The sequence below is a fragment of the Heteronotia binoei genome, chromosome 21, assembly GCF_032191835.1.
Source record: "Heteronotia binoei isolate CCM8104 ecotype False Entrance Well chromosome 21, APGP_CSIRO_Hbin_v1, whole genome shotgun sequence".
Taxonomy (NCBI): domain Eukaryota; kingdom Metazoa; phylum Chordata; class Lepidosauria; order Squamata; family Gekkonidae; genus Heteronotia; species Heteronotia binoei.
In genome coordinates this window covers 197,235,104-197,307,192 of record NC_083243.1, presented here as the reverse complement: position 1 = coordinate 197,307,192, position 72,089 = coordinate 197,235,104, and the positions used below count along the sequence as shown (strand labels likewise).

The window sequence follows — 72,089 nt, the reverse complement described above, 5'->3', positions numbered from 1 at the left end:
CCTGCCAACAAAAGTTTGTATAGTCAAAGCAATGGTATTCCCAGTAGTAATGTATGGCTGGGAGAGCTGGACCATAAGGAAGGCCAAGCGCAGAAGAATAGATGCTTTTGAGATGTGGTGCTGGAGAAGACTCTTGAGATTCCCTTGGACTGCAAGAAGATCCCATCAGTCAGTCCTAAGGGAAATCCACCCAGACTGTTCCCTGGAAGGTCAAATACTTTGGCCACCAAATGAGAAGGGAGCACTCCCTGGAGAAGATCCTGATGCTAGGAAAGACAGAAGGCAAAAGAAGGGGGGGGACGGGAAAAGATGAGATGGCTGGACAGCGTTAGTGATGTAACAAACACAAATATGAGCAGACTTCGGAGGATGGTGGAAGACAGGAGGGCCTGGCGTGACTTGGTCTATGGGGTCGCAAAGAGTTGGACTTGACTGTGCGACTGAACAACAACAAAGCCGCTTTGAGTCTCTGATTCAGAGAGAAGGACAAGGTATAATTCTGCAGTCTTCAGTCTTCTAAAAGAATACAAGGTCTATTTAAAAGAAGGAAGTCAGGATGAAAAGCTGCAATGTGCTTCCAACGTGCTTGTGAATGAATTCAAATTCAGGAAACTCAGTTTGGTATAAGGAACTGAAGCGTTTCTGAAGAGTGTTAATCCTCATTCAGCAATGAAATGTAATATTTGAGGAAATCTGTTTCAAGATATGTGAAGAATTGTGTACATGCTGTGTGTTTGTTATCGCATGTACCCTGGATTGTCTTTGGTTTGGCTTGGGAGTTCTGCAGGACCCCGGTTTCATTCTCACATCCGCGTTACCTATTGCATTTATGTGCTAATTTGCTGTCATTCATTGATCTTATTGGCCCATCCTATTTCAGCTCTCGGCTCAGCCTGGCCCTTCATAACAGGTGCCCCCAGCCTCTCTTTTCCTGTAAGCAGGACTTGAGGATATTTTATTTGAATGTTTGTATCTGAGGAAGTGTGTTTGCACACAAAAGCTTCTACTTTGAATAACACCTTGTTGGTCTCAAAGATGCCAGAGCATAGTGATGTGCCATTTGGAGTGGTCCAGAGATGCAGTCAGGCCCCAGCTTCGGCTGGCATGATTGTCCTGGGGGTTGTATGCTTTGGATCAGCCGGCATAACAACCATGCTTCCAACCAGGAAACATCATATATCCTTTCAAAGGGGAGAGTTCGCTGAACATCGGGGTCTATGAAGTGTGATTGTCCAAACCTTATCTTGGGGTGCAGATGCTATAAAGTCACTCTGGTTCCTTATGCAAATCCCTTTTGAAACAGAGGTGCCAGAACTGGTGTTTGGAGTAGGCACCACTGTTTGAGGTACAGCCAGCTGGACAATTACATAGCGAAATATTGGGGACAGGCTGTACTTCAAACAGTGGTAGGTGCTTTGGAGCAGCTGGCACAAGAGCTGCTCTTTGGAACAAGAACCAACACATGTTCCCTGGAAGGGCAGAGTCCCCGGAATGTGGGTGGGGGGGTGACAAGTAGGGGTCCAGACCTTGTTTTGGGATGCAAAGACCTTAGAGTCATTCCTGTTCCTTATTCATATCCCCTTTGAAACACCACAGGAGGTGGTGGCAGCCACAAGCATAGCCACCTTCTAGAGGGGTTTAGATAAAAATATGGAGCACAGGTCCATCAGTGGCTATTAGCCACAGTGTGTGTGTATATATAAAACTTTTTGCCACTGTGTGACACAGAGTGTTGGACTGGATGGGCCGTTGGCCTGATCCAACATGGCTTCTCTTATGTTCTTATGTCTTGGTGGTACTCCAAATGGAAGGTTGTAGTGCCAGAACCAATGTTCGAACTGGGCACAGCGCATGTCTTCTTGTCGGGTACAGTATGCAGAGCATGGGGATGTTTCATTTAGGGTGATCCATAGATTCTTTTGGGGGTATAGCCTGTGTGATTGTTCTGCTTCTGCCCGCGTGATTGTCCTGGGGGCTCTTGGTTTTTGAGCAACAGGCATGAGAATTGCTCTTTGAACCGGGACCCAGGACATGTCTCCTAGAAGGAGAGAATCCCTTAAATGTGGGGCATATAATATATCAGGGATGGCCAACATAAGAGCAACATGCAATAAATGTCATACGTTTGAGAGCCACAAGGTATGAATGTCAGATGTTTGAGAGCTGCAGGGAGGAGGGAGAGAAGGGAGGGAGGGAGGGAGGCAAATAGATGGAGGGAGGGAGAGGTGGAAAGAAAGCAACATTAAATGCATTCTCCAAGCTGCCTGCTTGGTTGGCTTGGGGAAGTGTTTTAAAGAGAGAAATGCCTTCTTCAAGTTGGCCAATGGGGCAGTGCGGGCTTTGAGAGCCACACAATATGTGTGACAGAGCCACATGTGGCTCCTGAGTCACAGGTTGGCCACCCTGGTGATATACGGTGCTCGAGACCTTACTTTAGAGTGTAGAGGGCAAACAGTCAAAATAGTTCTTTATTCAAGTCTCCTTCGGAATACAGACATCTTGGTGGTACTCTGAGGAGAGGTTTGTGGCTTCAGAACCAGCGTTTTGGCTGGGTATCACTGCATGACTTCTTGGAGGACACAGTCTCCAGAGTGTGGGGATGGGTCATTTAGGGTAGTCCAAAAATTGTTTTGGGGTGCAGCTAGGCACAAGTGTCTGTGTGATTGTCTTGGGGACACTCTGCTTCAGAGCAGCTGGCATGACAACCGCTCTTTGGATAGGGAACCAGAACATGTCTCCTAGAAAGGAACAGTCCACTGAACATGGTGATGTGTGCTATATGATGGCCACCCCTTATTTTGGTGTTCAGAGCTTTCAAACTCTCCTCATTGTTTTTGGTTGAATAAGGAATTAATAAAGAACTGGAAATAAGGAACCAACTTCAGCCTCCTGTTACTTCCATTGGGTCTCCTTTCCTTTTGTATTGTTGGTGAAACAGTTTTAGAAAAATGTACAACTCTGGCTCACGTGTTGGGTTTTTATAGACTGACAATCAAACTTGTATAATTTATTGGTGGGAAATGGACAGGATTGTGATCAAAAGTGGACACAGATGTACTGGACCCCAGCCATCTTCGAGACCCCATCCATCTTCTGGGCCATGCAGAGAAGAGAGCTGAGCTGTCCCTCAGATTTAGGTGTGGAAAATCCTTTGCTACCAACTTTGCCTTGACTACCAAATTTCCCTAGACAAGATTTGGGACCAGAGAACAGTATTTCGGTAGCAGATGGTACCATGACCATCCTTGGCTGGAATACTCTATCACAACTGACAAAGCTTTCTGTTTTCCCTGTTGAAAGTTTCCCAAAGACGGTGAAGGAGATGATGCATTTACAGTTTCTGGTCTCAGTAACTGCTTTGGCGTTCAAGAAGGGATTCAGTAGACATTGCACATCTAAAATCCACATGATGGCAGTGTCACAATGGGAAGAACGAAAGGCTCGGTCTGGACGAGGAAAAGAAATTCATACTCTGCTGGGGCCAGAGCAGATCATGAAGAACAGGTATGTAAAGAGCAGAAAGCATCCAGTTCGTTGCTGTAAATAAACTGTATTTCTGTGCTAGCAAGGGCCATCGATCAATTAGCAAGAAAGCTTAACAGGAGAAACCCAGTCCTGATGGGCTGTTCATGTCTTTCTTTCTTCATACCATAAAGATTGACTAAAAGCTTAAAGCAGTTATTCCAGGCATACCCACCTATGCTTCTTATACATCCCCAGATTCAAAAAGGAAGTAATCTCTATCCTTGGATCAATGGTACAAGAGCAAATTGCTTCCCTTTACAGAACCAGTGAAATGGATTTCTTCTGCATAAAAGCTGATGAAACTCTGGATGCAAGTGGTATTGAAAATTTAGCAGTTGTCATCAGATTTGTCAAAGATGGCAGATCAGCTGAACATCTTCTGGGTTTGTATGAGCTTTCACAGTTAACAGCAGACTACATATCTATCTCCTTCTTAAAGTTCTTCTTGACTGTGGGTTTAATCCAAAACGGCTAAAAGCAGAGTGCTATGATGGGGCAGGCAGGTCTGGTGGAGTTCAGAAAAAAATTCAAGAAAAACTTGGTAAAACTGTATCATACATACACTGCTACAGTCACCAGTTGCATCTTGTGATTATCAGTGCATGCTCAAAAATATTACCTGTGAAGCAGTTTTTTCACATGTGTAATTGTTTATACAACTTCACCAGAAAGCATCGAGTGAATCAACTGTATTCTGATTCACAACTCAAGAGACTCTTAGAACATAGGTGGACTGGACATTTGGCAACAGTGAAAGCCATAAGTGAAAACTCTGCAGAGGTGTTGGAAGTGCTCATTGACCTAGCAGATCCTAAAGGGGAAGCCGCAGCTTGCAGTGAATTGCAATGGGAGGCAAGAGGTCTATATGCGTCATGTTATGTATTGAGACTGGTATTTGGGCTTAGTGTCAAGTGCACTCATTTCACCCCCCTTTCAGTACCTAGACAAAGAGCAGGCCACCAGCTCTTTATTGCTCTCCCCTTCTTTACAGCCAGTGGGTAAGTAATAAATCCATCTGGCCCTAGGATGTTTATGCTACAGCCTGGCTGGCATTACCATTAAGTCGCCTTTCCCCCAGGTTCACACAGACAACTCTTATCTTCTCCCAGAAAAGTGTGAGAATGTTTGATATTTCCAATAGTCTACGTTCTTTAGTAATAAAATAGATAGTGGTTTAGTAGCCTTTGAACCCTTGACTCAAGTATGCATCTGTATAGTAACTTTTGATGATATCCTATATAGCAATTGTGTAACTGTGTATACGTCATTACTCCCAAGGCTTGTGTCCTTGGTACAGCTCCTGAGTTTAAATAAAACAGCTTTGATTTAAAACAAAAGACTGATTATTGAGAAATATCGGCGTTTGACACTTAGGGTCAAGCAGAGACTTGGCTGAGCTTGAGGCTCCATAACAACAGCCACCTGGATTCTGGAAGGAGGCCAATCAGGGGTCGTTAGGCCAGCTGTGAACCTATAGTTGTGTGAGATTGGTTTTGGGGTGGAGTTATTTGCATGCATATAAGCAGGGCCTTTTGGCCCTGCAAGACAGGCCAGTTTCTACCTTTGCTTTCTTCCTGGAATCCTCCGAAGTCATGGAGGATGCAAAGAAATGGGCCACCTTCTTGTCTGCGGTTGCTCAACGTTCGAGATTGCCTGTTCCCTGCTGGCTCCAGCCGACCTCAAAGGCATGCTGTACTGGAACATTATATACTGGCTTCAAGAGCACTTTGCACTCAAACCCTCCATCATCGTGGCCCGCCATGTGTTCTACAGAAGGAACCAGGCAGCTGGGGAGTTGATTACCGCTTTTGTTACAGCTCTCTGAAGGGCGGCTTGCCACTGCAATTTCAACAACCGGGAGGAAGCCCTCCAGGACCGGCTAGTGTGTTGCCTCTGGGATGAAAGAATCCAATGGAGGCTCCTCGCCAAGAAGGATCCCGCATTCCAGGTTGCAATGGAAGAGGCCCTTGCCACCAAGGCAGCAGACCAGTTCACTGCTGAGGTCCGCCAGGCACCAAGCCTGCCAGTTTCCCAGAGGCCCGCCACTGTGGTCCAATACGTGGAATTAGCCAAAGAGGCCGAAGAGGTTCTGCAGCTGCACCAACCTACTTGCTATGTCACACGGCCGACCATCATGCCACCTCATGCCACCTTCTCGACTTCCTGCGCCTGTTGCAAGAGCTCCACGAGCGGAGGTGCTGCTGGTTCCGAGATGTCCCATGCCAGAACTGCTGAGGTCTGCCAGGCACCAAGCCTGCCAGTTTCCCAGAGGCCCGCCACTGTGGTCCAACACATGGAATTAGCCGAAGTGGCCGAAGAGGTTCTGCAGCTGCACCGACCTACTCGCCATGTCACACGCCACCTCATGCCACTTTCTCGTCTCCCTGCGCCAGTTGCAGAGAGCTCCACGAGCGGAGGTGCTGCTGGTTCCGAGATGCCCCATGCCGGAACTGTGGAAAGATTGGTTACATCACCAGAGTCTTCCGCTCTAAGTGGACCTGGAGGTGCCAAACTGCACACCAAGAGTCAATGCACGAGATGGAGCTCCACACCACTTCACTATAGGTACTACATCTGCCTCAGGACACCCCAATTAAAATTAAGGTGACTGTAAAGATAGAGGGAGCCCCTTGCCTGATGGAACTGGACATGGGTTCCTTCATTTCAATTATTTCGGAGGAGACCCTCAGGGGACTCTGTCCCAATGGATGGCCTCACCTCTGGCCCATGGCATTCATCCTCCGAGACTTTTCACAGAATGATGTGGAGATAAAGGGGTGGGGAAAGTTCCAGGTGCAGTACAGGCATTTTGATGAACTTTTGGACTTGCTGGTGGTGGAAGGACAACACACGAGTTTGCTGGGTCTAGTGCGGTTTGCACCCTTGGGGTTTGCTGTCACAGGAGTGTATAGCTTAACCCCATAAGACTTGGGGAGGGTTTGTAATGAATTCTCGTCCATCTTTGACAGAACTTTGGGCTGTTACACGGGGCCACCGGTGTCCCTAGATCTTCCCCCAAGTGCTGCTGATTAGAATGAGGGCCAAGAGCGTCCCATTTGCACTCAAACCCAAAATTGAGGTGGAACTAGACCGCCTGGTGGCCTAAGGGGTGCTAGAACCGGTGTCTCACACAACCTGGGAAACCCCAATAGTCACAATGTGGAATACTTATCTGCTTTGGACTCCCTGATTCCTAATTCAGAATCTTTTTTAGACGTGGAAGCTCTAAAGCCTATCCTACAATTAGTACATGTTATAATGAAGATGACTTTGCTAAAGAAGCAGATCTTGTTACAGGGAATGTTAGAACACCAATAAGTCAACAATTGAAAGAAAAGAACAGCATCCATAATGCTCTTGAAATGCTATTTTCCTATAAAGGTGCATTCCCCAGTGTATTCAGAGTCTTTGCAGCCGCTGTGACTTTTGGCGCCTCCACTGCCACATGGGAATCAGCATTCTCCTGCCTTACTCATGTTCTGCAACCCCAGAGGCTGACAATGTCCCAGCTCCAGAAAAACAGTTTAGTGCTGCTTGGTTATGAGAAATCACTCACAAATAAAATTGATATGGATGCATTCCTGGAAAAATTCCGGTTCCAATCATGTCGACTACTAGTGTGATAAATTATAACAAACCTGAAATATTATTGTGCAATAAACCACTTTTATTTGTAACAATAATAATAATAAATCCTGAAACATTTTAATGCAATAAACTACTTTTATTTATTATTTATTTATAAGTATAACTAACGGTGTGAGACCCTGGAGAGCCGCTGCCAGTCTGAGAAGACAATACTGACTTTGATGGACCGAGGGTCTGATTCAGTATAAGGCAGCTTCAGATGTTCATATGTGTGACAGCTCCACACAGGCATATAATAGCAGGCCCCACTTGGGCCCCTGAGCAAAAAGTTACTAGCTACGGGGCTGGTTTGGATGCTGGTTTGGCAAGCATTTGAGGCTGCAGCACTGCTTTAACTCAGCAGGTATGGACTTGTCCAGTCCTCTGGATGAGATACCTCTGTGCTCCACATTGAATGTTGGATATGTACCCCAAGTAAATAAAAGACTGCTCTAGGCCTTAGCCCCCTCCCCACAAAAGTGATATCTGACATGCCACATTTGCACCTCTTAAGTCTCAAGCTTACATCTGATATTGTGAATGTGCAATCCTGGAGGGTCGAGTCTTGGTCTAAATATTTGTTTAAACTTCAAAAAGAAGTCCTTGATTTTGGAGAGCCACTGTGCCTCTTATAAAGCTGATTCCTAACACTGGCTCACTGGTAGAATCACATTAAAAGGGTAAAGGTCGTTCCTTGTGCAAGCACCAGTCGCTTCCGACTCTGGGGTGACGTTGCTGAAGGGAATTCTGTTTGAAAATTCTATTTCTTTATCTCAAACAGTTTGATGGATTGGTGGATCAAACAATCATTGAGAGGCATTTAACATGAATGCAAAAACAATATTTATTACTACAGGGAAAGGGTACTGGGAGATGAAAATAACAAGCACTAAAGAACTACATGTTAACACTAGACCACATGCTTAATGGAGACTACTTCCTCCTTCTTCTTGATCTCTCTGCCTGAACAAGGGAAGTCACCTGACTAAATGACCAACCAACCAAACCAGTTTTCCTGCTTCTAGATCTTGATTGACAGCAGATTATCTTCTTCCTAGGTCATGCAGACAATAGGGAGTCAGGCACAGTGTTAACCCTATAATGACTGGAACTTTAGAACATTGCAAAAGGACATACAGAACAGATACATAATCCCAAGTCGCATCACATTTTTGAGGCAGACTTTTTTACGGGGTGATCTCCCAGTGCCTTCCCCTTCTTGGGCTGCCCACATCAATGGTTAAAAAGCACGATGAGTCTTCACAGGCCCCATTGAGCATCACAGTCATTTTATGGTCAAATATGCTTCATTATTTTTTTGTTGATGAAGATTTTATTGGATCATTGTTAAAAATAACAGCACTCATATGATCAGTGGCTGTATTTAGAGATGAAAAAATGATGAGTGCATCCAAAAGCAGCACCAAATAGTTGTGGACTGCACCATTTGGAGCCAATAGAGTAAGTGGAGATGGTGCCTGTTCAAATGTGCTGTTAGCTCAAAAACGGAAGAAAAAAAATCTCTTATAATCAGAAAACTATCATAACTTTGTATGCTGGCCCTCTCCCTGAATTGTTTGCATCTCACAGTGAAAAAATGCTGGAGATAAGGACCTCCTCTCTTATCATTCTATATAGGCACAATCAAGGATGCACATTCAATTTTAATTGTATGCAGACTGGGACCCAAGTTCCCATCCCATGAGTTAGGCTGACTACTACAGACTGTTCCCACTTCTAGAAAGAAAAAAAATCCTTTCCCCTTTTGCACTTCTCCTCACATAATTGCTTCCTTGAACATACCCAGTCTAAAGAATCTAAAGTGTCAACGCCCCAATACTTGCTACAAATCATGAACAGGCTTCCATTTCTGTGCAGCTTTGGAACTATCAGGAGTTTTCTATTTCTAGGGCAGTGTTTGAAGAAAGGGGGTTTACCTAGCAAAATTGCACTGGAAACAAAAAAACAAATAACTTCTGTTACCAAGATCTGTCCAAAAAACTGTTCCTTATGTGTTTGTGTTACGAAGGCATTTTTTAGGTGACTTAGTTTGGTGCTTTTATCTTTGGCCCTCATAAAACATCAAAGTAGCACCCCTGTAACTCCATCAAAGCGGCTCCCTGCTTGCAATGCTAAATTTCCATTTCTGTCAATATTATGATCCTTATTAGTTTCATTTCCACTTAAAATAAAGAACTCATTCATAAGGAAACAGAATCCAGCCATTCATCAAACCAACACGATGAGAAAACATTAAATGGAATAATTGGAAAAACGAACATTGGCCCAAGCACTCTCCACGCGATCATGCGTGTGTTTTCATTTTACATTCATAAACATTGGCATGTTACCGCTCATCTCAAGCATCCAATTCATTTTTCTTCTTGACCATTGCTCTTTTCACAACTCTCATTTGTAATGACAGGCTCGCACTGCTGCCATTCCACAAACATGTATTTCAAGACAGTGTCACCCAGCAACCAATGGAGGTCATAACTGCCATAGATCCCCCTGGCCATAGACCTCGCATGGTCAGGAAACCCATCTTCCAATATATTGTGTCTCACCACGCATCCCAGCAACAACTCCAATGCACATTTTTGTTTGACAGCGTATGGTGAATTGATACATTGCCAATGTTCTCTAAGCTTGAACATGGTGGCCTGAGCAACCTGCAGTACGCCTCTCAGACCCACACTGAAGAGCGACTTGTGCGGCTTGATATCGCCAGGAGGAAGGAAATAGGACTGCATGAGCCAAGATCTAATCTGAAAAACATGCTCTGTTGTGATTAGTGGTGGAACACTCACTCTGCCCATAACAACAGTAGAGTTGCCTGGAACAAAACCCACTGAATCCATGACCAAGCAGAGAGAGGATAATTGAAAAAACAAACAAACTCATGGAACAAAACTAGCCAATCAAGCCTCTGCAACAATTATTCTTCCAGAATAAATAAGAACATAAGAGAAAAAGGAAGTACTTCTTCACCCAAAGGGTGATTAACATGTGGAATTCACTGCCACAGGAGGTGGTGGCGGCCACAAGTATAGCCACTTTCAAGATGGGTTTAGATAAAAATATGGAGCACAGGTCCATCAGTGGCTATTAGCCACAGTGTATGTGTGTATATAACATTTTTTGCCACTGTGTGACACAGAGTGTTGGACTTGATGGGCCGCTGGCCTGATCCAACATGGCTTCTCTTATGTTCTTATGTTCTTAGAAGCCATGTTGGATCAGGTCAATGGCCTGTCTAGTCCAACACTCTGTGTCACACAGTGGCCAATTTTTTTTATATACATACACACACTGTGGCTAATAGCCACTGATGGACCTCTGCTCCATATTTTTATCTAAACCCCTCTTGAAGGTGGCCATGCTTGTGGCCGCCACCACCTCCTGTGGCAGTGAATTCCACATGTTAATCACCCTTTGGGTGAAGAAGTACTTCCTTTTATCCGTTTTAACCTGTCTGCTCAGCAATTTCATCGAATGCCCACGAGTTCTTGTATTGTGAGAAAGGGAGAAAAGTACCTCTTTCTCTACTTTCTCCATCCCATGCATTATCTTGTAAACCTCTATCATGTCACCCCGCAGTCGACGTTTCTCCAAGCTAAAGAGTCCCAAGCGTTTCAACCTTTCTTCATAGGGAAAGTGTTCCAGCCCTTTAATCATTCTAGTTGCCCTTTTCTGGACTTTCTCCAATGCTATAATATCCTTTTTGAGGTGCGGCGACCAGAACTGCACACAGTACTCCAAATGAGACCGCACCATCGATTTATACAGGGGCATTATGATCCTGGCTGATTTGTTTTCAATTCCCTTCCTAATAATTCCCAGCATGGCGTTGGCCTTTTTTATTGCAAACGCACACTGTCTTGACGTTTTCAGTGAGTTATCCACCACGACCCCAAGATCTTTCTCTTGGTCAGTCTCTGCCAGTTCATACCCCATCAACTTGTATTTGTAGCTGGGATTCTTGGCCCCAATGTGCATTACTTTGAACTTGGCCACACTGAACTGCATCTGCCACGTTGACGCCCACTCACCCAGCCTCAACAGGTCCCTTTGGAGTTCCTCACAATCCTCTCTGGTTCTCACTACCCCGAACAATTTAGTGTCATCCGCAAACTTGGCCACTTCACTGCTCACTCCCAACTCTAAATCATTTATGAACAAGTTAAAGAGCATGGGATCCAGTACCGAGCCCTGCGGCACCCCACTGCTTACCGTCCTCCACTGCGAAGACTGCCCATTTATACTCACTCTCTGCTTCCTATTACTCAGCCAGTTTTTGATCCACAAGAGGACCTGTCCTTTTACTCCATGACTCTCAAGTTTTCTAAGGAGCCTTTGATGAGGAACTTTATCAAAAGCTTTCTGGAAGTCAAAGTAAACAACATCTATCGGGTCTCCTTTGTCCACATATTTGTTCACCCCCTCAAAGAAATGTAACAGGTTAGTGAGGCAAGATCTTCCCTTACAGAACCCATGCTGAGTCTTCCTCAATAACCCGTGTTCATCAATGTGCCTACTCATTCTGTCCTTGATAATGCTTTCTACCAACTTTTCCGGTATTGAAGTCAGACTGACTGGCCTGTAATTTCCTGGATCTCCTCTGGAACCCTTTTTAAAGATGGGGGTGACATTTGCTACCTTCCAGTCCTTAGGAAAGGTGGCAGATTTCAATGAAAGATTACATATTTTTGTCAGAAGATCCACAAGTCCAACTTTGAGTTCTTTCAGAACTCTCAGATGTATGCCATCCGGACCCGGTGACTTATTAATTTTTAATTTGTCTAACAGTTGTAGGACCTCCTCTTTTGTCACCTCAATCTGACTCAGGTCTTTCAACACCCCTTCCAAAATTAGTGGTTCTGGGGCGGGCAAAAAGTTCTCATCTTCCACAGTGAAGACGGAGGCAAAAAATGCATTCAGCTTCTCAGCCATTTCCCTATCCTCCTTCAGTAATCCTTTTACCCCATGGTCATCCAAGGGCCCCACTATCTCCCTGGCTGGTTTCCTACTTCTAATATATTTGAAGAAATTTTTATTGTTGGTCTTTATGTTTTTTGCAATATGCTCCTCATAGTCCCTTTTTGCCTGCCTGATCACAATCTTGTATTTGATTTGCCGCAGCCTGTGTTCCCTTTTACTAATCTCACTTGGACTGTTTTTCCACCGCTTAAAGGAGTCCTTCTTACCTTTTACAGCTTCCATTACTTTGTTTGTTAACCATGCAGGCCTTTTCTTATGCATGTTTGTGCCTTTCCTAATTTGTGGTATGTATTTTATCTGAGCTTCTAGGATTATAGTTTTAAATAGTCTCCAAGCTTCCCCAAGCGTTTTGACTGTATTTACCTTTCCTTTCAGTTTCCTCCTCACATGCCTCCTCATCTCAGAGAATTTACCCCTTTTAAAGTTAAATGTGGCTGTGGTGGTCTTTTTGGGCAACTCCCTATTTATACAAACGGTGAAATCAATAACATTATGGTCACTGCTCCCAAGCGGCGCAATCACTTTTGCATCTCTCACCATGTCTTGGGCATTACTTAGGATCAAATCCAGGTTCGCCCCACCCCTGGTAGGTTCTGAGACCATCTGCTCCATAGCACAGTCATTGAGAGCATCAAGAAACTCAATCTCTTTCTCTCGACCAGAACACATATTGACCCAATCAATCTGTGGGTAGTTAAAATCACATATTACGACACAGTTTTTACGTTTAGCCACTATCTTTAAGCCTTCCATCATATTATAATCATCTCTTTCTTTTGATTTGGTGGGCGATAACAAACTCCCATAGTTAAATTTCCTTTTGAGCCCTCTATTTCAACCCAAAGCATTTCTAAAAGGGAATCTAATTCTCTGACCTCAGTCTTACTGGATTGTATATCCTCTCTGACATACAGAGCCACCCCACCTCCAACCCTTCCTTCCCTATCCTTCCAATATAACTTATATCCAGGAATCACCGTGTCCCACTGATTTTCCTCATTCCACCAAGTTTCTGAAATTCCCACAATGTCTATGTTTTCTCCCAACACTAAGCATTCCAATTCACCAATTTTACTTCGAACACTTCTAGCATTTGCATACAAACATCTATAATTTCCCAGGCAAGCTAGGCCCGCAACCTTCCTCCTGCCGCCTCGAGACTCTGGTAGACAGTCCATACTGCTTGTCACCATCACAGTGGACAACTGTGATGGTGACAAGCAGTATGGACTGTCTTCCAGATTCTCGAGGCGGCAGGAGGAAGGTTGCGGGCCTAGCTTGCCTGTGAAATTATAGATGTTTGTATGCAAATGCTAGAAGTGTATGCAAATGCTAGAAGTGCTGTAGACATTGTTTATCTTGATTTTAGTAAGGCTTTTGATAAGGTTTCACATACTATTCTTGTTGACAAGTTGGTAAAATATGGTTTGTATCCTGTTATTATTAGGTAGATCTGTAACTGGTTGACAGATTGCATCCAAAGAATGCTTGTGAATGGTTCCTCATCCTCTTGGGGAGGAGTGACAAGTGGAGCGCCTCAAGGATCTGTCTTGGGGCCTGTTTTGTTCAACATTTTTATAAATGATTTGGTTGAAGGAATAGATGGAACATTTTATTAAATTTACAGATGATAATAAATTGGGATGGGTTGCAAATACAATAGAAGACAGAGACAAGATATTTCTTGATCTTTCTTGACAGGCTAGAAAACTGGGCAAAAACAAAATGGATTTTAACAGGGATAAATGTAAAGTTCTGAATTTAGGTAGGATAGGGGAGACTTCTTGGCAGTAGTATGTGTGAAAATGATCTAGGGGTCTTTGTGAACTGTACACTGAACATGAGTCAACAGTGTGAAGCAGTGGCCAAAAAAGCAAATTCAGTTTTGAGCTATATCAACAGAAGTTGGTATTGCTTTAGTCTGCTCTTGTTAGACCTCACCAAGAATATTGTGTTCAGTTTTGGGCACCACAACTTAAGAAGGATATAGACAAGCTGGAACACATCCAAAGGAGGGCCGCAAAGATGGTGAGCGTCTGGAGACAAAGTCCTATGAGGAAAGGTTGATGGAGCTGGGGATGTTTAGCTTGGAGAGGAGATGCCTGAGAGGCGATATGATCACCATCTTCAAGTCCTTGAACGGGTGGTGCAGAATTGTTTTCTCCACAAATTGTGCTGGAAAAATGAGGTTCGTTTAATGGGGTGACTGTGGTACGCCTCTTTGATAAAGTGATCCACAAGAAACAGGATCAAAGGCTGGTGTTTTTGTCAGAGGCGTTCCTGTCATGATCCATGCATGAGTTTTGGAAACACTTCATTGGAATATTGGGAGGTTTCCCATTAGAAAATTTAATTATCTTGAAGAATTATCTCAAGTTGGGACTGGTACGACGTTGTAAGTTTTGTGAATCTTTTGAAATTGACATCAGTAGAAACCGGTGATTGCACCAGCACAAGCGCTATAAGAGACCTGCAAACACGGCGGGATCAAGGAAATGCGGAGAACCAGTATGAAATGGACTTTTACAATTGAATGACTGTTGTATCATGTGAATTACATTTTATGTGTGTTTGAAACAACTATAAATCTTTGTAATTTTGTAATAGCATATCAAACCTATAGTGTGAATTTTGTTCTTTATTGCTCCATGGTGATATTGATATTGTTGTTTAATTTTCCAGTTTCTGTGGAACTCTCAAGTTATGATTCTGTGGATGTGGCAGATCAGGAGAAGGGCAGGAAGGGCTGCATCAGTGCTTAGTTCTTGTGGCCCTTTCTTACATGCCCGAGGAAATACTGATTGACATTTTGGGGTCAGGCAGCAATTTTTCTTCAGGCCAGTTTGTCAAGGGATCCTAGAGGTTTTTGCTATCTCCTGGGCATGGAGCAGGGGTCACTGGGGATGTATGCAGGGCATTTTTTTGTAGCAGGAATTCCTTTGCATATTAGACCACACACCCCTGATGTAGCCAATCCTCCAAGAGCTTACAGGGCTCTTAGCACAGGGCCTACTGTAAGTTCCAGGAGGACTGGCTACATCAGGGCTGTGTGGCCTAATGTGCAAAGGAGTTCCTGCACACACACACACACACACAAAAGCCCTGGATGTATGTGTGGGGGGAGGTATTTGTGAAGTTTCTGCACTGTGAGGGGGTTTGGACTAGATGGCCCTGGAGGTCCCTTCCACCTCTATGATTCTATGAAAAAACTAATAATGCTTGATTTGTGGTGGAGGATTGCGCAGTAGAACAAGATAAAGAATATCAACTGTTTTGCATGTATAAACCATTCCACAAAGGTCTGTCACTTTGCATGTGGTCCATGGAAAGTGCTGTCAATCCACAGCTAACTTATGCCAACCCCACAGGGTTTCTTAGGCAAGAAATGTTCAGAGGTGGTTTGTTGTCGCCTGTCTCCATGTCACAACCCTGGTATTCCGTGGAGGTCTCCCATCCAAATACTAGCCTTAGCTTCTGAAATCTGAAGAGATCGGGCTAGTGCTATATGAATTCTCATAAGCTTAAGTGTATATCAGAAGACTTAGAATTAACTTATAACCTAGGAGCCTGGATGTGTACAAGAAGAAGCAGAATTGCAGCTTTATACCCCGCCCTTCCCTCCCAATCAGAGTCTCAGAGCGGCTCACAATCTCCTTTCCCTTCCTCCCCCACAACAGACACCCTGTGAGGTAGATGAAGATATTGGATTTATATCCCGCCCTCCACTCCGAAGAGTCTCAGAGCGGCTCACAATCTCCTTTCCCTTCCTCCCCCACAACAGACACCCTGTGAGGTAGATGAAGATATTGGATTTATATCCCGCCCTCCACTCCGAAGAGTCTCAGAGCGGCTCACAATCTCTTTTCCCTTCCTCCCCCACAACAGGCACCCTGTGTGGTAGATGCAGATATTGGATTTATATCCCGCCCTCCACTCCAAAGAGTCTCAAAGCGGCTCACAATCTCCTTTACCTTCCTCCCCCACAACAGACACCCTGTGTGGTAGATGAAGATATTGGATTTATATCCCGCCCTCCACTCCAAAGAGTCTCAAAGCGGCTCACAATCTCCTTTACCTTCCTCCCCCACAACAGACACCCTGTGAGGTGAGTGGGGTTGGAGAGGGCTCTCACAGCAGCTGCCCTTTCAAGGACAACCTCTGCCAGAGCTATGGCTGACCCTAGGCCATTCCAGCAGGTGCAAGTGGAGGAGTGGGGAATCAAACCTGGTTCTCTCAGATAAGAGTCCGCACACTTAACCACTACACTAAACTGGCTCTCCACCAAACTGGCTCTGTAAAGAATAGAACAAGATTTTATAGATCTATGATGCAGAAAACAAGATGATTAACTGTTTTCCCTTTTCTGCCCCCTTTTCTCTTCTGTATTCCTTACCCTATTCTTTATAAACTGAATAAAATATATTGAAATGAAAAAATAATACTCCAATTTGGAAGCTTCAGTTTGTTTCAATCAATAGAGTTCACTTCATCAGGTGCATGAGTGATATAATTATTTTGAGCCATACAGCACACAAAAGGCAATTCTCAAATGTAGTTAATAAAAACACGTATATAGTAAGACTATTCCACAAAGATCTGTCACTGACTTAATATGAATACTTGTCATATTTAAGTTCTATTTTAGAGTTGCTCATTTCTCCCCCCCCCCCCTTCTTTGCTAGGCTCAAATATCTAACAACTGCATGATAAGCAGAATATTTCCTTTGCAAGCTTCACCATGGTAGGGTGAAAATGTGCTCAACAACCCTACTAGCTTATATTTTGGGTACAACCCAGAAATTGAACAGAATGTTGTCGTTGATTTCAATATAACTTTGATGGTATAATTAAATATACGTATTTCTTAAGCCATTGCTATTCCATTTCTTTTTTCAAGGATAGTTGCTTTAGCTTTGCTCCTTTATTTAACGGCTGTTAGGCAGGCTGGAATGTTTGTAGGCATTTTTATTAGTACTCTCTGTTCATTTTTATTAGGCTGCCAACTTTTAGCATGGAGACTGACAGATGCTCAAAAAGTAATGATGTGGTAATGACAATGTCCAATCACGCATCCACCCAAATCACTGGTGTTTCGATGGGAGACCCCCCCCCCCCCGGAAAGACTAGGGTCGCTACAAAGAGGCGCGGGATGGCGAACCCCCTCCCAGACTCTCGCCTTAAAAACTCTGCGAGGCCCCGACTTGAAGGCAGTTTGCAACCACGTGCAAACAAAGCGAGGCAGCAACGCTTGGCGCGTTTATCAGGAAGAGAACGTCACTGCAATGGGTGGGCGTTATTTCCAAATCAGCGCAGGATAATAAAAAAAGGGACTTGAAAAACCAGGTCGTCAAACCCGAGCGACAATCATTGTATTCGGCAGTGGATTTGCCGGGCACACAAAGGGACGCGCGCCGCCGCCGCCTCCGCTCGCAGGAGCCTCTTTCCTCCGACCTCTGAGGCTGCAAGGAGCCCCCGCGCATGCGCCACCCGCGCTCCTGGGGCGGGGCTGCGGCCACGTGACACCCCTGCCAATGCGGGCGCGGCCTGGCGGAAGCGCTCCCCTGCGGCGGGCGGCCTCGTCCGTGAAGCCGAGAGGCGCCCGGAGAAGATGGCGGCGGCCGAGTGAGTAGAGCGGAGGAGCCGGGGCGAGCTCTGCGCCGAGGACTCTGCGCCCCGCACGGTGAGATGGCGCCTGGGCCGAGCTGCACAGTCCGGGGCGGCCGCGGTAGCTCTTTGCGTGCAACTCGCAGCACAGGCTGGCGGGGCTGATGGGAGCTGTAGGCAGAGCCGCCTTGGCCCCCTGCTTGCTTACTTGAGAGATGACTGCAGAGGGGTCGCTTTGCTAGTCCGCGGCGACAGATGGCAACAGGAGTGGAGACTTCGCCTCCCCGCCCTGATAGGCATTAGCCAGGCTCCCCAAACTCGTGGCTGGTCTCTTTACGTTTGGTATTTGCATTTGCATTTGACAGAGTGACATTTTGCTCTGCACTTCCTGGGTTTTACGGATTTGGTGTGTGTTTGTTTTTAATGTCTCCCGCATGTGTGTCTGTCTGCCTTGTTGCGTCGACACAAGGCGTTTGGAAAAGTGAGCTCTAATCCATAGGAATTTAGGCTGGAACATAATTTTTTAAAGGTGCCGCTAGATTCCTTTTCCGGTAATACTTGCCTGTGAGTAAAATGAAAGTTAAAAAGACATGCAAAACTTCCAAATGTAAAGGGAAAAAAATATGTGCAGCTAGCAGAATAAAAGCAGTGCCTTCTATTGAGGCTGAAGTTGTTTCCTGATTCTCTAATCACTTCCAATTTAACACATTCCTAGCCTGAATAAGAATCCAAAGCTAAGATCAGATTTACTAGAAGCAACTATCACTTAATTGTCTGAAGCATTTTTCTGTATGCGGGTGGGTGTTTTCCCATAAGTTATTCATGTCCATAAAAAGCTGTGTGAAGGCCAACATCCCCATTTATGGCCAGAGAATGAAATGAACAAAACATCAGGATATACTAGAAAAAGTTCTGTAATAATTCTGCAAGTTAATACCTAAGTCAAAAGTCAGAAGTTTTTATTTTATTTTCTCCAGTACATTATTTGTGTGTGCTTAAATAGTAAGTATTCATCCCTTGTATTTCCATGTATTAAGTTGTTTATGCAAGAATTTTGTCCATAGTGAATTTCAATTCTTATCTTTTATAGAAACAATAATCAGAGGGGGGGAAGGGTCATTTAGTAGGTCAAGGAGGAAAATAAGCAGAAGAAGAAACAATCCAAAATTTTGTATGCCTTAAAGGATCTCATCCCACCCCAATCCAAGCAATCCTATATTATATTGTCTGATCTGCAATTTCAACAGGTTTCTGTTTCTTCATCAGCAGAATCATTGTGTAATAAATTAGAACGAATGTTTTACTAAATGGTTGTGATGGCTGGCTGGAAATTCTGTGCATGGACATCTGTGGCTGTGACAACACAATGAACTGACTGATATCTCTTGCCAGGAGATTGTAGCAGCAAGACAATGGTAATATCACCGTGTGGGTGGATGTTAAGTGTGTGATAAGTCATTACCACATGGCCAAGGGCTTTATAAATAGGGTTAGGTAATGCCAGGCAATCAACCTGGAAATTCATTTTTTCATGTTTTATTTAGTTGCCATATATTATGTCATTTTTTCACATACTTTTTCAGTTTCAACATACAACAAGCTTTTCAAAATGACATTTTATATGTAAGTAAAATGTAATATGAAAAATTGTCTTTCCCCCCTAATCTTTAGTTAGTGGCTACAAAATAATATGTCAAATGTGCGGCCCGGTGGCCAGATCAGGCCCCTCCCCCCAGAAGGTTTCTATCAGGCCTGCGAGCAAGTCTGCTTCCTTCTTGCTCTCTTCCTTCCTTCTGAATCACAGTTTGCTTTGTCAGGCTTGCTCAACTGTATAGGAGCCGCAAAGCAAAACCTCTGTTTTCTGCATTGACTGAGATTTCTTCCTTGGGGAGGAAGGAGAGCTTGCTTTGCCAGGCTCTCTCAATCGCCCAGCAGAGCTACTGAGCCAAACCTCTTTTCCTTCTGTTGGCTGTGACTTTGCCCCCTCCTCATCCCCTGGGGAGGGAGGGAAAGAGGAAGAGCTTCCTTTGCTCATTTCCCTCAATCTCTGGAGAAAGACTAGCTCAGTTTTATTCCAGCATATGCTTTCCAAGCCAAGAGCCCCCACTTTCAGGTTCAAGGAATGAACGCTTGTTCACTGAATCTGAAGAGGGCTCTGGCCTACAAAAGAATGCTAGAATGAAAGGGTTAGTTTTTAAGATGTCCCAAAGCTATTCTTTGACAGCACACTAATATAACTATTCCTCTAGAATGCAACACAACTTTCCAAGTGCCACACCCAGCCTCCAAGAAGCTACAGCCCTAAGCCCCCAAAACCAAACTTATTGACTGTGACCCCCACCAGAAAAGAGCAAGAAGGACTACACCCCTCAGCCACCAATTTTTCTTCCTCCTTTGAGGATGAGACACAGCTGGGGCTATGAGGTTGGAGGTCCCCCCCCCACCAGCAAAGATGGCCACGGACTACATCACCCTGAATGCAACTGTGTGGTGAGAGGCATCGTGTTCACACTCTTGCCTGAAACAGCAGAGGTGTTTTCCCAGAGAAGAAACGGAATTTTTTTAAAAATTAAAAATGTGACTTTTTTTTTTTTTTTTTAAAACCCAACCCAAACAGAATAACCGAAGAATGCAAGGGGACCTTTTCAGTGAGGGGGCAGGGCAGATTTTGGAATGGGGCCCCGTTGAGCTGGAGGGGAGGGCAGGGCCTCCCCAAGAGAAGAAGCACCACAAAACAAAAAAAAGCCATCTCTCAATCAACCCACGTCAACTTCAACGAACAGTACAATGAATGTATGAATTCAGTCTACTAGTCATAATAAAATAGTAACTTCTAAAAACACCCTAACCTCCCAACTTCCCTCTTATACCATGCTACTAACAAGTTAGAAAACCTTACCAATAATTAATATAAAATGGATGGGAATAAAGTTCCTAAATAATCAACCTAGCTAACCTAACCATGTAGGTTTATTTAAACAGCAGGGTGGAACAACATAGATCTCTTTAGTTGTTTATAATTAGTAGCTTAATCAGAAGTTCCTCGCCAGCAACTTCGAAGTCCACCTTTGTAGCCCTCTGGGAAGGTTCTTTAACCAGGAGCTGCAGGACTTTTTAGTGAAATGTCTGTAGTCCAGGAGTGGCCAAACTGTGGCTCGGGAGCCACATGTGACTCTTTCACACACATTGTGTGGCTCTCAAAGCCCTCACCAGCCCTATTGGCTGCTGGCTTGGAGAATGCATTTAAAGTTAAAGTTGCTTTCTTTCCCCCTCCATCTATTTCCTTCTTGCCTGCCTGCTCTCAAACATTTGACGTTCATGTCTTGCAGCTCTCAAATATCTGATACTTATTCTATGTGGCTCTTATGTTAAGCAAGTTTGGCCACCCCTGCTGTAATCTGCTGCTTGATGGAATGAATAGTAATTGTAAACAAGCAGCCCCAAAAAGAAGTCCCAAAGAGTGATAGAAAATCCAGGCCAGGTTTTAATATTGCTGAGCTTCTCTGGTTTCACCAAGCTTATCAAGGCTGATTGAAATCACCTCGGCCTCTTCAGGTTTGCCCTGAAACCATCTGATTTTATGCAAGGATTATCCAGAGTTAGTTTAAGTAGTCTGGAGTCAATCTGGTCAGCCTCTACTTGCGTGTTCTTCCATGAGATCATACACACAGCTTTGGTCAAATGGTCAGGGCAACTGCAAATCAAGCAAGGTGAGCAAGTCAAGCTTGTTTGGATTTCACCCAAGGCTGCTTGTCTGAGGTGACCCACCAGTTGCTCCCACCAGGTCTCTGGTGTCCACAGCCCGAAGCTCCAGCTCAGTGTTCTGCTTGCCACCATCTTAAGCAGAGGCCTTCTTCTAGAATCTGAGGGTTCTAGAGAAGCTTATGACTGAGTTATATAATTTATAACTGATTTATTCAAACAACTGCCTCTGCTGGATGGAATAGTTACAGAGCAAGGAGGTAGGATTGTAAAACAATTAGGTAGTGTGAGAATGTATGTGTGTGAAAAGCCAGTTGTGCTGTACTGTGTGTGTAGTGCAGTAGCCATGCAAAAATGTTTTCTGTTGTTAACAAGGGTCAAGTTTTGGCCTACTTTCTAAAAAAATCTTAAGTTGTGTTTCTTTGCAGAGTTCTGCTCAGTGTAAAAGAATGTGGTTGCTTGTAGTGATAAAGAGCACCTGCCAGGTCATTGTGGGAGTATACTAATTAGATTCTCTTTTAATTGGCATGTTAGGTATTTCTGTCCAGTTACCACCAGGTGAACTTAATTATCACTGAAGCTGCAGATCAGCCCTAATTGGTTACCATGAGTGTCCATCACTGGTTTTGATTGGCTTCCAGAATGGACTTAGATCATCAAATTGGGATGTCATTGGGTTTCCATAATTACCCCACGAGGGTTTTTGAGGCATAAAAATTAACTATACCCGTGTAACGCCTTGCCTAGTCTAGAGCATGGTCTGCGTCTTATGATCTGGAGATAAGGCTCTCTCCTGCTGCTGTCATACTGGAAAACCTCCTGACTTGATTCCTTTGTGCAGCTACTTGATTTCACATGAACATTGGACTCTGTTTGATGGTAATGTCTGGAAGACTAAGCTGCACTATGTTAGCTAGCTATAATTTACAGTGTCTTTATTTTCTATGGCTCACTTATCAAGTGCTATTGTTATGCTTATTCTTTAAAATAAACTTTCTTATAAGTTTACCTTTTGTTTGCTTTTGAACAGCAACTTTGCCAAAGCTTGCCCATTAGCCCCGGAGTGCCTACTACCAGTTCCTAAAAAAACCCCCAAAACCTTACTTTGGGAACCCCTTGCTGCAAGAGAGTGGTTTGGTTTTCTCTAGTGTGTCTCAATGAGGCAGAGGTTTGATTGGGGGCTTCTGTGCTAGAAATTAACTCAGTCTGGTGGGCCCCTGCCCTCCTGGTGTTTCTGGGGTGAAATACCAGGCTTTGTTTTTGTTTGTGCCCTCAGTTAACAGCTCTGCCGGCAAAACTCGGCCTAAAGGTTGGCAGACCCTGTTACAGCATGGTTAGGAAGGAAGACTATAAAGCAAGCTGTCCAAAAAGTGTCAGAACTTGTATCTTTACTGCTGATTCCCTATAATGTAACCAATGCTGTATTGTACTTTTACTGTGGCTCAGAGCTGCTTTGTTACTGAACCAAACCGACTCCATGTTGTAACCCTTGCTTAACCCAAAGTGCTTGAACAGTAATTAACCTTGCCCCACTGGTATCCAAAATATTTGGGGCTGTAGAATGAGTTATGTTATGTCTCTGCACATTCTCACACTGGGACCCCTTTGAAGCCGAACAGCATGGCCTTCGGAGTAGGGAGGCATCCTCTCTACTGATAGTGATGGTGAGAAGACAGATGTGCCTGTAACGGTGTGAATTGTGGCTTTGTGAGATGTTTGCTTTACGTGTATAAAATTGAGTTGGTGCTGGCTCTCGCCATCACTGTTATCTTGCCTCTTCCAGTGCTTAGTTCTTTCTAATAAAATCCTAGCTTTGTAACCAAGTATGGGATCCGTTGGAAGTTCTTAAGTTCTGACAAAAAGTCATGAACAAGTAGATGAACAGCCAATTTATCACTGAAAAAACAGTTTCTTTTTTTGTGAATGGCAAACAAGCCAATAACCAAACTGGTGGGAGTTCCACCATCTCTAATATTCATGACTTAAATGGATTTTAGGATTTGGATTCTGCCCCCCCCCCCCCAGTGTTTTCCATTGAAAATATCTACAAAAATCTGGGGGAGGGGAGGAGAATGTAATGGGAGGTGCACTGTAGGTTATCCTTCAATTCATTATCTTTCCTTCAGAATTATTTTTTTAAAAAATGTATTGTAAATATTTCTAGATGACCAAAGCAGGAGTTAAGTGCACCTTTAAGACCAGCCAATTTTTATTTAGAACATAAGCTTTCATGTGCTCTTAAGCACACTTCATCATTTCTAGATGCCGTTATTTTGGATAGTAGTTCAGTTGATGGAGATACATATTCTGTATATAAATTGGTTTAATTTTTTATTGCCTGTTTTCATCATCTGCTAGGTCTGGGGTGTCAAACTCATTTGTTACGAGGGCTGAATCTGGCTTAAATGAGGCCATGTCAGGCCAGGTCATGTGTGTACCTATTTAAGATCAGGTAGAAGAAATATAAACTTTATAAAGGATACAGACAAACACAATTAAAGATTTTTTAAAAAACTTAAAACATCCTTAAAACATTAGCACTCGTCTTAAAGCTGCTTTCTTGGTATTTCTCCCATGGGATTGAGGGAACTGGGCAAAGGAAGCTCTGGCTCTTTCCTTCTTTTCCCAGGGGACCGGTGGGGGAGGAGCCTCAGCAAATAGAAGGAAGAGAGGCTTGGCTCAGTAGCTCTGCTGTGCGATTGAACAAGCCTTGCAAAGCAAACTGTTATGCAGAAGGAAGCAAGAGAGGGAGAAGGAAACCAGTTGCTCAGCAGCCTGATAGGAGCCCTCCGGGGGCCTGATTTAGCCCCTGGGCCACATTTTTGAAACCCCTGTGCTAGGTGGTGGCTTTTACATAAGAACATAAGAGAAGCCATGTTGGATCAGGCCAATGGCCCATCTATCATCTTCCATCGACCCCCCCCCCGACCCCCTTCTTTCCATCTTCTATCTATCTACACACATATATACACACTGTGGCTAATAGCCACTGATGGACCTCTGCTCCATATTTTTATCTAACCCCCTCTTGAAGCTGGCTATGCTTGTAGCCGCCACCACCTCCTGTGGCAGTGAATTCCACATGTTAATCACCCTTTGGGCGAAGAAGTACTTCCTTTTATCTGTTTTAACCTGACTGTTCAGCAATTTCATCGAATGCCTACGAGTTCTTGTATTGTGAGAAAGGGAGAAAAGTACTTTTCTCTACTATCTCCATCCCATGCATTATCTTGTATACCTCTATCATGTCACCCCGCAGTCGACGTTTCTCCAAGCTAAAGAACCCCAAGCGTTTTAACCTTTCTTCATAGGGAAAGTGTTCCAACCCTTTAATCATTCTGGTTGCCCTTTTCTGGACTTTTTCCAGTGCTATAATATCCTTTTTGAGGTGCGGTGACCAGAATTGCACACAGTATTCCAAATGAGACCGCAGCATCGATTTATACAGGGGCATTATGATACTGGCTGATTTGTTTTCAATTCCCTTCCTAATAATTCCCTACATGGTGTTAGCCTTTCTAATTGCAATCGCACATTGTCTTGGCATTTTCAGTGAGTTATCTACCACGACCCCAAGATCTCTCTCTTGGTCAGTCTCTGCCAGTTCACACCCCATCAACTTGTATTTTTAGCTGGGATTCTTGACCCCAATGTGCATTACTTTGTACTTGGCCACATTGAACCTCATCTGCCACGTTGACGCCCACTCACCCAGCCTCAACAGATCCTTTTGGAGTGCCTCACTATCCTCTCTGGTTCTCACCACCCTGAACAATTTAGTGTCATCTGTAAACTTGGCCACTTCACTGCTTTTGCTACCTTCCAGTCCTCAGGAACAGAGGCAGATAGATATCAATGAAAGATTACATATTTTTGTCAGAAGATCCACAAGTTCAACTGAGTTCTTTCAGAGCTCTTGGATGTATGCCATTTAATTCGTCTATCAGTTGTAGGACCTCCTCTCTTGTCACCTCAATCAGACTCAGTTCTTTCAACACCCCTTCCAAAATAAGTGGTTCTGGAGTGGGCAGACACTTCTCGTCTTCCACAGTGAAGACAGAGGAAGAATATGCATTCAGCTTCTCAGCCATTTCCCTATCCTCCTTCAGTAATCCTTTTACCCCTTGGCCATCCAAGGGCCCCACTGCCTCCCTGGCTGGTTTCCTGCTTCTAATATATTTGAAGAAATTTTTATTGTTGGTCTTTATGTTTTTTGCAATATACTCCTCATAGTCCCTTTTTGCCTGCCTGATGACAGTCTTTCATTTGATTTGCCACAGCCTGTGTTCTCTTTTATTAATCTCACTTGGACTAGCTTTCCACCTCTTAAAGGAGCCCTTCTTACCTTTTACAGCTTCCATTACTTTGTTTGTTAACCATGCAGGCCTTTTCTTATACCTGTTTGTGCCTTTCCTAACTTGTGGTATATATTTTATCTGACCTTCTAGGATTGTAGTTTTAAATAGCCTCCAAGCTTCCCCAAGGGTTTTGACTGTATTTACCTTTCCTTTCAGTTTCCTCTTCACATGCCTCCTCATCTCAGAGAATTTACCCCTTTTAAAGTTAAACATGGTTGTGCTGGTCTTTTGGGGCAACTCTCTATTTATACAAATGGTGAAATCAATAACGTTATGGTCACTGCTCCCAAGCGGTGCGATTACTTTTACATTTCTCACCAAGTCTTGGGCATTACTTAGGACCAAATCCAGGATCGCCCCACCCCTGGTAGGTTCTGAGACCATCTGCTCCATAGCACAGTCATTGAGAGCATCAAGAAACTCAATCTCTTTCTCTCGACCAGAACACATATTGACCCAATCAATATGCGGGTAGTTAAAATCACCTATTACGACACAGTTTTTACGTTTAGCCACTATCTTTAAGCCTTCCATCATAATATAATCATCCTCTATCTTTTGATTTGGTGGGCGATAAACTCCCACAGTTAAATTTCCTTTATTTCAACCCAAAGCATTTCTAGAAGGGAATCTAATTTTCTGACGTCAGTCTTACTGGACCGTATACCCTCTCTGACATACAGAGCCACCCCACCTCCAACCCTTCCCTCCCTATCCTTCTGATATAACTTATATCCAGAAATCACCATGTCCCACTGATTATTCTCATTCCACCAAGTTTCTGAAATTCCCACGATGTCTTTGTTTTCTCCCAACACTAAACATTCCAACTCACCAATTTTACTTCGAACACTTCTAGCATTTGCATACAAACATCTATAATTTCTCAGGCAAGTTAGGCCTGCAACCTTCCTCCTGCCGCCTCGAGACTTTGGCAGACAGTCCATACTGTTTGTCACCATACTGTTTGTCACCATCTCAGTGGACAACTCTGATCCATTTCGTGGTAGAAAAGTAACAGCTAACCCTTCATCTCTTTGAGATGAGTCCTCCCGAACCAGAGACATTTCATCTCCTGTCGGCTTCCCCCCAAGATTTAGTTTTAAAACTGCTCTGCCACCTTTTTGATTTTAAGCGCCAGCAGCCTGGTTCCATTTGGGGACAAGTGGAGACCGTCTCTTTTGTACAGCTCCTGCTTGTTCCAGAAAGCATCCCAGTGCCTAACGAACTTAAACCCTTCCTCCTTACACCATCGTCTCATCCACGCATTGAGACTTCTAATTTGTGCCTGTCTCTCCTGCCCTGCACATGGAACAAGTAGCACTTCTGAGAAGGCTACCTTGGAGGTCCTGGCCTTAAGTCTCCCACCTAGCAGCCTAAATTTTTCCTCCAGGACCTCACGACTGCATTTTCCCCACATCGTTGGTGCCAACATGCACCACGACCATTGGCTTCACTCCAGCACTGTCTATCAGCTTATCTACTACATGTGTAATGTCTGCTACCTTCGCACCAGGCAGGCAAGTCACCATACAGTCAGTACGCGGTTTCGCCACCCAGCTGTCTACTTGCCTAAGGATTGACTCACCAACTACCAAGACCCCTCTTCTCTCCCTGCCCAGGGATGGTTCCTCGGCGCGAAAGGTAGGTAGGTAGGTAGGTAATTTTATTTATGTCCCGCCCTCCCCGCCGGAGCAGGCTCAGGGCGGCTAACAACATCATTCAGTTATACAAAAAAAACAAAGTTACATTTAACATTAAAATTCTGATAAATTTAAAATTAATTAATTAATTAATTAATAATAAAAGTGCTAATGCTGCTTGTTCTTTTTTATGATGGCGGTAATCATTAGCAACCACTTTCTTCGTCAGCGAGAGCCAGTCGAAAGAGGAAAGTTTTGCAGGCCCTGCGGAATTGATCAAGGTCCCGCAAGGCCCGCATTTCCTCTGGAAGTTGGTTCCATAGGTTCGGGGCTACAGAGGAGAAGGCCTGATTGCGGGTGCATTGCAGCTTCACCTCTCTTGGTCCGGGGGTGGTCAACAAGTTTTTTCCAGCTGACCTCAGTGCTCTCTGGGGTTCATATGGGGAAAGACGGTCCCTAAAGTAGACAGGTCCTCGACCATATAGGGCTTTAAAGGTAATGACCAGCACTTTGTAACGAACCCGGAATATAACCGGCAGCCAGTGCAGCTCGCGCAGCCCAGGCCGTATGTGCTCCCATTTAGGGAGCCCCAGCAACAGTCTGGCCGCTGCGTTCTGCACCAGCTGCAGCCTCCGGGTTCGGTACAGAGGCAGCCCCATGTAGAGGGCATTACAGTAATCCAGTCTCGAGGTGACCGTTGCATGAAGTACCGTTGCCAGGTCTTGGCGCTCTAGGAAGGGGGCCAACTGCCTTGCCCGCCTCAAATGGAAAAAGGCTGACTTGGCAGTGGCTGCTATCTGGGCCTCCATTGATAATGAAGGCTCCAGTAGAACTCCCAGACTCCTAACCCGTCGAAGACTGGCAGAGGTATTTCCCCTTCCCGGGCGCCCCGACCCAGACAAAGGACTTCTGTCTTCGCTGGATTCCCGTTCACCAACTGAAGAAGAGGTCCCTTCTGAGGGTGCATTCCCCTTATCCTCAGCACGGTGCCCTGTTCCTTCTCGACCCTCATGCTCCCTGGGAGCAATAGGGCTGTCACGTTAAGAGTGCCTAACTGACTGTCTCTGCTTCTCCAGGTCAGTCACCTCGGCCTCAAGGGTACGAACTCGTTCCCTGAGGACCAAGAGCTCCTTGCATCGAGCATATACCCAAGACTTCTGTTCTGTGGACAGATAGTCATACATGTGACACTCAGTGCAAAACACTGGAAAGGCCCCACCCCCCTGCAGGCATTCTACCTTCATGATAGCTTTTTTTTATAAAAAAAAATACAGTCGCCTTTAAATCTTGTTTGTTTATGTAGCTCCCCTTCTGGAGGGTCAACTTACCTTATTGGGAGCACAAGGAATTTAGGGTTCTGGGTTCCTGGTCCTTACAGAGCCCCCAGGCTAAGAGCCTCAGGGCAAGAGCCCTTTAGCTCTCGCCCTTCGGCTCACGCCAAAGGCTCGCACCTCTGGCAAGGTACAGCTTAACAATGCAAAGAGGGTGGGGAACACAGCCACTCCTAATCAGCAACAATTACCTTCAATCACCTTCACCTTCAGCCCACTCAACCAAACAAACATCAGTTCCCCAGCAACCACAAACTCAGAATTTTCAGCAGTCATACAAACTCAGAAATTCTCAGCAACTTCCCCAGCTGCTCACCCTTTTATCAGTTATTCTCTGCTCTATCTCAGAGCTTCTCTGCTCTCTCTCAAAACTCTCTGAAATGTTGAGTTACTATGAAGCCTTGGAGCAGTTATTTTGAGATACCACCCATTAAAACTTGGACCATACTTTTGTTCTTTTTGTTGATATAGTTGACTTTGGCTAAAGATCAAAGATTGTTCTGTTTTTTTGCAAATAACATATTTCTTCCTCTTTTGCCACATCAAAGTAACGCAGATGTCTCATCTTCCCTGTCAAAGCATAATCTTCCATTGCCATTCTAAGATTCTTTCAATTATCTGCTTCGTTTAGCAATAAGCTAGTTTGAAGACATGATTTATGCAGGGTATAGTATCCTAAAGCAATTTATTAAACCACAGAGTCCATTTTTAAAGTGTGACGGGAACTTCGATGCACCACAGCTACTTAATACTCATAATTGAATTGCAGAATCCAGTCAGGGTAATCTGGAAGCCTTGCTTTTGTTTGTCTGAAATGTTTAAAAAATCTGAAGTAATTCCTGAAGTGATAATGGGAATGAATAATTTGAATGAATGAAACTATGCAATTAGTAAAAATTATCTTTAATTTGATATATGGTTTAGTAGATTTTCTAATCTGGTTTGAATTCTATTGCTCTGTTCAGCTAAGTGTGGAATTTTGTTCTGCTAAATGAAGATTTATTACGCAAGGGGAAGACCCCCGGAGGGCTCCTGTCAGACCCCAGCAACTGGCTGTCACCTGCTTCCTTCTCCCTCTCTTGCTTCCTTCTGCATCACAACTTGCTTTGCAAGGCTTGCTCAATTGCACAGGAGCAAAACCTCTGTGTTCTCCATTGGCTGAGGCTTCTCCCTTGGGGAGGAAGGACAGGGAGGCAGAGATTGCTTTGCCAGGCTCTCTCAACCACATGGCAGAGCTGCCAAGTCTTCCTTCCTGCTATTGGCTGAGGCTCCTGGTCCTCTGAGGAGGGAGGGAAAGATCCAGAGCTTCCTTTGCCCAGTTACCTGGATCCCATGGGAGAAATACAAAGAAAGCACCTTTAAGACTGAGTGCTAGTGTTTTAAGCATGCTTTAAGGGTTAAAAAAAAAATCTTTGTGTTTGTGTCCTTTATAAAATTTACAAACCTACCTAATCTTAAACAGGTACACACACATGGCCCGGCCCGACATGTCCCAGCCCAACAAGGTCTCAGTATGTCAGATCCGGCCCTCATGAGTTCGACATCCCATAAAAAAAGCTATGCTGGATCAGACCAGAGGCTCATCTAGTTCTGTTCACATTCTGTTCACAGTGACCAACCAGCTACCTCTAGGAAGCCCACAAACAGTAAGTCGGCAACAGCCTCATCCTGCCTGTGTTGGGGCTCTTGAGCGTGGAGAAATGTCGCCTGCAGGGTGACATTAGAGAGGCTGACAAGATTATGCATGGGATGGAGAAGGTAGAGAAAGAAGTCCTTTTCTCCCTTTCTCACAATACAAGAACTCGTGGGCATTCGATGAAATTGCTGAGCAGTCGGGTTAGAACGGATAAAAGGAAGTTCTTCTTCACCCAAAGGGTGATGAACGTGTGGAATTCACAGGAGGTGGTGGCGGTCACAAGCATAGCCAGCTTCAATAGGGGATTGGATAAAAATATGGAGCAGAGGTCCATCAGTGGCTATCAGCCACAGTGTGTGTGTGTGTGTGTATATATGTGTATATATATATATGTATATTGGCCACTGTGTGATACAGAGTGTTGGACTGGATGGGCCATTGGCCTGATCCAACATGGCTTCTCTTATGTTTCCCAGCAACTGATTCAAAGAGGCATACTACCTCTGGTATTGGAGGGAGGTAGTAGTATCTCAACAACTGTTGTTCATAACCACTCATTCACAACCAGGAGAACAAAGAATATATTGGGGGGGGGGGAGAAACCTGAACATCATAATTAACATAAGATCACCTGCTTACCACTGTTTTCAGTTGATATTATCTTATATCCTTTAATTGTAGAGTTGTCTAAATGTTGGAATTAGTGGAATTGTTCAAGATGGATTTTTGTACAAATCTGGTGGGTGGCAACCATTCTTAAAAGGAGAACATTTTGAATTGAGTCAACAAGTGCAGAACTTTGCACTTGTTGGCTCATTTCAAGGCTGTTTAAATCCCCTGGCACTTTCCCCATTATGCTGGCTATGTTGTACAAAGCAACCAAGACACTGGCATACAAGGTCATCAATAAGGAGAATTCTGTTGAAGCCGCTTTCCTGAATGAATGAAATGCTCTTTGTGTGCATGTATGTTAAAGAACCTGATACCTGTGTAGTGAAATGAGTGCTGAAGATAAAGATAAATAGGTCCTTATCTTTTGGGCTCGGTTAGAACTTAGAATTTTGTGCCCCAAGCACCAGTTGTCTTGACCTATCGTAGGTATTTCTTTAAAGTGCACAAAGTTTGAAAACTGATTCCTCCTGGCTTAAGAACCTTCATGTTGATTCCATATAGTATTCATATTCTATGATTGCTTAAGGTACATTACCATTTTTGAACAGGATTCGGAATGAGTGACAATATTTCTTTGACTTGACTCCTCTTCTTCTCTGCATCCCAGAGTTCTGTGTTGAATGTTGTTGGAGTGCATGAGGCCATGGCAGATGACAGCACACAGCCTTCCATACGAAAGAAGTGTGGCCCGTTCATTGCTTCTGTAACCAGCCGCAGCCTGAACCTGGTGATCCGTGGGATAGTTCTCTTTTTAATTGGCGTCTTTCTGGCCTTAGTGTTAAACTTGCTGCAGATTCAGAGAAACGTCACCTTATTTCCACCAGATGTGATTACAAGTATCTTTTCTTCAGCTTGGTGGGTACCACTTTGCTGTGGAACAGCATCAGGTATGTCAAAGCAGATTTACTGCAGGCTTTGAGTTTATTGCAGTTCCTCATGGTGTGAGGCATGTACATGGTAAGATCTCCATAAAGCATAAGGACACTTGTTGTTTTTCCCCCCTCCCTGCATGCACACGCAGTTGATATATAGGCATGCCAGGTGATCACATAAGGTGTCTGCATATCACTCATATTCCCACCAGCTTTTTCAGCCTCACCCCACTCTGACCAAGGAATTTGAGGCTGACAGTTGTTTGCGCTTATTAAAATGTCTGGCACACTGAGAAGCCCACACAGGCATGCAGGAGGTGAGGGTGGTGCAACAGGGTTGTGTCATGCCACATAGGGATCTGTCCACAAACAAATGTTGCATCGACAGTAGGATGTTTGTGATTTAAGATTCTAATATGGAACATTTTTCAGATATTAGAATTTGTCATAATGCTGCAGCTGTGATGCTGGCAGGAGTAGAATGCCAAACATGCTCTTATTTTGAGGGACTTGTTTGTTTCTTTGTTTCATTTAATTTCTGTACTCCCACCCTCCCCTCAGAGTGGGCTCATGGTGGTGTACAACAGTGTAATCCAGAAACATCAAAACAAATACGAAACCATTAAATCCTGATATCTACATGACACCACAGTACAGAATCTGTGACCCAGATTCTAATCAACATTAGGAGGGAGTGAGGGGAATGAGAAAGCAACTGAGAACCTGCTTGCTGTTAAAAACTGTTGCTGTCTTCCACTGTACACTTGGCGGAACATCTCTGCTTTGCAGGCCCTGTGAAATTTTAACAAGTCCCATAGGGCCAGATGTTAATAGGCAGAGAGTTTCACCAGGTTGGAGCCAGGACCAAAAAAGGCCCTGACTCTAGTTGAAGACAGCCGGACTTCCAGTAGGGGTTGGTCTTCTGAGCACAATGCTCTTCTGGGAGCATACCAAGAGAGGCGGTCCCATAGGTATGTTGGTCCCTGACCACTTAGGACCTTGAATGTCAGAACCAGAACTTTAGACACCATAGATATGTGTCCCCATAAATAATAAGTTAATATTCTACAAGATTGAGCAGTCATCATTAACATGCTCAATTTTGTGCTGCTGTTCAGTTTTACAAATTTGATGTGTAGTAAAATGGGTGCGCTACAAAGATGTGAGACAAGTGTCTTTGTATGTAAGCATGGCATTCCAAACAAAAGCTCAGGAAGGGATTTTAGAAGAGTCAGAATTAAATGGTAAATCCTTTCTGCATTCCTCCTCCCCTAGCATATTCCAGTATGTGCTTTTATGGATTAAGTTGCTGCATAATATCTCTTGGCAGGTTGGTTGGGGGAAGAACCAATGGAGGATTTGATTGCATGTAATCTTCCACAATAAACTAATCCGGGAGGACTGGGTTTGATTCCTCACTCCTCCACATGCTGGTGTGACCTTGGGTTAGTCATAAGTACTCTCTGAGATGTTCTCTCGAGCAGTTCTCTCAGAGATCTCTCAGCCCCACCTACCTTATAGAGTGTCTGTTGTGAGGAAAGGAAGGGAAGGAAATTATAAGACACTGATACTCTGAGTGAATGGCATTGTATAAATCCAGGTCTTCCTTCTGGAGGCTGTCCTTATAGAATTCGAATACAGATTAATAAACTGATCTATTGTCTAGCAAATGGATATTTTGGCTAATGGCAGTGTTCAAGGCTAGTTGTCTCATATTATCTAATTACTTTTCTTTGGGGGTGGTAGATAAACACAGATTTTACAGAAGACCCTGATTTAAAAAGTATATAACTTTTGTTATATGTAATTGTCTGCATAACTTGTCTTATATCTTCCTTCTTTACTTATGTAGAACCCAGCTGTGATAATCCTGCATAATTTTGTACATTAGTAACAAAAGCCTTGTGCCAGTGCTTCTGGCGCAGTGCTTTCAGTAATTTAAATCTGCTCCTGGTTCTTTGGATGTAATGTCTAAAATTGGGTCTTGGCAAGCCAGTGCTACATAAAGTGTGTGCTCATTGTATTTTTTTAAAAAGAAACATATTCCTACTTTGCTGAATCCCATGTACAGATGACTAAAGATTAGCAGTTGTGTCTCCTTTCTTTTTTGCTCCTGTGATATTGCCACTTGACAAAGAGTTTACTTTCAGTGATAATTGAATGCAGTGGCTGTGCACTTCTCTCCTGATGAGAGAGTGCTCTTATTTAACTTTTTATTTTCTCAAATCTAATCTTGCATTATACTTTCAGTGGACCCTTGAGGCAGGTCACAGTGCATAATCACAACTGCAGTATTAAAAAAAATTATAGAAAGCACCTACTTGTAACTGATTATTGATATGAATTGCAATCATAACCACCATGTGTGGTTTTCTGCTTGCCCAATGAAGCTAGCACACTTACCACAAGACCAAGGACTCTCCAAAGAGCATATGTGTAGTAAAAGGCTACCACAGGAAGAAAGCATCACCCTTTCTTTTGATAAGGTGAAATGATTTCCATTCCTATACTGGAGGTGAGGTCGTATGTCACCCATTGTGCTTATCTTTTGTCATCGTTGGAAACCAAGTGTCTGTGACTTCACTAGAACTACCCACCTTGTCCCAGAGGTGACCAAGACACATCTGTGGGAAATTAAGATTTTGGATTAGGATGCAAAAGGCAGAAATAAGTATGTAGTTATAATTAAACAAAAGCACCCTACCTTCAAAGCTAAGACAGAGTAGTTAAAGCAACACACTTATTTAGGTCTTGAATTGGGGCCTTGCTCTTCCCCGTGGAGCAAAGCGTTAAAGCTGCAGTACTGCAGTCCTAAGCTCTGCTCATGACCTGAGTTCAATCCCCGGCGGAAGCTGTGTGTTCAGGTAGCCGACTCGAGGTTGACTCAGCCTTCCATCCTTCCGAAGTTGGTAAAATGAGTACCCAGCTTGCTGGGGGGAAAGTGTAGATGACTGGGGAAGGCAATGGCAAACCACCCCGTAAAATGTCTGCCATGAAAATGTTGTGAGAGCAGTGTCACCCCAGAGTCGGAAACGACTGGTGCTTGCACAGGGGACCTTTCCTTTTTTTCCTTTCTTCCTGACTGGTAAATTGTAACCAGACTGAAAGCAGGTTATATTAGCTAAATTGCAGTGTTGCAAAGCTGCTGCTAAGTAACTGCTGAAATTGCAGCAATGCAGCTAAGGGGATGGGAGAAATAGTGCACCAGTACATAGAGATGAAAAGGGAATCTCATTTTTCAAGAGGAACTGATGTGTTAAGGTAAATTCCAAACAGATTGTGAAGAATTTAGGGGGGGGGGGGAAATCACAACTGGGCACTCTTGCTGGAAAATGGCAGAATAAATTCATTCAAGTGCAAAGGGAATAAATTACGATAAGAATTTTTGCAGATTTTTCAGAATTTCTTTTACTTGTTTATTTTACAGCTGGGATTGGGTTATTGTACCCCTGCATGGACAGACATCTAGGTGAGCCGCATAAATTTAAGCGAGAATGGTCCAGTGTGATGCGATGTGTAGCAGTCTTTGTTGGTATAAATCATGCCAGTGCTGTATCCTCTTCAAGAATTAAGTTTATTAAATGGGAGGTATTAAGGATTAATTGCGTTAGAGGCAATACTGTAACTTTGTAGGGAATGCAGAAATTATATAAAGTCATGTCACTGGAATTGCATACATGGAGCATTCTGTCATGCTTGAAAGAGATGTTTGAAATAGATCTTTAATAAAAATACAACACAAGAGACATAAGCAGTACTTAAAACGACTCTTGGGGGAGGGTGTTCCTGTTGATTGACAGAAGGTATTAAAGGATGCACCACAGCTAGGATTCCTCGGAGTTTCAGAGAACTGATAAATGAAGTAAGAATTAATGTTTCCATTACCTTCTGAATCGGATCCTTAACGCTGCTCACAGAAAGTGGATTTTGCCAACAGCATCCAGTTATCTCTGACACTTGCGGCACTTTCCATTGGATTGTGGTGGACATTTGATAGATCTCGAAGTGGCTTTGGCCTGGGTATAGGGATTGCATTTCTGGCCACATTGGTGACTCAGCTTCTGGTCTACAATGGAGTTTATCAGTAAGTGTGTCTGTACGTATTGCATAGTAAAATTGTATTCAGTAATGGCAGTATCTGGCTTATTTTCTGAATGCTCAAAATAGCTTGACTTCTTTCCCACATCAGTTAAGCCTGATGATGCTTGTGACCCATTGGAATCAACATGACTTAGTTGGGTGTCATTGCATACAACGATGTGACAGGGAGGGATGGGCATGAACCAGCATGACAAATTTTGGCCAAGTTGTGGTTTGTGAACTTCAGTTCATAGACTCCGGCCCAGTCATGAACCTCCACAAACTTTTAAGGCAGTTTGTGGGTAATTAATGGGGAGCAAAAAGCAGGGGATTAAACCCCTGCTTTCTACTCCCAGCAAGAGCCACCAAAACATCGCTGCTGCCAAAAAAATTGGAAACAACTGAGTTGCAAAGGCCTGTTCCCTACAACTCAGCTGTTTGGGCTCAAAAGATCTGAGTTTGCTCCTGTGGCTCAGCTGTTTAAAGGGGCTTTCTTGGGCAGCCAGCCCCTGGAGCTAACTGCCCAAGAAAGCCCCTTTAAACAACTGAGCTGTGGGAGCAGGCTGCCCCATGGCTTGGCTGTTTCCAATCTAGACATCTGAACCTTATTTTTGTGGTTCATGCCCATCCCTAGTGACTGTTCGGTTAGATATTTATTTTTTAAAAAGCAGCCGGTGGGGAGCCCTACTTCGATCAAGGCTGTGGAACTTGGGTGGGCATGAAGGTTAATACTTTCCTGCATATCTTTTTTCCTCCAGTGCAAATCAGCCTCATCAGGAACTTATTTCTGTACTGCATGTACCCATACGTTTTCCCTTGTGGGGCAAATGAGGGTTAGCATGAGTGGGTTAGCAGCCCTTCCCTCATTGCTGCAGCTCTGATTCAAATAGCTTCCCCACCCTACCAGGCTTGCTTCTGGAAATTAAAAACAAAAGCAGGAATTATGGATCTTCCAGAACATCATGGATCTTCCAAGATCTCACCTAGTTTTACCCTTAATTTTGCAATCCATAGAACTGAAATGAATTTGCCTGGCCCGGGAATAAGACTGTATATTGCCATAAAATGTTATTTGTAATTGTAACAATCCAGTTTGATCCAGTCCATAGCCTCAACATGCCAGAGTTTCATGTCCTCCTTCTGCTGTGTTGTCAAGTAATACATTACTCTTGTCCCTTTCCTTAGATACACATCACCTGACTTTCTTTATGTTCGTTCCTGGTTACCATGTATATTTTTTGCTGGTGGAATAACAATGGGGAACATTGGCCGGCAGCTGGCATTGGTAAGTTAGTTTATTAGCTTGTTTGTAACTTGCTTAAAAGAATTATTTAGTCAGCTGGTAGGTACACCACTTTTTCCTCGCAGGCCATGTCCAGGGACTTAGATTGCTCGTAGTATGCTCTTCTCTCCTGATCATGTCACACATCCTATGGTGTTGTGCACTACATCACGCTTGGATCCACCACCCCTGTCAGGCTTCCCCCTGAGTCCGTGTAAGTTCAATAAGTTCCATTTATTAAGATTTCCAGGTAAGCATAGCCTCAGATAGGGTCTGAGTCAGATCTGCTACACACGGATAAAACCTGCTAAGGCATGGCAGCAATGATAGATGTTGGGGAAGCGATGGGAAAGGGAAGAGGTATGCAGAGCAACAGAAGGTAACAGCCTTTCAGGCAAGGCACATAAGACACATTTCATTTATTAAGATTTTCAGGTAAGCATAGCCTCAGACAGGGTCTGATCAGATCTACTACACACGGATAAAACCAGTGATGGGCAGGGCAGCAATGATAAACAGCCCCCCCCCCCCTTTTCCCATCCGACCAAGGTTGCACTTTTGATACAATGTGTTACTAAGCCCAAGGCCCTTAGACATAACATCGTGGTCCATTAGCAGGTTTGCATGAGCAGAAGCACCAGAAATGTGGAATGCTTTCCCAGAGGCCATTAGGGTCCTGCAGGATCTTTCTCAATACTGAACTATTCCGACAGGCCTTCAACACCTAAATTGGGAGAGAACTGCCACCTTACACCACTGAGGAGCTACGAACATTATAGGATTACTAACAGCAAAAAGAAAGATCCCACCATATCAAAGTTGTACAGCACCACAAAATGTTTTAAATTGTATTTTATTGGTTTTAAATTGTATTATAGATGTTTGAACTGACTATTAGCCACCCTGAGTCCACTTGCGGAGAGGGTGGGGTAGAAATATAACTAAATAAATAAGCGATGAGAAAGGGAAGAGGTATGCAGAGCAACAGAAGATAGCAGCATTTCAGGCAAGGCACATAAGACACAGTAACCTTTCATGGCATCCTGCCCCCCTTAAGACCTCCCTCCAGGTCCCAGTTTATCAGAATGCTGCTGATGAAAACTTCATTAATTTGGGGGCCCAGACATGTTCCGATCTAACCTATTCGTTCTGTGAAATAGGAAAATGAAGCCATTTAATTAAGTAATATAGAACCCCACGTTTGAGTAGAGCCCAATATAGATTCAATTTTGTGGTGAGCCTGGTTCTGGATCGTCATCGGAGTTGGAGCTGGAGTCTGGGGGTGCCTAGTATTGTCCTGTGGAGCACATTTCAACCAACTACAATGGAAGACAGGGTGCAGGTTACGATACATTTTAGGCAAGTCCAGTTCAACAGTCACATTATTGATAAGTCTTTTGATTTGGAAAGGCCCAATATATTTTTGACTCAATTTCCATGAGGGTTGAAGGTTTGGTAAGTTCTTGGTAGACAAATACACCCAAGTCCCCACATTTTAAGTTCCCAAAGTTTAAGGTTTTTTTTATTATCATAGGCCCATTTATAAGTCTGTTATAGTCCAAGTCTGTTATAGTCCAACTGGGTTTGGGCTACTTTCCATGTCAATTCCAGTTTAGACCACCAATCTTGGGAATCAGTGGCCTGCTGTTGTGCCCCTCCTGGGAGGCTGGGTGAAGGTTTTCCCTCATACCCCTGCACAATTTGGAATGGAGAATGATTAGTAGAACTGTGAACAGAGTTATTGTAAGCATATTCAGCAAATGGAAATAGTTCACACCAATTAGACTGCTGGAAATTTACAAAGCATTGCAGATATTGTTCTAGTGCCGCATGGGTGTGCTCCGTTTGACCATCAGTCTGGGGGTGATAACTGGAGCTCAGTCCTTGCTCCATCTTAGTTAGCTGACAAAATTCCCACCAGAATTTGGCACAGAATTGCCCCCCCCCCCATCGGATATCACCTTGTCTGGGAAGCTGTGGAGTTTAACAATATGGTTGAGGAATATCCTTGCCAATTTCTTGGCTGAGGAAAGTTTGGAACAGGGTATAAAATGAGCTTTTGAAGAGAAAGTGTCCGCCACCACGAAAATAACAGTTTTTCCCTCACTCTCCGGGAGATCAGTTATAAAATCCATTGAAACAATTGACCATGGTGTGGTGGCTGTCTCAAGAGGCTGCAGGAGTCCTGGGAGTTTCCCACCCCTCTTTTTTGCCGTTATGCACACGGGGCACGAGGATACATAGTCTGAAATGGCCCTTTTCATTCCTGGCCACCAAAACTGTCGTTTCACTAAATGTTTGATCTTTATAAATCCCAAATACCTCAAAAGTTTGTTATCATGGCACCACTGTAGAACCTCTTTGCACAATGATCTGAGGAAATACAATTTGTCGTTCCGAAATCCCAACCCTTCTAAACTTATCACTACTTGTGGAGGCAGGTTGGTACTCCCTTCCTCACTGGTTGCCAGCTTAATCCAACTCTGGAGATCAGTTGGAACTTTCCCCTGCTTGGCCTGACTGCGCGTCTGAACAGTCCCCTCCAACTGGGCAGGAGTGAACTGGGCAGGAGTGTCAATTACAGGTTCCTGTTTACTCTTGCGCTGGGGAAGCCGAGAGAAGGCACCAGCCAAAAAGTTCTTTTTCCCTGGAATATGTTTAAGGGTGAAGGCAAACGGAGAGAAAAATCCAGCCCAGCGCACCTGCTTAGGGGACAGCTTTCTGCTAGGGTGCAATGCTTCTAGGTTTTTGTGGTCCGTCCAGATTTCAAAGGGTGCTCTGGCTCCTTCAAGCCAGCGTCTCCAGGTTTCTAAGGCATGTTTAATAGCAAATGCTTCCTTGTCCCATACTAACCACTGCCTTTCTGTTGATGTACTTTTTCGTGAAATATAAGCACAGGGACGTAGGTAGTCGTCCTCATCCTTTTGCAAGAGGGTATAGCCGATAGCCGCATCCGAGGCGTCGCATTGGACCCAGAAAGGCTTGGTTTCATCGGGGTGCATTAAAATGGGTTCTGAGGTGAACAAAGTCTTTAGTTTTTACGTTCCTCTGTCCAATTAAGGGGGTCCCTGGTTTGGCTGGCCCTGGCCCTTTATCCTTCGTTTTCAATGGGTCTATAAGGGGTAGGGCCATTTGTGCAAAGTCCTTTATGAATGTCATGTAAAAACTGGATAATCTGATGAAATGTTGTAATTGTTTACACATTTGAGGTGGCTGCCAGTCAACCAATGTTCCTTCTAAACTGCAGAGTGTTGCGAGCAAAAATTCTTCTTTGTGAGCTACTGGTGTTAAAAGTTGTGAACTATTGGCAATAAAGTTGTGAGCTACTGCATATTGTGCTCTGGGGTCATCCTTCCTGAGCTAAAACAGAAATGTGTGAGCTGGAGGCTAAAAATCTGTGCGCTAGCTCACACTAACTCAGCTTAGAGGGAACACTGCAGTCAACCACTGCCTTGATTGGGCTGTCCATTGATAACCCTTGGGCTGACACCCTGTACCCTAAAAAGTCTAGTAGTCCCTTATGGAACTCACATTTAGAAAGTTTCACAAACCGTTTATTTTTGTCGAGGATCTGTAGCACCTCCCAAACCAACCTCACATGGGAGGGGAGGTCTTGGGAATAAATGGCAATCAGCCAGGTGAACCAGGACTCCTTTAAATAAATGTTTCCTCAGCACTTAATTAAGTTCATAAAGACCCCAGGGGCACTTTTTAATCCAAATGGCATGACTCTGTACTTGAACTGTCCCATAGGTGTGTTAAACACATTTTTCCATTTGTCGCCCTTCTTGATTTGTATCCGATAATAAGCCTCCCTCAGGTCTAGTTTGGTGGAAATCTTCCCCTGGGAAGCAGTGCTTAATAGGTCTTTGATCAATGGAAGGGGACACGCATTTGACATCAGTACTGCATTTATGCCCCTATAATCCTTAAAATACGTAGCCTTAAAGTCTGATCTTTCTTTTTCCTAAACAGCACTGGAGCAGCATGGGGGGAGGATGCGGGGCCTAGGTTTGTGTCCCTGGGCCTAGGTTTGTGTCAAGGAATCTTTGTAGCTCCTCTTTCTCAGCTCAACTCATAGAGCATAGTTTTGCTTTAGGTAGTTTTATCCCCAGCTTTAATTCAGTTGCACAGTCAGTGGGTTTGTTGGGCAGTAGTTCATCTGCCTCCCCCTCCTCGAACACGTTTTGTAAGTCTCTATATTCCCTTGGGATGCTGCACGCCTCCTTCCTGGTGAGGCACAGCCGTCCCGCTACAGGGGGAGGGGGAGGCCCCCAGCCCAAGTCCCAGTTGTGGACAGCGCAGCCCTCATCTATAAAATACACAGCTCTACTTTTCCATCTGATACAGGGTTCGTAGTCCCCCAGCCACACAGCACTGAGCACCATATCTGTGGAGGCAATGACAAAGGTCTCTTTTCCCAATGACCCCCAAGCCCGAATGGAGTGGGAACAGTTTCTAGCAGGCTCAAAGAGTCCAAGATTTTCTTTTGCTTCCCCAGCGTCCTCTATTTATATGGTTTTCTCCTGCTATGAACAAGGCAATTTGGTTTCCTAGTAAGCACTGCAGGGTGTTAAAGTATCTGTTCTTTCGGTCTGTTCTTGTCTAATTGCTACTAATGCCTTGCTAGCTCAAGTCTGAATTTTTATGCTTTATTTTTTGATTTACCCCCTCAAATGAATGTTTTCACTCTTAGTGAGTCAGAGATTCTGGATCGGAACTTGAATTCGTAGGGAGGATTTTGTATATGATATCAAGATACAGAGTTTAACTGCTGGAAGATGGCTAAAACTGTCCTATGAGATACAGTGGTCTCCAATACGTTTAAACAGCTTTTTGCAGAACTCTGTGGGTTCTCCATTCCCAGTTGGTTTTCCTTATGCAAGGGAGTTTGTAATGCCAATGCATTTTCTATGGAAGGAAAAGCCTAGTGTAGAGGGAGTTTCTTGAAATATCTGCGTAGTACACTCTGTCTCCAAGGCTGCATATTTATTTGGAGAGGTAAAATTTGGAATGTCTCTTACTGCCTTTGCCCATATGATAAAATCATCCAAACAGAGTTCCTTAGCTGGAGAGCAGTGGTCTGAAAGGACTCTTTGATGCTTCTGTTTCCCCGTAAGATTTGAAGATAGCCTTCCAAGCAGCTGCAGGCTTCTTGTGAGCTTCAAAATTGCAGATCTGTGATATTGCATAAAAAATGTCAGTGCTCAAGCAGAAACGTTGCGTTGGTGTGTCTGCTCAGGATGCCATGTTTCCTCCACACACCAATATTTTACTGCAAATTAAGAAACCCCCACCCCTTTTGAACTTTCTCCTTAAATATTTCTGACAATGGGACTCTACCCATCATAACTTTAAGTTCGTCAAAATTTACTTTCCTAAAGTCCAACCTATACATCTGACTACCTACAGCTTTTCCCTTCCCCAAGATTATAAATTCCAAAATCACATGGTCACTACTACCCAGGGTGCCCACTACAGTCACCTTGTCAACCACTTCCTCTTTGTGGGTGAGAATGAAGTCCAAGGTAACAGATCCCCTTGTTTTCCTCTCTACTTTCTGAAAAATGAAATTGTCAGCAAGACATGTCAGGAATTTATTTAACCCTTCATTTTTAGCAGAGTTGGTCTTCCGAGGGATACCTGGGTAATTAAAATCTCCCATGACCACTGTGTCCCTTCTCTTTGAGAATTTTGTAATCTGTTCTAGGAGCATCTAAACCGTAGAACTAGGAGTAGCTAAATCATAGAACAAATTAAATTTATTATAAAGTACACAAAAGCTACAGGTTAAAAACAACATGCATAGAATACACATAGTAGGTACACATACAGGTAGTGGGTACCACGTTACATCTACCAAGGCACAGTATACAGTAACAAATGTAGGTTGCACACAATTACTGGATCAAAATATTGGTTACACATATAATAGCCACAGAACCATTTCTGCCCAGAGGGCCTTCTTCAGTGGTCTAAATAATATGCACTCAAAAAATGTAATTGTAAAATATCTGTTCCAGGCCAAGCAGGTTGTATATGAATCACAGGAATAGTGTTGCTCCAAATAATAATGACAAAGTTTGAATGTCAGTCAGGCCTGCATGTATTGAGGAGCCCGCTCTGAACAGAGCAACAGCCGAGGGCAGAAAGGTTGGACAAAGTTACCATCTCGGATGGTGTGGGTGGGTATATTTTTTTTCTATGTTCTTTCAGAAGAAAGTTCAGTGGCTGTTGCCTTCTTATCTTGCATGCACAGATCACCAGGTAACTGGCAGATCTGGGTCATTTGAAGAATGGAAGCTGGTCTGCTGGGCCTACCCAGCTGAATTGTTCTCTTTTGCCAAAAATTGTGTTTACACATCATTCTCTCAGGCATTTACGCCATAATTTTTTTGTTTATTTTGCAGTATGAATGCAAAGTCATTGCTGAAAAATCTCACCAGGATTGAAGACAGTGAAATATGAAAACTGATGGAAGAGGACACACTTTGGAACAGTTGACACTAAAATTGCCAAACAGCTGTTTCCTTCCACCTCTCTGCTTTCCCAGCCTGTTCCAGCCACACAAAGCACTGTTTATTGCAATCTGTGATTGCTTCACCTGTAGCTCACTTGAAAATTCTGGGCTCGAGTACAACACATTGAACAAGATGGTGGTCTTTTATGGCTAAAAAAAAAGGGTAATGGTAGTCCCCTGTGCAAGCACCAGTTGTTTTGGCTCTCGGGTGACGTTGCTTTCACAAGGTTTTCATGGCAGACTTTTTATGGGGTGGTTTGCCATTGCCTTCCCTAGTCATCTACACTTTTCCCCCAGCAAGCTGGGGACTCATTTTACCAATCTCGGAAGAATGGAAGGCTGAGTCAACCTCAAGTTGGCTATCTGAAATCGGCTTCCACCAGGATCGAACTCAGGTCATGAGCAGAGCTTAGGACTGCAGTACTGCAGCTTTACCACTCTGCGCCATGGGGTCTTCCTTTTATGACTAGGAGACTTTAATTTCCCGGCTAAGCTAGCCTTGCCTTATGCCATCTTCTTTTCCCTCTTCTCCCCATCCCCCGTAATGTTCCAGTGCCAAACTGACCCCGCCCCCCTTTCAGACTACTCTGTTTGCATTTATCTTGGACATCTTGAGGAATGTGGTGGTCTTGGGTTGGTTGTGTTTTATTATTCTTCAGGCCTGTGATGTAGATGAAAATGCATTGATAAAATTGAATCAAACACATAATCTGGAATAAAAAACATAATCCTACCACTAATTTCCCTCCGCAGGTCAGTGGCATATCAGGTGCATCGACACACAGCCAGCGCGAGGTGTCTTGTTCGGTGTGCTTTGTGCTTAGGATGCATAATCAGTCTGCAGTCACAGGGCCCATGCCTGTGGCATCCCTAGGAGTGTGTCCTTTGCAGTTGGGCACATCTTCCCCAGAAGGAGCACAGCTTCAAGTGCAAGCGTGGCCCCAAGGAAAGTGATTATTGCTGAGACTACCTGGGAATAAATCCTTCTGTGGACAGTGACAGTAGCTGTGCTCTGCAAATAGGAAAATCCCAAACTCTCCTAACTACTGAAACATTCCTTGGTGTACTTTTTGCAGTTTTAGTCCATAAGTATATGCTTTCATGCATTCTGTTGAGAGAAGCATCATTTAATGTGAACTGTTTCTATAAAGACTTCATTACATGAATATATGGGAGTGCTCCTATGCAGAATTGCCACACATGACTATGGGACTTGGAGAGAATACCTGCTCATGCCATAGACTGGTTACAGATGTTTGAGGATGGGGGTGGACAGAGGATATATGTCTTATTGGAAGCAAAGTCCAAGAGTTGTCGGTCCAAATGAAAACTGAAGTTGAATCCCTTCTATACTTGGCCAGTTTTATTACTTCTGCCACTAGATGGCCATTTGGGCTTTGTACTGCTTTTTAAAAAGTCATTCTTTTATTTTTAAAAAATAGTGAAAAGTTTTAGAAAAACATGCTGCAGTCCTTTGAAAAGGCTGAAGTTGGTCCAAAGAACATCTGTTTGGAGAACATTTATTTTTCTTAATAATGTGTACATTATGCTCATAACCATGTGGAAACAGGCACATCGGGCAGCATTTTTATAGCTTGCAAATTAATATATGATGATTATGCAATGTAAGTCTAGAGGAAAATGTCATCAGAAGGAAAACATGCAATCAAACCTTTTTTTAAAATTACAAATATGCAATGTATCAGTAGCTCCAGCTTTCCACTGGGAGTTGCAGCTTTGAATTGCTTCTTTATTTCACTGCACAGCAACTGTTGTAAAGTGGTTATGATTACAAAAGTGGTTATGTTACAAAAATTAATATTTGAAAGCATTCCCTCCAGGTTATTCCATATTAAAGTGTCTCCATAATTCCAAGCATAAGAACATAAGAGAAGCCTTGTTGGATCAGGTCAATGGCCCATCCAATCCAACACTGTGTCACATAAGAACATAAGGGAAGCCATGTTGGATCAGGTCAATGGCCCATCCAGTCAAACACTGTGTCACACAGGGGCAAAAACCCCCCAAATGCCATGAAGAGGACCACCAGTGGGGCCAGAAGCCCTTCCACTGTGCCCCCAGCACAAGAATACAGAGCATCACTGCCCCAGACAGTTCCAACAATAAGCTGTGGCTAATAGCCACTGATGGACCTCTGTTCCATATGCTTATCCATTCCCCTCTAGAAGCTGTCTATGCTTGCAGCTGCCACCACCTCCTGTGGCAGTGAATTCTGCATGTTAATCACCCTTTGGGTGAAGAAAGCATCATTCGCACCACTTAATGTGCTTTAAAATTGTGCACATCTGATTTAATTTTAAAACATCTTAAGTGGTACAACTGATGCTTGGAATTATGGAGACACTTTAACATGAAATACCATATGACTGATATTTTAGGCTCAACAGAATTTGCAGCCACCCAACAATGTTGATGATAAATGTGTGGTTGACTCACATTTTAGATGGTGTTCTGAGTTTGTTAAATATTGGCACAAGAACAACTTAAAAGGCTTAAAATCTGGAATTTTTGGCTGTTGTACAGCAGTTTGTGATTAAATCTCAGTACTACTGTGGGTGATAAATCAGTGAGGAGTGTGGGTTTTGAATGAGCTGTACAAGAGTTATCCAACTAAGCATTTTCTTTCTGCTATTTGTGTGCTCTTGGCTCTGTCCATATATATATATATATATATATATATATATATATATATATATATATATATATATATATATATATATATATATATTTATATTTATAGCATGGAATAAATTGGGAAAGATATGTGTGGTACTGAAAGGAGATCATCTTCTGCAATGCATTTGTCCAGTCTTTCTTGCCAGGAGTAAGCTGCCCTAGAGTAGAGTAAGATTCTGGTTTGCCACAGATTTTTGTGAATATGAGTGAAATTACTGACGACAACTGGCAATTGTGTGGGATCTCAGTATAATTACGATTCACTGTGGCACTGAAGATTATGCATACCATTTGTATTTTCTAAAAAACTCAGTAAGGCTTTGAAGACTTAATCCTTTGATAGTTGTCCTTTCAATCCTACATGGTTTTTCCACCCAGCTTTATGTAAGGAACTCCTCCATTTTGCTGAAGAAAACCAGGGCAATTTAACTGTGCTGTTAAAAACTTAAATGGAGGAAGACATAGCTCTCAGGCCTTGCATGCTGCAAGTTGTCTTTGCTGGACATCAGTAATAACACATGGTCATTTTGAAAATCCCATTGTGAAAAATGTTGTTACTCTTCCATTCTTTGCAACTGATGCCATTTCAGCCTTTCTCAGTTATTTTTGGTGGACTGCTCTGTTTTAATAAGTTGCTCTTTATTTAAAAGAATACATGAATATTTTTTGTAACAACCAGTCCGTACTAGAATCTTAAAGAGGAGATATTTATAATGGTAAGGCAGAAACAACCTTAATTCCAGTAGTGGAAAGGTGCAACTGTTTTATAATGTGTAATTATAATATTAGTCTGATTAATAAGGTATATTTTAGATACAACTTTATAAGTACTATAAGCTCTTCACTAGTTGTGAATTGTAAAGGTGGTGGTTGTTTATGTCATATTGCTGTTAAAAGCAAGATGTGTATCAAAGATAATTACAATCTTGTTGGGCAGGTTTCCTTTTTATTGCCTGAGTAGCAGTACTTCTTAACTATCACAGTGATTATTTTTCAGTGATAAAATTAGAATGATGTTGGCTGTTGAGCTGGCATCAAGGTTATAGAACAACTTTTTAAAAAGTCTACAAGAAAGCCAAGCCTGCTAGTCCACTTAAACCAGACATTGTGCGGAGTCAGCATTATTTTGGCTTGGCATTTCAGACCCATTAGAGCAAAGGATTCAAAGCCAGGTCACTCTCTGTCCATAACTGTACCCCATCCCCTCATCTGAAGAAGTACGCATGCATACGAAAGCTTGCATTCTGAATAAAACTTTGTGTGCTCCTTGACTCCTACTTTGTCCATAACTACCAGCTTTCCTTGTTACATAGCTAAATGAAAGCAGTATTTCCACTATTCTGATAAAGATTCTGTGGAACTTGACCACTTTAACAATAGAAGTTGCCCCATTAGATGTTTGTTCACCAGGTTTTTAATCCTAAAATCTACTTTTGTTCTGTCACATTATACTCCTTAATGGGTGTGCTTCTGAGAAATTATTTCTGTGAAGGAATAAAGTAGTGCTTATGAGAAATTGGACTAACTGGCTCCATTCAAACATAATGCAAAATCATAGTTTATTTTAACTGCTTTGTTTGTGGAAGCAGGATTTAACTTTCCTATTACTATGCAAATCCTAATGCACCACAGAAATGCTGCTTTTGTTGCCTTCATTCTTTATCCAAGGTGCTACGGAATAAGCCAGTGTAAAGGCAGGATGTCTGTGTGCACACATGAAATCACAGTTGAAGACTAACTTGTTTAGAAACTACCTTCAAGCTATAATTCCATAACCTCTTTTGAAAAACTGATCAGGTAGAGTCATCCACGATCTGAATATTACACCCTAATTCAGTGGTGGTGAACCTATGGCATGCGTGCCAGAGGCAGCACCCAGAGCCCTCTGTGGGCACGCACACTCGCCCTCCCCGTGCAGAAGGCTCAGCTCCCCCCATGGCCCCTCCCTGCCACCGCTCCCCATCTTCCCTCCCTCCCCGGAGCTGCAGTGCAGCCGTGCTCCATGGCCCCCCTTCTCCTCAGAGGCACACTGAGCCGTTCTGCGCCAAAGCGGAACCCTACCGGCTTCGATGCGGCCGGCGTGCCTTCTAACTCTGAAGTCAGAAGTGAGGGGGAGCGAAGCCTTCTCCTGCATGGGCTTCAACGAGTTAGAAGGCACGACGTCCGCATTGAAGCTGATAGGGTCCAGCTTTGGCGTGGTGCACCTCTGAGGAGGAGAGGGGGCCATGGAGTGTGGCTGCATTGCAGCTCTGGGGAGGAAGGGAAGGTGGGGGGGGGGCGGCAGAGAGGCTGTGGGGAGGAAGCTGAGCCTTGTGCGTGGGGGGGCGGGGGAGAACGTGCGTGCCCCCAGAGAAGGCTCTGAATGGCTTGGTTTGGAGAGGGATTTAAAGAGACAAATGCCTTCTCCAAGCTGCCCGATGGGGCGGTGGGGGCTTCGAGAGCCGCACAATAGTTGCAAAATAACCCTCTGTAGCTCTCGAGTCACAGTTGGCCACCCGTGCTCCAGGTGGTAGCTGGAGGTTGCTGGCTTTTACAACTGATCTCCAGGTGACGGAGGTCAGTTTGCCTGGAGAAAATAATCTGCTTTGGGAGGTGGACCCTGTGGCATTATACCCTTCTGAGCATGGCTGCAGAACAGGGTTGCCAACAGTGGCACTTATATCGCTCAATATGCACCAGTCTAGATATAATTCATACAATATACAATACAACATGAATTCCAGCAAACAGCTGATGCTTCTTTATGAACATACATAAGTGTTGCAAAATGTGCAATTACATATACATAATAACCACCCTGTAAGTCCACAATGCATTCACATAGGCTGAAAAGTCCAATATATTAATCAGTATTGGGCAAGGTGACAAATTAATATATTCCAGAAAAAAATACGTTGGACATGCTTTTGGTAATGGGTGTGTTTCGACGGCATATCTTCGTCCACAATACAATCACTTATTCTGGAACCACAGGACATTTTATAAGCATGTGCTGTTTGTGAGTAACTGATTAGCAACCTTGCATTAGCTTCATAGAGCACTGGTTCCAGGTACAAAAAACTTTTCAGACTGTGGTGCATGGCTGCATTAGAAAATGAGTGTCTTGGAAATTGACACGCACATGCTTATAAAATGACCTATCTGTGGTTTTAGAATAAGTGATTGTGTTGTGGACGAAGATATGCCATCGAAACATGGCCATTACCGGAAGCGTATCCCAACATATTTTTTCTGGAATATATTAATTTGTCACCTTGCCTAATACTGATTATTGTGAATATAGTGGACTTTTCAGACTATGTGAATGCATTGCGGACTTACAGGGTGGTAACTATATGTAATTGCACATTTTGTAACACTTATGTATGTTCATAAAGAAGTATCAGCTGTTTGCTGGAATTCATGTTGTATATTGTATGAATTATTATATTTAGACTAGTGCATATTGAATGATATAAGCAGTCTTAGTCTTTCTTCCTCCGTGCTTTTCCCTTCCCTGTTTTGATAACCCCCAGGTGGTGACTAGAAACCTCCTGGGATTACAACGAATCTCCAGGTGATAAGAGATCAGTTTTCCTGGAGAAAGATGGCTGCTTTGGAAGGTGGACTCTGGAGTCATATCTCATTGAAACGTCTCCTCTCCCCAAACTCAGGCTCCTTCCCCCAAATCTCCAGGTATTTCCCAACCAAAACCTGGCAACCCTAACTGGGCCTCCTTCAGAGAGACAACAGGATACTCCAACTTTTTGAACTTGTGGGCACCTTTGGAATTCTGACATGGGGGAGATGAGGTGCAACCACAATGTAGCCCCCAAGCACAACACATGGAGGAAAATTCCTTGCAGGTGTTCCTACAGTTTTAGGGAGGGGGTTAGATGGGACCCACTAGGGCAGGGGTGGCCAAACTTGCTTAACATTAGAGCCACATAGAATAAATGTCAGATGTGTGAGAGTCACCAGACACGAACGTCAGATCTCTGAGAAAAGGAAGGAAGGAAAATAGATGGAGGGAGAGATGGAAAGAAAGCAACTTGAACTTTAAATGCATTCTCCAAGCAACTGGCTGGCTTAGCTTGAAGAAGTGCTTTAAAGAGACAAATGCCTTCTCTGGTGGGGGCTTCAAGAGCCACACAATGTGTGTGAAAGAACCACATGTGGCTCCTGAGCCACAGTTTGGCCACACCTACACTAGAGAGATGGGTATAAGGCAGCTTCATGTTTACATGTGGCCAAGACCTGGTTGCATTTCGTATTTCAAAACTCTTGTGGCAAGGTCCAAGCCGAAGGAAAGAAGAGAGCATGGGTGGGGGGGGGGGGGAGAGAGAGAGATCAGGACTTTAAATCAAGCACGTTGTTTTGAAGGGATGTGGGTTTATTACAGGAAATGTGGATCTCACTGATCTGGCAGAAACAGCGGCCAGAACACCTCTGGTTTAGGAGTGGAAAGGGAGGAACTGCAGGCTTCCTTGCTTTCAAATACGATGCTTCTGATAGCAGTATCTGAGCAAAGCTCTTTCAAGCTACAGGGTCCATAAGGCAAATTGTTGATAAGCTGTTTTTGAACTGTTGCACTGCTGTTCTGGTTTTCCAGAGCATCCCTGACAAGTGTGTGTCCAGCCACTGACTGCCAGTGAGGGGGTCGATTGCACTGTTGAACAACTCTTACTGTTAAAAAGTTTTTTCTATGCCAGTCCTCTCCTCTGCTGCCAGCAGGAGCAGCTCCCTGCCCTCCTCTAAGTGGCAGCTCTTCTAATACTTCAAAAGAGCAATCATGTCTCCCCCCTCAACCTCCTCTTCTCCAGACTGAATATCCCAAAGTCCCTTAGCCTTTTTCCTCATTGGGCTTGCTCCCCATGGTTACTTGGAAGTAATCTACAGTGAGCACTGTGGCACCTACTCTGTACACATGCACAGGATTGCAGTTTTAGTTTAAAGAAAGAAGAAGATATTGGATTTATACCCCGCCCTTCACTCTGAATCTCAGGGTCTTAGAGCAGCTCACAATCTTCTTTATTTTCCTCCCCCACAACAGACACCCTGTGAGGTAGGTGGGGCTGAGAGAAGCTCTCCCAGAAGCTGCCTTTTCAAGGACAGCTCTGTGATAGCTATGGCTGACCCAAGGTCATTCCAGCAGCTGAAAGTGGAGGAGTGGAGAACAACAAGATTTGGGGAAGGGGGCACAAGCTTTCCAGCATTAGCGCTCCCTCAAAAGGAGCTTTGACTCTCAAAAATCTTGTTCTCTAAGGTGCTGCTGGACTCAGATTTAGCCATATAAATCAGTTGACTCCTTTCAGCAACTTAATTTATGAACTAACATCATGTATCCCCTGCCTTCCTCCCCCAAAAGGACACTGAAGTGGTTTGACACACTCTCCCCTTCTCTCTTATCCTCACAATGAACCTATGAGGGGTTAACTCAGAGTATATTACTGGTCCAAGGTTTCCCAGCAAGCTGCCAGGGCAAAGTAGGCATATGAATCCGGACCTCCCAGATCTGATTTGGACACCGTAATCACCAGCTCCTACTAAACACACTATATTTTAATGTATTCTTTTTTCCTAATGGCAAACTAGAATGATGTTTATAATGTATGTTACATGTTTAAAAGTAAATTAGGTGGACAGGAACACCTCTGTGAAAGGCATGTTCTCAGTTTAACCCAGACTTGCAAGCAACAGAAAAGTGAACAGCCTCCGTTTATTGCCTTATGACACTCTCACCATCATTCTCCCATTCTGACATGTTACTATTTTGTTGGTTTCCTAAGCAAATGCTATCCAGACCAAATGTTCCTTCAGTTTGTTAATTTCACTATGAGTTGTTTTTTCTAAACTAAAACCCCAGTAGTCAGGTTAAATTGCCATGTTGGCACTTTGCGATAAGTGGGTTTTGGGTTGCAGTTTGGGTACTTGGTCTCTAAAAGGTTCGCCATCACTGTCTTGGTCAATCTGTTCTTTCATCTCCGCCACCCATTCAAAAACACCTAAACACCCAATCTGAACAAAGGTGGAATATAGAAATGTCCTAAATAAGTAAATAAAACAGGATTTTCGTAAGGCTCATGTAGCAATCTCAACTTTTTCAGTTACCTAAATTCATTTTTACAACATTGTGTCATTGCTTGGTGGAAAAGGGTGCAGCTGAGAATCCATTGTCAAGCAGATACAAGCCTGGCAAGTATGGCAAACTGGCTAAAGAGGCTGGTGGGTACAAATACAGACCTTTTTAATAAAAGGGGTGTGTCAAAGGCCTTTCCATGAAAGGGTTACTGTGTCTTACTGTGCCTTGCCTGAAATGCTGTTATCTTCTGTTGCTCTGCATACCTCTTCCCTTTCCCATCGCTTCTGCTCATGCACACCTGCTAATGGGCCAGGATGTTATGTCTAAGGGCCTTGGGCTTGGTAACATGTTGTATCAAAAGTGCAACCTTGGTCGGATGGGAAATTAAACCAAACTTCCAAAGACATGCTTGGGAAAGTAAAAAGGGGCGGGGGGGAACGCTTATCATTGCTGCATTGCCTATTGCTAACTCTATATTACTGCTGGTTTTATCCGTGTATAGTAGATCTGACTCAGACCCTGTCTGAAGCTATGCTTACCTGAAAATCTTAATAAATGGAACCTATTGAACCTACAAGGAATGTTTATTGAGTACTCAGGGGGAAGCCTGACGTAGAGTCAGATTCCCTGGGCAGACTCGCCCCTCAGCACAGATCCTTCGCCAAAAAAAATAAGTGAGGAACCCGGACCCGAGGAAGGTGTGGCTGCTGCCCCAACTGACCCCGATGCATCTGGAGACAGACGCCCCATGGATCTCTGAGCGATACCAAAGATGGTGAATGTGCGAAAACGTGAGCAGGTTGTGGAAAAGCGCTGGGACGAATGGGTATTCATCACCCCTTGCGCATGGCAGCCCTGGAGATCTGGACCAGGGCCCAAGCACCAAGCTGATTGACCAAACCTGCTAGGAGAAGGCAATCCTCCCGATCCCAACCCCAATGCCTTCGAGGAGGACGAGTCGGAGTCATTGGTTGTCAAGGAGGGGATGGGGACTGGGCAAGAACAGCTGAACTACAATGCATCCGCTTCAAGATGAGGGATGTTGTGGGGCAACTTTAAGATGAAATCTGCTTCATGATCGATTTCTTGTTATACGACTTTCTGCTGAGCCCACCAATCGTTTCCAGGGCTCCAGCATCTGCTCCGACCCCCCTGCTACAGCTGCCACCAGCACAGCCAACTCCAACTGGTTTGTCATTCTGTATGAGATGAACACACCGGAGTTATACTTAGAATCATAGAGTTGGAAGGGACCCCTAGGATCATCTAGTCCAACCCCCGCACAATGCAGGAAACTCACAGACACCTCCCCCTAAATTCACAGGGTCTTCATTGCTGTCAGATGGCCATCTAGCCTCTGTTTAAAAACCTCTAAGGAAGGAGAGCCCACCACCTCCCGAGGAAGCCTGTTCCACTGAGGAATCGCTCTAACGATCAGGAAGTTCTTCGTAATGTTGAGCCGGAAGCTCTTGATTTAATTTCAACCTACTCGTTCTGGTCCTACCTTCCGGGGCCAGGAGTTTCTGCGCTCCCTTCTGCAGCAGTTTGCAAACCCCATGAAAGAGCCCAATGCGATTACTCACTTGGAAGCTATCAAGCAAGGCAAGCACCCAGTGCGTGAATACGCTCACAAGTTCCGAATGCACAAAGCCAAAGTGCGCAGCTGGGATAAGGAAATGAAAGTAGCCGTGTATAAAAGATTATCAGCTAACCTACTACAGACACCTTAGTGGGGTGGATCCAACTCTCCTGTGAGGTTGACACACGGCTGCAGCAGGTGCAGTTGTAGGAGGAGAGAAAACCAGGGCCCCATGAGAATCGCCTGAGGCCCCACCCCATGGGGAAACACACAACTCCAGGGAAGGACAAACGGCTGTGCTTCCAGTGTGGATCACCTACGTGCTTAGCATCCAACTTCCTTCATGACTGCAGCCCGCTATCAGCTGCACCGGCAAGCCACAAACCGGCCCCGAGGAAAGAAAGGGGGGGGAGTCCTCCCCCTCCCAGAAGGCCCACGAACACTGGATTTATCCCACTTCAGCAGTTCCTTTTTTTTTTTTTTAACCTTGGATGTTTATATTTTATTATTAACTGACAAGTAACCAATAACGAATACAGACAAACAGAAAATACAAATTTCAACAAAATGGAGATAGGGGATACAGTAAAATTCCCTGTAAACCTTTTTACATGCAACCTCACAATCTTAAGTAAATATAAACCTCGATATCAGAAAATAAATTGCTACCTCTCACTTAGCATATATAGATCATCTCCTATTTCGGCGACCTTCATTTATCTCTCTCAATTTTAACAACTCAACCCTTCGTTAACCACTCATAAAAGAAAATTCCAATTTTCATCAACATACTTCTTAGGTTTAGTTCTTAACATATTAGAAAGTTTATCCATTTCAGCAGTATCTATTATTTTTGTAATTAACTCATCCATTATTGGCATTTCATTTCTTTTCCAATACTGCGCTAAAAAAATCCTCGCAGCTGTATTGACATGGACTATCAGGTGCTTCTCAACTTTCCCCATTTTATCCAGCAACAAAGGATGTAACATTTTGTAACCTTTTTTGGAGTGTTTCATTGACTTTCGTCCAAAATTCCTTGACTCTTTTACAAGACCACCATACATGGAAAAATGTTCCCACATTATTCTCACATTTCCAACATTTATTATATAGGCCTGGAAACATCTTTGCTAATTTCGCTGGAGTCATATACCATCTATATATCATTTTGTAAATATTTTCTTTAAAAGATGTTGACTTAATCTTTTTATATGTTTGCCAAATCTGAGACCACTGATTCAGGTGTATTGCATGCTCTATATTTCTGGCCCATTTGATCATTACATCTTTAACTACCTCATCCTGCATTTCTCACTGGAGGAGAAAACTGTATAGTTTACTGATCTGTTTTACATCAGTCTTTAGAAAGAGCTTATCAAACACAGTTTCTTTCAGATGAAAGCCCTTCTCTTTATCTTTATTATGTCTAGACTTTAGTTGGGCCATTCTCCACCAATCTAGAATAATGTTCTGCTAATTGAGTACTTGTTCTGATATTCCCATCTTTGTCCAACAGGGCTTCATATGTTAACGGTATCTCACGTATTGACAGATGGGGCTGCGTGGATGCCTCTAATGGGGCAACCCAGTTTGGAGTCTTATCATACAAAGATCTTCTTATTTTCTCCCACATAATAATTAATGACTTTCTTATTAAATGATTCTTAAAGTATTTGTGGCCGTCAATTCCATACCATATAAATGCATGCCAACCGATTCTTAGATCATGACCTTCAATCGTTAATATTCTCTTATTGTCTAATTTAGCCCACTCTTTCAACCACACAAGTATATTCACTTTATAGCAAAGTTCCCAATTAGGTAATGATAGTCCTCTATCTCTAGAGTCTTGCATGAGCTTACATTTTATTCTTGCTTTCTTTCCTTGCTACACAAAATCACTGGTTATTTTATTGAATGACTGAAAGAAGGTCTTATTCAACTGTATTGGGATAGCTTGGAATAAAAACATTATTTTAGGGAGAATAGTCATTTTCAGGGCTGCAATTCTACCCATGAAGACAATTGAAGATCTTGCCCATATCTTGCCCTATTTCTTTTAATAACTCTTTAATTATCCTCAAATATTGTACTACATCTGTTAGTGAGATATATTCCCAAATATCTCACTTTTTAAACAACTTGAAAACCAGATATTCGTTGCAATTCTATATACTCAGGTTTTTTGAATATTTTTGACCAATATCTTCATCTTTTCAAAGTTTACTTTCATCCCCGCCACTCTACCAAATTTCTTTAGTTTCTCTTTTAAGATAATAATAGACTTTGTGGGGCCCTCTAAAATAAATACTGGGTCATCTGCAAACACTTATATTCCTCCCCCTTTATTCTTAGGCCCCTAATTTCTTTATTATTTTGAATTGCTATATTTGATACTTCCAAATACAGAATAAAAAGCATAGGAGACAACGGACAGCCTTGTCTAATACCTTTCCAAAGATCGATATTCTCGATCAATGTACCATTCACTATTATCTTGGCCTTCTGCTTGGAATGGAATATACAGTCTCCGTTATTGTTTCAAATTTATCTCTGAATTTCATCTGCTTCACCAGCTCTAAGAGAAACTGCCAATTTACATTGTCAAATGCTTTTTCAGCATCAAGAAAAACTAGGGCCATCTTAGCTTTGATATGTTGTTTATAATATTCCAATACATTCATGACCATCCTTATGTTATTTCTAATCTGCCTCTTTGGCAAAAAACCACCTTGATCCTGATGTATAATTTGAGCTAAAAATTTCTCTAGTCTTGCAGATAATATCGTTGCAAAGATCTTATAGTCAGTGTTTAATAATGAGATCGGACGATAACTTTTAGCTTCCTTTGGGTCGGCATCTGTTTTCGGTATCAAGGTTTTGTTTGCTTCTTTCCATGTTTGCTTCTTTCTCAGGTATTTTGGCGTTGTCCCATATATATTCTGTCAATCTTTTGAAAGACAATAATATACAATCTTCAAATGTGATGTAAAATTCTAATGGAATACCATCAGGACCGGGTGTTTTCCCTTTCTTCATGGTGAAAAGAGTTTCTTTAATCTCAAACATTGTTATTGGATTATTCATCATCTCTCTCTGCTTTGCACTTATAAATGGAAGCTCTTGAGTTTGTAAGTATTCAGTTTGATCCATCACTTGTATCTCCGTCTTCCCATATAATTACTTATAAAAGTCTTTGATTATTTCAGTAATCTCCCCATTTTTAAATTTCTCTTCACCCTTCTTGTCTCTTAACAAGAATATTTGGTTTTTCCCTCTCTCTTTCCTCAGTTTATATGCTAACCATTATCCAGGCTTGTTTGCATGTTCAAAAAAGCTTTGTCTTGCATATTTAATTTTTCTTGCCATCTCATCTAAATATAAATGATTCATCTGGTGCTGTAGTAACTGTATCTTCTTCAATGACTTGATATTAGGGTTCTTCTTAAGAGTATCCTCTTTAACTTTAAGATTCGCCAGTAATTCTTCGTGTCTTTTCCTCTTAAGTTTCTTCTGCCAAGCATTGAATTTAATCGCCAAACCTCTAAAATAAGCTTTACTGGTGTCCCAAATAATGCTTGGTGATGACTCGTCTATGGTATTAACTTTGAAGAAGAATGCAATTTCTTTTTCTTCTTCAGAGACAAATTGTTCATTGTGCAATAATGAAGTATTTAGCCTCCATCTTGAGTTTCTTGGTTCATCTTTCCAGGTCAATAACATAGGGCTATGGTCCGCAAAAGTTCTTGCCAATATTTGAACATCTAATAAATCTCTCATAATCCTCATGGTTGTCCAGGCCATATCAATTCAAAACCAGGATTCATGCCTTTCTGAGAAAAAGGTAAAATCTTTCACAGAGGGGTTGCGCGTTCTCCAGGTATCTACCATCTTATATTCGTCCACCATTCTCATAAAACTTTTTGGTAATAATTGGCCTTCCGTCTTTTATTTGTCTACTAGATTTCCTGTCTTTCTGGTTATGAAATACTGCATTAAGGTCCCCAATTACACAGATGTTTTCGTAATCATACAGCTGCAGAGTTTGTTGTAATTTATTGTAAAAAGGTTTCTGATTTTCATTTGGTGCATATACATTTACAATTAGTATTTTTTGCTCATTTCTTTGTATTTCAACAAATAAAGACCTCGCATCTTCTGCCACATGAACACATTTTGATTTATATCTCTCGCTTATATACATAGCCACCCCCTTCTTTTTCTTTTTAGAATCCAATGCCACGTATAGCTTTCCAGGCTTTTTATTTTCTAAAAGATGTTTATCTTTTTCTCTAATATGGACTTCCTGAAGACATACAATATCAGCTTTCATCTTTGATATGTGCAAGAACGTTTTCCTTCTTTTCTGCAGTATATTGAGCCCATTAATGTTCACCGAAAGTAATTTCAACTGGCTACTATCCATTATGTTGGCTGTTCTTTACTACCTTCTTTATACTGCTTCCTCTTCTTTTGCAATCTTGTCTACATAGGTCTCTCTGCTTCCTCCTCTTCCTCAGAGTTCTTTTCCTCTTCTGAGGTTTCTTCTGTAGAACATCTCTCTCCCTTCTTATTACCTATTTTGCCCTTTTTATGTACCTTTTGTCCTTTGTTCTGCCTCTTTTTAATATTATTTCTCTCTATAAACTCTTCTGACTTGAATATAGAGTCAATTTTATATCTTCGTTCATGATATGTGAGTAGTAACCCCTCTGGGAAGAGCCATCTATAAGGAATTGATTTCTCCTGTAAGAATTCTGATAGTTGCTTATAGTCCTGTCTTCTTTCTCACTTGCCATGAAATTTCTCATAAAATCCTTATATTTTGGTCATCTATTTTTAGGGTATGGTCTTTAAAGGCATTCCATACTGTTTCTTTAACCTGCCTTCTACTAAATTTCACATGGACCTCCCTGGGAAGGGAGTGTTTTTTTGAGTATGCTGTACTGACCCTCTTTACATAGTCTAATTCTCTTTCTAACTCAGAAGGCTCTAAGTCTATAGCTGGTGCCATTGCCTCACACAATCTCAGCGTCAAGTCTTCTGATTTTTGTTCTGGAATGTTTTGAAATCTTAAGACAGATGCTGCACACTCAATCTCTAAGTTTGTTATCCTGTCTTGGACTGACTTTTGCATTGATTCTACCGTTTCTAACCTTTGAGTGACTACTTCCAGTTTGGAATCAAATACTTTCACCAATTGGGCAAGCCCAGATATCTCTTTTTTAGTCTCAGTTAATTGCCTCTGTAAATTGTCTAGTTTTTGGTGTAACCCACCAACCTGGTCAATTATATTACTCTGCACTTGATTCAATGCAGTCATAAAATAAGTCTGCATACTATTTTGTAGCTCCTTGAGTGTATCTTGAGATACTGAAGCCTCTAAAGAGGTTCCAACCAATTTTATTACTCCTGGGGAGGGCACTGGTTTATTTGGTCTAATCATTTTAGTAGAATAGTAAAAAAAAAAAAAAAAATCAGGATAGTCAAGACAGTGGGCGTTTTCGCACTGACCTTACTCGGGAGTGACATCCCTCTTCACCGCGCAATGTCTGCGCGGATTTCGCACTAATTGCTCCGCAGAACCCAGAAGAGCTACAAAGTCCCGCAGCTTTTGCGTCGCAAATGTAAACTGGTTTTTGGCCAGTTTGCGGCTCTTCCGGGTTCTGCGGAGCAATTAGTGTGAAATCCGCGCAGACGCTGCACGGTGAAGAGGAACGTCGCTCCCAAGTAAGGTCAGTGCAAAAACGCTCAGTATCAAAATTCAAGGGGCAAGCAAGTGATCGCAGTTATCTAGTTTTTAACCTGAAAGTTAGTAGATCTTAAGAGAGGTTCTGGTAGCTCCTCACTTATCTACCTCTTGTCAACCCAAGTTCTCTATCAAATGTTGTGTAGTATTATAGTGAGGTTATTCACAAGATTAATCAGGGAATAGTAGGGTGAACCACAAAGTTGTAGTTATTATTGTAGCTAATGTTAACTGTTGTCAAGGCCCTATTACTACCTGTTTTAAAACTATATCCTAGAAATCCTTTATATCTTAGAAATATCTTAGAAATTCTAATGTTTCATCCACTTAAATTTCATAAACATAAATTCCATAAACTTCATTATTACATAAAATTCATAAAGCAATATAAGTGTATCAACAATATAGCAATTTGACTTAAACATTTAAACCTCTATCCTCTCATCTGCTCTCATTTATTTATTTAACTGCTTGTAAACTCTCCACAATCCCCTGCCATTTCCAGCCAGCTCTTAAAGCTATACACTCAGAATATCAACCTCACTCTAGCAGCACTACTCATGCACCTAATTTCCAGAATCACTCACACTCCTTTTTTCAAATTCAAGCCCTGTCCTCTTTGTAACTATTGCAACTATTATTGTCCAACATCAGTCTTCAGTCTTCTTCCTTCCTCTTCCTTCCTATAGCACCCAAATAGTTTCCAGATGATCTGCACCATATAGCATACTTTGCTGCAGTATCTGTTTAAGCACACATAGTCCCGGTAGTCTTATAGTTGTTTCACACCTCTCCTCCCTTCTTCTAAGTCTTAGAGTGGGTATTCTTTCCTTCTGGCTTTTAACTTCAACTCCTTGGCCTCAGCCACTCTCTCTCTCCGCTGCTGTTTCTTTCCGCCAATTCTTATCTCCTCTGTCTTCACCTCCTCACACACACATCACACTCATCACACTTGCTCGCCACCGACCCCGCCTCCATCTTTACACTCCACACTTCAAAGATCATCTCTGCAGGTGGGCCGGTTCGAAATCGCCGAGGAGTGAATGAAGGAACAAAAGAAAGAAAAATTAACAGTAAGCAAAGGGGAACCCCCACCCCCGCTATGGTTGTTTTGTATTTCCTCACTTCCCCCCCCCCTCCGGTAGCGCGTCTTCTTTGCCAAATGGTGCTTGTCTCGACTCGGGCTTTGGGAAATCGTGAAAGAAATGCCAGACTGCAAACAAAAAATGCAATACTCGGCTCCCAATAGAGCCCCCTTCCTTAAAAAACCCCCAACTGGGTTTCTAACGAGTCTTCATACTGCTGAAGTCCCCCAAAGTCGAGTGGTCAAGTGTGTCTCTGCAGAGGTCTGCTAGGCACGTCTGCTCGATGTTGTGCTGAAACAAGACCCTCCCCCCCCCACTTTGGCAGTTCCTGAGGTAGGCGGAGGGAGCCTCATCCCCGTTGGACGATGACTGAGAAGGGCCTTCTGGCAGCAAAACAGCAGGCACGGTAAGGGTTAAAACTTTGAGAAAGTTATTGCATCTCCCTGTGACTGTTTAACTCATTGCTGAAATGCCACACCTATGTGAGAACCCTACTGGACTTGGGATGTACAAGAGACTTGATTACGCCTCACATTGCCAAAGCATTAGGGCTTGAAACAACGGCTTTACCTCACCCAAAGACTTTTGAACAGATGGGTGGATCCCCGGTGAGAGGGGAGCCCTGCATGCTAGAAACTGTTCCCACTCCATTCGGGCTTGGGGGTCATTGGAAAAAGAGACCTTTTGTCATCGCTCCCACTGCAACTTTTTGTATGGTGCTCAGCGCTGTGTGGCTGGGGGACTACAAACCCTATATCAGGTGGAAAAGTGGAGGTGTGTATTTTGTAGATGAGGGCTGCGCTGTCCACAACTGGGACTTGGGCTGGGCGCCTCCCCCTATAGTGGGACGGCTGTGCTTCACCAGGAAGGAGGTCCACAGCATCTCAAGAGAATATAGAGACAAAAAGTATTTGAGGAGGGGGAGGCAGATGAACTACTGCCCCACAGACCCACTGACTGTGCAACTGAATTAAAGCCGGGGATAAAACTACGTAAAGCAAAACTATGCTCTATGAGTCGAGCTGAGAAAGAGGAGCTACAAAGATTCCTTGACACAAACCTAGGCCCAGGGATTCATCTGCCCCGCATCCTCCCCCCCTGCTGTGTGTGTGTGTGTGGGGGGGGGGTGCTTCTGATTTTAAATTAAACATTTCCCCCTTTGTATACTTTTGCTTTATAATTAATATCCCATCTTTTGAAGGTATATGAAAAACCTATGTCAGCTTCCTTTATTCTTCAGAGTGTCAAGTCGACGAATTCAAGAATGAGTCAAAGTTGTTACTAAGACTACATTTATTGATAACCGGTACTCTGGCACAAGCCTCTAGCTTGCAAAGAATGAGGCCAATACATTGATACATGGGTTTTAAGATACACTTCAAAAGCATTCCTATGGGTGGGGGTTTACAGGAGGAAACATTCACACATCACTACTGGATACTTTCTCAGGGGATAGCTGGCCAGTGTCCTTGGATTGTTATGCAAGGCTTCCTCCCACCTCAGGCCCTGAGAAGGCGCGGACTAGTTCCTTCATACCAATTACAAATCAAAATAAGAAAAGGGGGGAAGGGAAGTAACTAAGGTAAAACATTAGCAGCAGTGAATCCATTATGATTTTAACCAGGCCTATTTCTCAGGCCGGATTCCCCCAGTCTTAAACCATTATTAGTCGATCTTGACACAGAGTATGTTCAGAAATTTAAACATACACTGAGTTTCTCAGTGTTGTGAGCTTCTCAGTGTTGTGTTTCCTCTGTTTAAAAAATTAGCAACATGGCAACCTCTGGTAAGTGTTGGAAACTGCTTTAAAGCTAAAGTACATGTGGTATTTGTCTGTTGGAATAACTATAGTATCTTCACTCTATCTTCTAGAACTTCAAGCTTCAATCACCAGAAACTCTTATGAGGTGGGCGTCACTGGATGACACCCTTCTGGTGATGTCAGGATGTGTGGCCTGATATGCTAATGAGTTCCTGCTGGGATTTTTCTAGAAAAAAAGTCCTGGGCAGGGGGTAGGACTAGATTACCCTGGAGGTCTCTTCCCACTCTGATTCTATGATGACAGAACTTTGACATTGTATGGATAATTCCTACTGTGGTAAAAACTGGGAATTGTGGTTAAAAAAAAGAGGTCATGGGAATAGATCCATTAAATAATCTGAAATAATAAAATGGAGAGTGAGTGGCATATCTCCATCTTTAAATATATTCCTCTACAACAGTATATTCTGGCGACAGGAATACCTAATGCTTCTATAAAGTCAATGAATTCTCAGGAGTAGGTAGCAGTTCATGGTAAAAAGTTCTCCTTGTGAAACTTTGACAGAATCTGAGGCAAGGTGTAATAAATTACAGTCAAGGAAGAGAAAATACTCCCGGGGTAGAGAGAACTGGCATGTGGCTCTGGGCAAAGAAATATTTCTTTGTCTTACTTTGGTCTGAGGAGGCACATTCTGCTTCTATGATAGTCCTTTTTATGCCATCAGGGAAAAAATGTTAAGAACAGCTCTCTCTATTTAAAAAGAAGCAATAACTCAGATGTTCTATTGCTGTGATGGCCACTATATGAGAAATGATTACAGCTATTGTGAAATGATCTTCACTGAATTGGCCATAGTTGTTTAAACTTTTTGGCGAAGTTTTGAAACTTGGCAGCAAAGGTGAACAAAGCAAATATGTAAATTGTAATTATCATCTAATCAACTCTGATGCCCTGTTACCAACAGAAACCAAGAAAGTTGCAGCCAGCACACTTTCTCTTTTTAGAAATGTTTTTCTACCTTAATGAGGGATGAAGAAAATTATGCAAAATGTACACTGAGATCTCACAAAGGAATGCACAAAATCCAAGTACAGTTCCATTATGTTTTAGGAAACAGTTTCAGAGTAATCCCATATTCGATGTCAGTGTATTGCATTAACTCTGGATTTCCATTCTTGCCAAACTATATTAAAGCACGGATCCCTCTTTAGAGGGGTTCAGTTTGAATCTTGACTGGGGACCATGAGAAACTTGGTTTGGAGAGCCAGTTTGGTGTAGTGGTGAAGTGTGCGGACTCTTATCTGGGAGAACCGGGTTTGATTCCCCACTCCTCCACTTGCACCTGCTGGAATGGCCTTGGGTCCGCCATAGCTCTGGCAGAGGTTGTCCTTGAAAGGGCAGCTGCTGTGAGAGCCCTCTCCAGCCCCACCCACCTCACAGGGTGTCTGTTGTGGGGGAGGAAGAGAAAGGAGATTGTGAGCCGCTCTGAGACTCTTTGGAGTGGAGGGCGGGATATAAATCCAATATCTTCTTCTTCTTCTTCTTTATATTTGTAGTGTTGGTATGTCCTGGATTTAGACCAAAAGCATATCTACATTACAAATAAAAACCAGTCATAGGGTTGGATCCAAATTTCCAATGACTGAAGGGGTTTCCTTCAGCAGAGCATGACTCTATCACTTCACCCTCCCACCGTAGCCCAAAATGCTGCTTCTGAAGGATGGGACTTCCCAGAACATCATGAGGGGGAAGTTGAATGTCTACAAGGAGAGGAGGAAGTCAGTGAAAAATGCCCACACATTCCATTAGTGAAAATTTTCTGCTGGATCCAACTCCATGGTCCTCCAACTGTGCTTCTGTCAAAAGGTTGGGCTCTGTAAGAAATTTTTTAGCTTTGAGTTTTGACCACATTTGACACTCAAAAAATGAAAGATTTAAATTGCTGCCTTTCTTCACATTCACTGATGTATGTTAAATTTAAATAAAATAGTTTTCAATTAATGCTCATGTTTTTTTAAACAGCACAATAAAAGCTGTAGGATGAACCAACAATTGAAATGAAAATATTACACTTTCTCCGATGGTCCCAGGAGTGGGTCAGTCCTTACTCCTGGTAATAGCTCCTCCCTGTAAGCAGGGCCGGAAGAACTTTGATCCCAGAGGGGAGGGGCTTGCCCTTTGGAAACCCAGTTCTGTCCAGCCCTGCTTTCTGAGCAGGATGTGCCTACTGAGCTCTTTAAGGGCTTCTACAGACCCAGAACTCCACGAGAGCAGCACAAGGAGGGAAAGGGCGCAGAAGGCAGCCATCTTACCCCTGCCTTTTTCTCCACAGCATTCCCTTAACACACCAAAATGGCTTCTCCTGCAGACTTCCCCAAGGGAAAGGAGATGGAGGAGGCCTCTGGGGACTAGGAACTGCCCAACTCACCCCTGCCACAGGAAGACTCAGGCAGCCAGCCCCCGGACTTATCTGGGGACAATGCTAAATCCAACCTCTGCTCCTGGATACAGCAATTAGTGAAGAGGGAGGTTAGGAAAATGGCTTAAGAAGATATAGAGCACCTCTCCGCCCCCAAGAAGCATCCAAGACAAGGCTCCAAAGGGGAAGGGAGAATTGATCCCCAATCCCTAAACAGAGAAGGGAGTCAAACCAGTCCCAGCACTGACCTGTTTTTTTTCTGACCAGGATGAGGTCTCAGACTCTTCTCAGTCATCAGAGAACAAGGGGGGGGGGGAACTCTCAGTGGAGGAGGAAGAAGCCCTCACACCTCCACATAACATACTTACCCCCCAGATGTGTACAATCAGTTAATGCCCAAAATAATCAGAATGCTGGGCTTAACCTATACCCCAAAGGTGGTAGAGACAGAGACTTTGAGTTCCCAGCAGCCAATGATGACAGCATTCCAAAGTTGGGGTCTCAACTTCTCTCGGTTCCCGTGCCAGCAGGATTTTTTTCTGTCATCAGATCAGAGTGGAAGAACCTAGCCAAACCCAGGTTTTTTCTAAACACTATGATCTCATGCCGGAGGCCACTAGATCGCTCAAGCTGCCTATCGTGGAGGACCCTGTCAATAGCCTGGCATCATCCTCAGTCCTGCCTATGGATGCGGATGGCATGCCCAAGGAGCTTACAGACAAGCACATAGAGCAGGCGTTACGTAGAGACTTATCAGCCTCCTCCAATGCCCTTAAGGCTTCAGTCACAACATCTCTAGCCTCTAGGGCAATTTTCACATGATCTTCAGCTGACAAAAAACTTAGTTAGAGATGAATTTAAAAAGATAGCCCTAACACCAGCTCTTTCCTCAGATGCTACCTTAGACATGGTTAAACAATCCGCTAGGGCCATGGCGTTTAGCATGATGGCACGCAGAAACACTTGACTTCACAACCGGGGCGTGGACCCCTCAGCTAGAGCCAAGGTAGCCTCAGTCCCATTAAAAGGAGGTCAACCTTTTGGAGAAGACCTTGATAGGTTCCTCATCGAGGGTAAGGACAAGAAAAAAGTCCTCCCCTCCAAGTGTAGAGAGGGATAGGAATAGGAAGAGATTCCACTCCTTTCAGGACAGCAGATGAGACCCTAAGTCAAGCTTCTCCAAGACCTTCAAGCCAAGATGGCAGTCTAAGACTAGAGAGGGGAGGAAATCCTCCTTCACCAACAAGCAGGGTCCTCCTCCAAGGGACCAAAGAAATCCAACACCACATGACTATCTAACCCCCAGGGACAACACAGGAATAGGTGGGCAGCTTCAGAGGTTTGCCACATCTGAGAACAAACAGACAGATGGGTCATAGATACTGTAATCAAGGGATATTCCTTAGAATTCAAGTTCCTCCCCCACGACCGTTTCCTGGAAGTTCCCATGAACTCGTCTCCAGAGAAACAACTATTGATTCCAGGAGCCATGGACCACCTGCTCCACATAGGAGCAATCGAGCCAGCGCCCCTCCAGGAGAGATCTCAAAGTGTCTATTCACTGTTCTTCATTGTGCCCCAAAGGAATGGGGATGTTTTGGGGATGTTCTTTTGGGGATGTTCGAGCCATTCTAGATCTCAAGTGGATAAACAAGAAACTGGTAACAAAGAAGTTCCGAATGGAAACCCTGAGATCCATTCTCTCTTCCATCCAAAAGGGAGACTTTATGGAGGCCTACCTCCATATTTCGATAGTCCAGACACACAGGAGGTCCCGCAGATGCTCCTACAACGGGCGTCACTTTCAGTACCAAGCTCTCCCCTTTGGTCTCGTCTTCACCGCGAGTCTTCACAAAGGTTCTGGTGGCCCTTAGGCTAAGAGGGGGTATCCCTCTTTGCTTACCTGGATGATATTCTGATCAAGGCTCCCTCTCGGACAAAGACAGAGTCCAACTTGGAGGAGATGATGAGGGTCCTGTCATCCCATGGCTTTGTGATCAACCTAGAAAAAAACACCCTGACTCCAACTCAATTGATAACTCACATTGGGGTGCAGATTGACATGCTCTCAGACAGGGTAAGGATCTCAGAGGAGAGAAAGGTCAAGATCCTACAGCTACTGTCCCAAGTTATGCGCAAGGGCAGAGAAAAGATTATGACTCTTGCCCAGCTCCTGGGCATGTTAGTTTCCTGCCAGGAGATTGTTTAGTGGTTGCGGTTTCATACTTGACCACTGCAGGCTTTGCTACGCCCACACCAGGAGGCAATATGTCACAGACACTCCACCAAGATTGCCATATCAGTGCAGCTGAAGCACAGGTTACAATGGTGGCAGGCTCCCAACCGCTTTCAGGTGGGACAGGTATTGAGGGAACCACAGAGACTCGTGATGACCACAGATGCCAGCCTATTTGGATGGGGAGCCCACATGAAAGAGGATTGGGCACAAGGGAATTGGTCCACCCAGGAAGCAGCAAAGAGCATCAACCTACTGGAATAATGGGCCATAAAATGTCCTGGTTCAATTCTCAGAATGACTGTAGGGATCCCATGTGCTCAGATGGACAACATGACGGCCAAAGCCTTTATCAACAGACAGGGAGGGATGAGGCAGAGAGCTTGATGCTTTGGACAGAATTGCACCTGCTTTCACTGAAGGCGACACATGTGGCAGGGCGAGACAACATTGTGGCAGATTGGTGCCTCTACCTCAAAAAACAGCCTCCCCAGAGCCCCAGATACCCGCGGATCAATTATCCATTATTTTCTATGGGAATAAATCTCCCTAGGGAATAATAGAGTTCCCAGCAGACATTTCCATCCCCCCACCCCCTGCTTTCTAACAACCCTGAAACGGGAGGAGGGCCTCCAAACTGGGGGATCTCCTGCCCCCACCTGGGGATTGGCAACCCTGCAAGGGAACAAATAGATCCCAGAAGTTCCAGAACTGTACAGTTTGTATAGAAACAGACTGAACACAAATTTGCATCATCACTACCTGCTTTCATTCCAGGGTCTTGTTTTCTGAAGGTAGAGGGTCTTTTTTTTCTGAAGTTCTGTTTTTTTCCACTTTAAAACTTAGAATTGACTTATTGATAAGGGCACATGAAACAAAACAGCTGCTAAAATGCAATGGCAGTTAATTTAGCATGGTTTCTTATAAAGGAACACTCACTGGTATGGACCACAAATCTTTTTCACATCTCAAATTAGAAGGATTTCAGGTAGCTGGGGAAAGAAAAACTTCTTCCTAAGAGTGCTGCTGCCAGTTGGAGCTGATGGACCTAGTGGTCTAATTCAGTACAGAGCATTTTCATTTGTTACTGTGCTAGACAGAAACAAATAGTCTCATACTTCCCATGGCAGTCATTTTCTTGTAGCACCTACTGTCTGTACTTATTACTTCTTTTATTTTTTTTTTAAATAGTTGAAATGAAAAAGGTAAATTAAAAATGCAAAAAGTTTCAAGTTTGGCACTCTTCATTTTTCCTTCATTTTTCTCTTTTTAAAATTGGGGTTTTTTTTGGGGGGGGGGTTCTAGTAGGTAGGCTTGCCTGGGGCATCAATAAACTTCTGGGTGATGAAGGCATGTTGTGTTTATTTCTGGCTTCTGCCCTCCCTGCTCCCAATCTGCCCACTCATCCAAGAGACTTCTTAGCCATAATTATTGGCCATGACTGGCATAAATCCATTTTCAAATCCCATGACAAGTGTTCCATAAAGGCTGAGGCAGTTTTTTTCTGAGCACAGACTGTTAAAGGAAATAAAATTTTATGATTTAAGTAGCCATTGTGGCCTTCTGCCATTTGCCCTGAAGTGTCATATTACCTCCACATCCTGCTTGTAAAATGCAGTCGCTTGAAATTCTTGGAATTCTGTTGCTACACTAGTGAGTCTGGCTATCATGAGTGCAGCAATAGCTACACTAAGAATAAAAAGAGCTGGAAAATAACATCTTGTGATATTACTTGCAACTGGAATCCTCAGTCACATTGTAAATTTTCCTATAGAACATTTTTCATAAACTGGAAGAAAATTTTCCACGTCTGCATAAGCCGTTTCTGAATGTTGCCTTTCTTTGTAAGACACGGGGAAGGAACTTCCTCATAGGCCTTAAAGCTGAATTAATTTTTCTCCACCGTGAAAAAACTATATTTGGAAGTGGAAACACCATCAAATAGGCTACCGCATGCAGTACAAATCAGCTTCCCAAAGATGTTTCCAGCCTCTTAAATGGCAGGCAGATGCTTGCATGAAAAATTCAGGTATTCTCTCTGGCAAAGCAAAGAATCACACCTTATTCTGGATTAGAATGCCCAAAGCACAACATGTAATTTGACATTTAAAATATGTGAGGAATCTCAATATGGATCAAGGCTGCAGGACTGTGCACTGTTTATTGAAAATGTCCCCTTGGTCCGTCCTTCCTTCCTTCCTTCCTTCCTTCCTTCCTTCCTTCCTTGTATACTGCCCTCCCTGCCAAAGCAGGCTCAGGGCAGCTCACAGGTAAGAAAACACTTTTCAGAGACCAATAAAAACAAGTATAAACATTAAAACAATGAAAACAGCAAAACAGTACAGGTGCTGTATCAAAACAGTCTGAAGTTGATTAAATATTTAGTGGTGGCAGGAAACAGCCTGTCTATTTCAGTTCACTGTGTTCAATCATGTAGCGGTCTCTGATCTTAACAGTCAAAGGCTGGTGGAAGACCATAGTCTTACAAGTCCTGCAGAATTGAGACAGATCCTCCTGCAGGGTCTTAAGATCCTCAGGAAGCTCATTCCACCAGTGTGGGGCTGCCACAGAGAAAGCCCTAGTTGTATTTAGCCTGGGCTCCTTAGGGCCAGGGATCGAAAGGAGCTTTTGGGACCCTGACCATAGCACTTTTGGGACCCTGACCATAGTACTCTCTGGGGAACATGCGGGGAGAGGTGGTCCTGAAGGTATGCAAGCCCTTGGCCATATAGGGCTTTAAAGGTGAGAACCAGCCCCTTGAAACGAATCTGATATACAATGTCACAGTCAGACCGGCTGCCCACAAACAGATAGAGCTGGGTGTCATCTGCAAGGCTGAAAGTGACTTACTCAGGGAAGGAGAAAGCACAAAGCTGAAGATCAGAGTTTCTGGTTTCCTAATCTGAAATGGTTCCACAGAGATGCTCTTTCTTCCACCAGAGCTATGGTTTCCAGCTCCAGGTTGGGAAATGCATGCAGATTTCTTTTCTGGGGGGGAGGGGGAGCTTGAGGAGGGCAGATTTAGGAGGGGAGGGACTTCAGGGGAGTCTAATGCCATAGAGTTCATCTTCCAAAGTGGCCATTTTCCCTAGGTGAACTGATCTCTGTCATCTGGAGATCAGTCGTAACAGTGGGAGATCTCCAGTTACCACCTGGAGCATGGCAACCCTAGAGCAAATGTACAGTTCCTGATCATATCCCCACCAGACTTTTCAAATGAACACACATTATGTGGGGGAGGAGCAGGACCTGTTTTCATGCTGCTTCTTGCCCATGTGCATTACTTCTGTACAGACATGTTCTGAGAAGGTCTAGTGTTGTTTCTTACTGGAGAAAAGAGAGAACAAGGCATCTTATGCAAGACCAATTTACAATGCCATCCTTCAATGGACTTGGAAAGGTTTCACTCTGCTTATGGTGGAACTGTGTGTGAACTAATTCCTTCTCTGAAGAACAGATTGAATCAGTCTGTTGGTCACCACCAAGTTGCTGGCAAGCAAGTTTTCAAAATTCACACTGTAAAAATGTCACCTGCCTGCTGCCTCCACTCAGCCTTCTCAGGTCTGTTCAAAAAGGCTGAGTGGGGGCTGCAGGTGAGCTGCACGTGTGCAGGGCACTCTCGGAGGCATTCCAAGAGCTCACATGTGGCTCGACTGCATGTGTGCAGTGCACTCTCAGAGGCATTCTGCTTTTCTTAGGGAAGTCTCAGAGCACCTCTGAGTACCCATGTGCCGCTCGCCTGACCAGCCCTCCCCTGCCACCGCCACACCTGGGAGTGGTGGCAGGGCAGGCGTGGGTGGGGGGCAGCAGGGCAGGTGCTCAGCTGGCGCACTAGAGGCCCTAGTGCCAGTCCTGCATGGCTCTCTATAATTGCAGTCCATGTACCAAGTATGCCATTAGTGTGCACATCTCCCAGGAGAAAAAATCCCATGGGCATAAATGCTCACAGGGGAAAAGCCCCACATGGAAACATGCCCGCATGGGAAAATGTCCATATGGAAATAAACCTACATGGAAAGAAGCCCACATGGAAAAAAGCCCATACTGAAAGAAGCCCACATGGAATAGGATTGTCAAGTCCAATTAAAGAAATATCTGGGAACTTTGGGGGTGGAGCCAGGAGAAAGATTGTAACAAGCACAAATGAACTCCAAAAGGAGTTCTGGCCATCACATTTAAAGGGACGGCACACCTTTTCAATGCCTTCCTTCCATAGGAAATAATGAAGGATAGGGGCACCTTCTTTTGGGGCTCATAGAATTGGACCCTCTGGTCCAATCCTTTTAAAACTTGGAGGGCATTTTGGGGAGAAGCACTGGATGCTATGCTGCAAATTTGGTGCATCTACCTCAAAAAACAGACCCTCCCAGAGCCCGAGATACTCATGGATTAATTCTCCATTATACCTTTTTTTAATTAATTCCAACTATGTTTATTGATTTCTTCCTTCCAGATACTTGCCAGAGTCAGTCCTGCTTAGCTTCTTAGATCTATGAGGCCTTAACTGTCAGACTCTGTTCATTGATACTCTTCCTGAATGCTGATCACTAACCAGATTGATTAATAAAGATATATGCTTACTAACATATTAATAAAGATATATGCTTATATATTAGTAGAGTAGTAGGGGGGGCAGTAGGGAAT

At 43.5% G+C, this 72,089-nt stretch overlaps 1 protein-coding gene across 1 annotated transcript; it reads left to right on the top strand.

Moving 5' to 3' along the window:
* Positions 1–31,644: 31,644 nt before the first annotated feature.
* On the top strand, positions 31,645–45,512 carry INSIG2 (insulin induced gene 2). The gene is made up of 5 exons (XM_060262714.1): positions 31,645–31,986; positions 35,399–35,523; positions 35,889–36,055; positions 37,237–37,336; positions 43,744–45,512. The coding sequence occupies exons 1-5, from the start codon at positions 31,743–31,745 to the stop codon at positions 43,783–43,785; spliced, it is 678 nt and encodes a 225-aa protein (XP_060118697.1). The 5' UTR covers positions 31,645–31,742; the 3' UTR covers positions 43,786–45,512.
* Positions 45,513–72,089: the final 26,577 nt, after the last annotated feature.

Excerpts from the sequence above, each read along its gene's own strand:
- INSIG2 (XM_060262714.1), top strand. The coding sequence starts at position 31,743 with ATGGCAGATGACAGCACACAGCCTTCCATACGAAAGAAGTGTGGCCCG. Across the intron at positions 31,987-35,398 it reads TTGCTGTGGAACAGCATCAG|CTGGGATTGGGTTATTGTAC; the intron begins GTATGTCAAAGC and ends TTTATTTTACAG. Across the intron at positions 36,056-37,236 it reads GTCTACAATGGAGTTTATCA|ATACACATCACCTGACTTTC; the intron begins GTAAGTGTGTCT and ends CCCTTTCCTTAG.